The following is a 72089-nucleotide window of genomic DNA, read 5'->3' as shown; positions in this document are numbered from 1 at the left end:
ACAAAGCCTGCTTCTCAGCTTAGTGTTCTATAAGCACTTCCATAGTTTTTAACTGAGAGCTTCCTCTGCCAATGACCATTTTCCATGTGTATATCGTGTGGCAGGCACGAAGATACTCTATGCCCAAGGAAGTCAAGGAAATTTCCTTTACGAAAAGATCCTGGACCGACCGGGAATCGAACCAGTCACCCTCAGCATGGTCATGCTGAATACCCGTGCGTTTACCGCCTCGGCTATATGGGCCCAGCTCGAGCAAGCTCAGTGAACTCAAATATTCATTAGTATTCCTAAATAATCACAAAATATCGAGGAATACTCTAAAACTCTTCAAGAATTCTCGAATAAGCTCAGCAAACTCAAATATTCATTAGAATTCCTAAACAATCACAAAATATCGAGAAATACTCTAACACTCTTCAAGAATCCTCGAGAAAGCTCAGTGTACTCAAATATTCATTAGTATTTCTAAATAATCACAAAATATCGAGGAATACACTAAAAATCTTCAAGAATCCTCGAATAAGCTCAGCAAACTCAAATATTCATTCTAATTCCTAAAAAATCACAAAAAATCGAGGAATACTCTAAAACTCGCTCAGCAAACTCAAATATTCATTAGAATTCTTGAATTATCACAAAATATCGGGGAATACTCTAAAACTCTTCAAGAATCCTCGAGCAAGCTCAGTGAACTCAAATATTCGTCTGAATTTCTCAGTTATCGTAAAATCGAGGAAAACTCTATCATTCTTCAAGAATCCTTGAATAAGCTCAGCAAACTCAGATATTCATTAGTACTCCTAAATAATCACAAAAAAAACGAGGAATAACGGGTGGCCACTAAATAGCGGGAATGCTTCCAAAGTGCTCTTAAAAATATATGATCTTAAAAAACGGCAATCTGAATCTATCTATCATAAAGGTTTAACACTGTACTTTCATGGAAAAATATAAAATTTTAGAAAATTGAACGTAGTAATTTGTACAGCATATTTGTGTAGTGATGTTGGAGCAACTGCTTTGTACGACTTTTAAAATTTAACTTTCACGCATTTTCTGCATCTGCGAAATAGTTAGTTGAAATAATTGACTTCCCAGCTACCTTTAGCATCTACACACTCAAACAACAATAGGAAAAAAATTGGGGATACTTACTGGTTTTACTGTTTTGGTGGCGGCAGCCTTTTCTCGTAAATGACGTTTATTGAAATTTCCAAAAAATGCCATTTTTCTGTATCATAAAAACGTGTCAATGTAATTTGTGCACTGCGGTTCATTGTTTTTTGTGTGCTATTTTATTTTATAACAAACCATGTACATGTTGTACAACGTGTAAATGTGATTTGATGTGAATATTTGATATTTACACGGCATTCTATTGATTTATCCAGCCCATGACGCAAAAGTACGTTTAATGATGTGAAATGATTTCATGCTTATTGATTTAGCTAGTTTACATCTACTTCCTTCAGGATCTGTTTCTAGGGATGCCAGGTTGTAGAGTTCATTCAAAACTGGACAGATTTTAGGTTTTCTTTTAACTTTTTTACGGATTTTTTTAGTAATCGGTAGAGCCGTCCAAGGCGCTTAACTAGTGCTTCCTGTTTCAATGTTATTTTCTACAGAACAGAATAAGTTGAAACAAAATAAAAAATTCGCTGACTTTGTGGATAGATAGATGATTGTTTTGCATAAAAAACTTTTCTCTATGGGCGCTTGTAATTTTTTAATCAGTTGCTAAAACCATTCCCGTTATTTAGTGGACACCCGTTACACTAAAACTCTTCAAGAATCCTCGAATAAGCTCAGCAAACTCAAATATTCATTAGAATTCCTAAATAATCACAAAATATCGATGAGTACTTTAGAACCCTTCAAGAATCCTCGAGAAAGCTCAGTGTACTCAAATATTCATAAGTATTTCTAAATAATCACAAAATATCGAGGAATACTCTAAAACTCTTCAAGAATCCTCGAATAAGCTCAGCAAACTCAAATATTCATTAGAATTCCTAAATAATCACAAAATCGAGGAATACTCTAAAACTCTTCAAGAATCCTCGAGAAAGCTCAGTGTACTCAAATATTCATTAGTATTTCTAAATAATCACAAAATATCGAGGAATACTCTAAAACTCTTCAAGAATCCTCGAATAAGCTCAGCAAACTCAAATATTTATTAGAATTCCTAAATAATCACAAAAAAATCGAGGAATACTCTAAAACTCTTCAAGAATCCTCGAGCAAGCTCAGCAAACTCAAATATTCATTAGAATTCCTAAATAATCACAAAATATCAAGGAATACTCTAAAACTCTTCAAGAATCCTCGAATAAGCTCAGCAAACTCAAATATTCATTAGAATTCCTAAATAATCACAAAATATCGAGGAATACTCTAAAACTCTTCAAGAATCCTCGAATAAGCTCAGCAAACTCAAATATTCATTAGAATTCCTAAATAATCACAAAATCGAGGAATACTCTAAAACTCTTCAAGAATCCTCGAGAAAGCTCAGTGTACTCAAATATTCATTAGTATTTCTAAATAATCACAAAATATCGAGGAATACTCTAAAACTCTTCAAGAATCCTCGAATAAGCTCAGCAAACTCAAATATTTATTAGAATTCCTAAATAATCACAAAAAAATCGAGGAATACTCTAAAACTCTTCAAGAATCCTCGAGCAAGCTCAGCAAACTCAAATATTCATTAGAATTCCTAAATAATCACAAAATATCGAGGAATACTCTAAAACTCTTCAAGAATCCTCGAGAAAGCTCAGTGAATTCAAATATTCACAAGTATTCCTAAACAATCACAAAATATTGAGGAATACTCTAAAACTCTTCAAGAATCCTTGAATAAGCTCATCAAACTCAAATATTCATTAGAATTCCTAAATAATCACAAAATATCGAGGAATACTCTAAAACTCTTCAAGAATCCTCGAATAAGCTCAGCAAACTCAAATATTCATTAGAATTCCTAAATAATCACAAAATATCGAGGAATACTCTAAAACTCTTCAAGAATCCTCGAATAAGCTCAGCAAACTCAAATATTCATTAGAATTCCTAAATAATCACAAAATCGAGGAATACTCTAAAACTCTTCAAGAATCCTCGAGAAAGCTCAGTGTACTCAAATATTTATAAGTATTTCTAAATAATCACAAAATATTGAGGAACACTCTAAAACTTTTCAAGAATCCTCGAATAAGCTCATCAAACTCAACTATTCATTAGAATTCCTAAACAATCACAAAATATCGAGGAATACTCTAAAACTCTTCAAGAATCCTCGAATAAGCTCAGCAAACTCAAATATTCATTAGAATTCCTAAATAATCACAAAATCGAGGAATACTCTAAAACTCTTCAAGAATCCTCGAGAAAGCTCAGTGTACTCAAATATTCATTAGTATTTCTAAATAATCACAAAATATCGAGGAATACTCTAAAACTCTTCAAGAATCCTCGAATAAGCTCAGCAAACTCAAATATTTATTAGAATTCCTAAATAATCACAAAAAAATCGAGGAATACTCTAAAACTCTTCAAGAATCCTCGAGCAAGCTCAGCAAACTCAAATATTCATTAGAATTCCTAAATAATCACAAAATATCGAGGAATACTCTAAAACTCTTCAAGAATCCTCGAGAAAGCTCAGTGAACTCAAATATTTATAAGTATTTCTAAATAATCACAAAATATTGAGGAACACTCTAAAACTTTTCAAGAATCCTTGAATAAGCTCATCAAACTCAAATATTCATTAGAATTCCTAAACAATCACAAAATATCGAGGAATACTCTCAAACTCTTCAAGAATCCTCGAATAAGCTCAGCAAACTCAACTATTCATTAGAATTCCTAAATAATCACAAAATACCGAGGAATACTCTAAAACTCTTCAAGAATTCTCGAATAAGCTCAGCAAACTCAAATATTCATTAGAATTCCTAAACAATCACAAAATATCGAGGAATACTCTAAAACTCTTCAAGAATCCTTGAATAAGCTCATCAAACTCAAATATTCATTAGAATTCCTAAACAATCACAAAATATCGAGGAATACTCTCAAACTCTTCAAGAATCCTCGAATAAGCTCAGCAAACTCAACTATTCATTAGAATTCCTAAATAATCACAAAATATCGAGGAATACTCTAAAACTCTTCAAGAATCCTCGAATAAGCTCAGCAAACTCAAATATTCATTAGAATTCCTAAATTATCACAAAATATCGAGGAGTACTTTAGAACCCTTCAAGAATCCTCGAGCAAGCTCAGTGAATTCAAATATTCATAAGTATTCCTAAATAACACTAGTTTACAGCATTTTTGAACTCGGTAAGCTGATGATCATTTTTGGTGTAGAATCATGCCCTGAGTTCGAAAACGCGAAGGAAAAAAATTACAGTAGAGCGGAATTTTTTTCGACTTTCCATAGGGTAGCGCACCCAGAAATCGCCCAGTTTATGTGGGAATTTGTCTTCCGCAGCTTAAAAATCATACTTCTAGGACAAGTCAACTACATTTTTTTCGGTAAATATGTAAAAACGCATGTGTTCTTGCTATTACGGGACAAAAATTTATAAATAATGTCGTGAAATCTTTAATAAATGGCTTGATCCTATTTTCGCCCACCATTGGAACCAGTTTTCGCCCACTTTTAAAACTTATTGTTTTAACATTCTTTACATGTTTTGATGCTTAAGATAATGTAATTTATCTGCAGATGAACTAAAACATTAATGTATGACGTCAAAATGATGTATCTATTGTGTTGCCAGTTAAGAAAATACACCACAAATAGCTGGCCATGGGTACCATGGGTTCCCACATGATAGAATTACTTCTATTTCCGTTAATTTTCCATCTTTTGGTTATATCATTTTTGGCCTTATTTGATTTGAAATTTGTTTTCCATTAAACAATTATCATAATGAACCGGTGCAGCATTTTTTTTTCCAAAAATAAGACACAATCGAGTACTAGATCAGAAGTAGTCTGAATTTTGAGTTGTAGCATTCTCCATTTATTGCCTCTTACACAACACAGTGACCTGGTTTCATATTATTTGGCCGAATGTCATTTAGCCGAACGCCATTTGGCCAAAAGGGTACTTTGGCCGTGGCCGAATGCCTTTTGGCCGAAAAGGGAATGATGAACTTGAGTGATCATGTTTTCACTATTAAAAACTCTAAAGAACAGAAAAGAAGGAAAAATCTGACAAAAATATTCACAATTTCAGCGCCTACTAATCCCTTAAATTGCAAAACTAAAACATCGAAGTAAACGCTTGACATTTCCAATGTTTTGTCAATGTTGCGACCATTTTTGGCCTGCTGGGTTATGCGTGCGGAAAAGTTTGCACACTTGGCAAAGCGTGTACTGAAGACTTAAGAAGAATGATCCAAAGGAGGATATATTTCTGATCATCATATTGAACACATTTTACGCGTTACGTTTTGAGCGAGAATCAAACTTTTGTTTCAGAAATTGTTATGTTGTTAAATGCATGATAACCAGCGCATCAAGCGATCAGATTTGAATATTACAAGCTTCATTTTATGCTTTCTTATTAGGAATTGGGTCTTTTTACTTCAGACGAAACAAAGAAACACATGGTAGCGGGACTCTATCGCAAAAAATAACAAATTTTGGATGAACGCCAAGAATTTGGCTACCTTCTCGAAACAGTTTACATTACAAACGAGTTTGCATCTACATATAGCTCAACAATACTTGGGTACTATAACATATTGCCACTATCTGATATGGTTTGCCTAAATTGTAATTTATGGTCGTCAGCATATGATTTTACGTTGTTCAACAATAAACATCATGAGAAAAACTAACCTTGTTTGGACTTTATGTCAATTGGTATTTTTCTATGCGGGATTGCTTAACAATATATCCCTTCCCCTCTTAGATTTTTATCCAATCCACCTTCTTATCAAAATACCTACCAGATAAACGATTTTGAACTAGAATAAAGCAAGTTTAGGCCTTCTCACCGCTTTCATAAAAATAACAGCTTTTCGGTAAAATTCGCCCAAGAGGGTCGAAAACTGGCTCAGCGGGTATGTGAAGTACAGTATATGAAGATTCGCCCAGGGCGAATTATGGATCAGCGTCTTAATTCGAGTACCAGTGCTCGCCATCTGATTTAAATGGAATTTCGCGAATTTAATCACAACATTTCCGTTTAAAAGAGCTTTTAAAATATAATTAAATTGATATTCAACGTCATAAACGAAAATATATCGATAAACACTTTCAATATATACATTTATGCCTATCTTCATGTGTGGCATTTCTAGTGATTTAACATATGCTGAGGGCTTGGTCTAGCATGGTTTGTCTAAGCATACGATTTACGAATCAATTTCAGAATGTGATGCTACAATTTTAGGTTTTTGATTAAGAATAATGTAAAACTATGTATTGTCATTAGAATTAATCATTCAAAAACAGATTTAATGTATTTAAAATAAAAAAGATCCAGTACGTGGGCGAAAACTGGGGTGTGGGCGATTTCTGGGTGCGCTACCCTACAAGGTTGATGATTTGAAATCGATTTTTGTTCTATTTTTAAGCAACGTCGCTCACTTCACACATCTCATTCTCCGTAATCAATGCTTCGATTGCACAGTGTTCGAAATCAATGATTTTACGATCAAAATTAAATAACTTTTTTTAGGTTGGTTCTAGAGGTTTGGCGTGTTCTACAAAGTTTTTCTGCATGTTAAAAGGCATCTTTTGATAAAATGTAATAAATGATTAATCTCCCACGAAGTGAGATTAAAAATTGATTTTTTCGAAATATTTTTTTAGAGGTTTGACGTCCACGGCAAAGTTGTAGCCCATAATAAGAGAACAAAAATCGTAGAACATGTCAAAGCTCCATCTCTTACGGTTTTCAAGATATGGAGCGTTTTGTGCGAAGTACCCCTAAAACTATTTTTTTCAGTGTAGCTTCAACAAATAAAATCCTACAGTTTTGTGACCTTCTACAAACTTGTTCAGCACGTCGAATTACACATTTCTTCCGATGATTTCAAGTCATTATATCTTAAAACAGAAAAGTTATAGGCAAATTTATCATATTTTAAGGTGTACTTTCACCTTAAGTAACTATTTCCAGCGCAAAATGGCGCAGATGGCTCAGTCGGTAGTTGAAAGATTAGACTTTTTACTATCACTTGGGGGTGGAAACCCTCATGGGCAATAGTGGGAAGGTGGTTTAAATACATGACAAAAACTAATTATTTTGCCTTTAATACAAGCAAAATAAATAAAAAAAATAATAATTAAGAAGCCCACAGTAATTTTTACTGCACTGTGTTACTTCCGGCAATATTTTACAACGTTTTTGCAAAAACCAGTGAGTTTTTATCACTAAAAATTAAAACATCAGAACAAAATATTGTTCCCGAGAGTTATAACTAATGCTAGTTCTAAATAAAAGTATTGAATTTCTTCAAAATAATGACAACATATCTATGCCCAAATGAATGACAACCTACTCGATAGTCATAAAACTGAATGGCTACGGTGGTTAGAATATCAAATGCGTTTTGATAAATACCTTCGCAGTTCTTATAAAGGTAGTTGTATTTTAACATTCTTCAATACATATTTTGACGATTTCCTGGTGAAAATAAAGTTAATCTTTTATATCAAATGATCAATTTGATATAAAATTTTATTTTCAACCCGATTTTTGTGAAAAGTACTGTTAAAAATATGAAAAGTACTTCAATTAACTCATGATGCAGACGATGGGACGTAACATGTAATTGGGTAACGTCAAGAGATTAAAAATAATGTTTGAAATTAAAAAAAAAACTATCGCGTTATTTCTCGGCACCCCCCGTATTTTATTGATTTATATCTGATATATTTCTATTGCTTCCCAGTTGTAAGTCAAACTCGTGGATTACCGAAAAAGCTGTTAATCTGCTATCGGAAGAATCAAAACTTCACCTGATGTTTTCCGATACTGATTCCGTAGTTGAAAAGTCAAACAACAAATATAAATATAAATACATGAAAAAATAACAAAAAAAATCTACTATGTGTTTTGATGCACATCTTGAACTGTTTGATATTTCCTTCTTCCTATTTCTAGCGCTACTTAACTTGAATATTGCCCCAAAAAAACTTCAAACAGGTAATTTGAAAGTAACTTTATCAGAAATTCTCTGACCATCTGATAGTAAACAATATGAATTCAAAATCATGAATAAAATATTCTGTTTGGTAAAAACAATGCTCAAAAACGACACGAATGCAACTTTGGTGTAAAGTGTCACTAATTTAAGTAAATAAATAAATAAATCATGCTCAAAAATGTTGTAAAATATTGCTGGAAATAAGGCTGACACAAATTTTGATTTTCTCTTATGTCACCGCCCCCTCGGAAAATTTTGATCGAAATTCAACATTTTGAGGGGGGACACCAATAAAATATTCAAGAAATTTTAAAATTTTAAGGTGAAATTAGAGTTGCACAGAAAGTTTCTTAACAAATCCGATGAGTTTATAGATTTTGCCGAATTGTTTGGGTATTTCTTCGTCAAATACATTTATTATTTATTGTCCTCCCCCTTAGCGAGCCAACGAGTATTGTGACAAAAGAAGAAAATGAGATTTGTTCCGGCCTAACGCAATGCAGTAAAAATTACTGTGGGCTCCTAAATGATTAATTTTTATTTATTTTTCTTGTATTAGGCTGATACAAATCCCCCCCCCCCCCCCCTTCAAAATTTTTTGGCTGGATTTTGCATTTTGAGAGGGCAAATAAAAAAATATTTATCAAAATTTCGGGTCTTGCTCAAAACTCTTTAACAAATTCGATGAGTTTTAAATATTTTTCAAAGTAAATGCTTTATTATTTTTATCCCCCCCCTCGACCAGTCAAAGAGTGGTGGGACAAAAAGTGAAATAAATATTTGTAACGGCCTTACAGGCAAAATAATTAGTTTTGTCATGTATTTAAACCACCTTTCCCACTATTGCCCACGAGGGTTTCCACCCCCAAGTTATAGTAAAAAGTCTAATCTTTCAACTACCGACTGAGCCATCTGCGCCATTTTGCGCTGGAAATAGTTACTTAAGGTGAAAGTACACCTTAAAATATGATAAATTTACCTATAACTTCTTTGTTTTAAGTTATAATGACTTGACATCTTCGGAAGAAATGTGTAATTCGACGTGCTGAACAAGATTGTAGAAGGTCACAAAACTGTAGAATTTAATCTGTTGAAGCTACATTGAAAAAACTTGTTTTAGAGGTACTTCGCACAAAACGCTCCATATCTCGAAAACCGTAAGAAATGGAACTTTGACATGTTCTGCGATTTTTGTTCTCTTATTATGGGCTACAACTTTGCCAAAGACGTCAAACCTCTAAAAAAATATTTCGAAAAAATAATTTTTTTATCTCACTTCTAGGGGGATTAATCATTTATTACATTTTATCAAAAAACGCCTTTTAACATGCAGAAAAACTTTGTAGAACACGCTAAATCTCTAGAACCAACCTAAAAAAAGTTATTTAATTTTGATCGTAAAATCATTGATTTCGAACACTGTGGATTGAGCTGAATTTTTTACTGTAACTCGCCTACATATGAAATGTCAAATTAACGTTGAGAAAGAATTTTTAGATTGTTTTTTTCTTATTGAAAAAAATACGTTTCTTCATATATTTTTGGAAATTTGGCTAAAATTTAAGGAGATCGTCCCTAAAACTCGCCAATATCATGAATTTTATAAATCTGACGCAAAACCTGCATTCAGATGATCGAATGGTATTGTATTCAGCTTTTAATTTATGGAAAAAGATTTGAAATTGGTTGAACAAAACGCAAGATATTTGAATTTTGGTAAATTTCATATTTTTAAGAGTTGTAAAACTCAATATTGAGCTAAAACTCAAAAACGGCTCTACTTAAAATTTTTTGAAGCACGGTTCCGAAATCAGTACTAAATTATACTTCAAAAACTTTGGTTGTTGACAGAAGTTCACGACTTTCGTTTTATTTTGTAAACTAGTGTAATCACAAAATATCAAGGAATACTCTAAAACTCTTCAAGAATTCTCGAATAAGCTCAGCAAACTCAAATATTCATTAGAATTCTTAAATAATCACAAAAAATCGAGGAATACTCTAAAACTCTTCAAGAATCCTCGAGAAAGCTCAGTGAACTCAAATATTCATAAGTATTTCTAAATAATCACAAAATATTGAGGAACACTCTAAAACTTTTCAAGAATCCTCGAATAAGCTCATCAAAATCAACTATTCATTAGAATTCCTAAATAATCACAAAATACCGAGGAATACTCTAAAACTCTTCAAGAATTCTCGAATAAGCTCAGCAAACTCAACTATTCATTAGAATTCCTAAATAATCACAAAATATCGAGGAATACTCTAAAACTCTTCAAGAATCCTCGAATAAGCTCAGCAAACTCAAATATTCATTAGAATTCTTAAATAATCACAAAAAATCGAGGAATACTCTAAAACTCTTCAAGAATCCTCGAGAAAGCTCAGTGAACTCAAATATTCATAAGTATTTCTAAATAATCACAAAATATTGAGGAACACTCTAAAACTTTTCAAGAATCCTCGAATAAGCTCATCAAACTCAACTATTCATTAGAATTCCTAAATAATCACAAAATACCGAGGAATACTCTAAAACTCTTCAAGAATTCTCGAATAAGCTCAGCAAACTCAAATATTCATTAGAATTCCTAAATAATCACAAAAAATCGAGGAGTACTCTAGAACCCTTCAAGAATCCTCGAGCAAGCTCAGTGAACTCAAATATTCATAAGTATTCCTAAATAATCACAAAATATCAAGGAATACTCTAAAACTCTTCAAGAATCCTCGAATAAGCTCAGCAAACTCAAATATTCATTAGAATTCTTAAATAATCACAAAAAATCGAGGAATACTCTAAAACTCTTCAAGAATCCTCGAGAAAGCTCAGTGTACTCAAATATTCATTAGTATTTCTAAATAATCACAAAATATCGAGGAATACTCTAAAACTCTTCCAGAATCCTCGAATTAGCTCAGCAAACTCAAATATTTATTAGAATTCTTAAATAATCACAAAAAATCGAGGAATACTCTAAAACTCTTCAAGAATCCTCGAGATAGCTCAGTGAACTCAAATATTCATAAGTATTTCTAAATAATCACAAAATATTGAGGAACACTCTAAAACTTTTCAAGAATCCTCGAATAAGCTCATCAAACTCAACTATTCATTAGAATTCCTAAATAATCACAAAATATCGAGGAATACTCTAAAACTCTTCAAGAATCCTCGAATAAGCTCAGCAAACTCAAATATTCATTAGAATTCCTAAATAATCACAAAAAATCGAGGAGTACTCTAGAACCCTTCAAGAATCCTCGAGCAAGCTCAGTGAACTCAAATATTCATAAGTATTCCTAAATAATCACAAAATATCAAGGAATACTCTAAAACTCTTCAAGAATCCTCGAATAAGCTCAGCAAACTCAAATATTCATTAGAATTCTTAAATAATCACAAAAAATCGAGGAATACTCTAAAACTCTTCAAGAATCCTCGAGAAAGCTCAGTGTACTCAAATATTCATTAGTATTTCTAAATAATCACAAAATATCGAGGAATACTCTAAAACTCTTCCAGAATCCTCGAATTAGCTCAGCAAACTCAAATATTTATTAGAATTCCTAAATAATCACAAAAAATCGAGGAATACTCTAAAACTCTTCAAGAATCCTCGAGAAAGCTCAGTGTACTCAAATATTCATTAGTATTTCTAAAATCACAAAATATTGAGGAATACTCTAAAACTCTTCAAGAATCCTCGAATGAGCAAACTCAAATATTCATTTGAATTCCTAAATAATCACAAAATATCGAGGAATACTTTAAAACTCTTCAAGAATCCTCGAATAAGCTCAGCAAACTCAAATATTCATTAGAATTCCTAAATAATCACAAAATATCGGGGAATACTCTAAAACTCTTCAAGAATCATCGAGAAAGCTCAGTGAACTCAAACATTCATAAGTATTTCTAAATAATCACAAAATATTGAGGAATACTCTAAAACTCTTCAAGAATCCTTGAATAAGCTCAGCAAACTCAAATATTCATTAGAATTCTTAAATAATCAAAAAAAAATCGAGGAATACTCTAAAACTCTTCAAGAATCCCCGAGAAAGCTCAGTGTACTCAAATATTCATTAGTATTTCTAAATAATCACAAAATATCGAGGAATACTCTAAAAATCTTCAAGAATCCTTGAATAAGCTCAGCAAACTCAAATATTCATTCTAATTCCTAAATAATCACAAAAAATCGAGGAATACTCTAAAACTCGCTCAGCAAACTCAAATATTCATTAGAATTCTTAAATTATCACAAAATATCGGGGAATACTCTAAAACTCTTCAGGAATCCTCGAGCAAGCTCAGTGCACTCAAATATTCATCTGAATTTCCCAGTTATCATAAAAAATCTAGAAATATTCCCAAATTTTTCAAGGATCCTCGAATAAGCTCAGTGAACACAAATATTCATCTGAATTTCTCAGTTATCGTAAAATCGAGGAAAACTCTAACATTCTTCAAGAATCCTTGAATAAGCTCAGCAAACTCAGATATTCATTACTACTCCTAAATAATCACAAAAAAAAACGAGGAATACACTAAAACTCTTCAAGAATCCTCGAGCAAGCTCAGCAAACTCAAATATTCATCTGAATTTCCCAGGTATCATAAAAAATCTAGAAATATTCCCAAATTTTTCAAGGATCCTCGAATAAGCTCAGTGAACACAAATATTCATCTGAATTCCTCAGTTATCGTAAAATCGAGGATACTCTAAAAATCTTTAAGAATCCTCGAATAAGCTCAGCAAACTCAGATATTCATTTGAATTCCTAAATAATTACAAAAAATCCAGAAATGTTCCCAAATTCTTCAAGAATCCTGGAGCAAGCTCAGTGAACTCAAATATTTATCTAAAATCCTCAGATATCGTAAAATTGAGGAGATTTCTAAAATTCTTCAAAAATACTCGAATAATCTCAGAAAACACAGATATGTATTATAATTCCTAAGTTATCATGAAAACTCTAGAAATACTCCAAAAATCTTCAAGAATCCTCGAGCAAGCTCAACAATCTCAAATATTTATTAGAATTCCTAAATAACCACAGAGAATCGAGGAATACTCTAAAAATCTTCAAGAATCCTCAAATAATTTCAGTAAACTTCGATATTCATTAGAATTTCTAAATAATCACAAAAAATCGAGGAATACTTTCAAATTTTTCAAGAATCCTCGAGCAAGCTCTGTGAACTCAAATATCCAAATTGATTGACGTATGACAAAATTCGGTTAACATTTGGTAGTGGCCACATACCATGGGGCATAAATTTAGCGATATTGCCCAGTGTATCTGAACAGCAAAGTCATAAATGAATTGACTTCTAACGAACTTGATATATTATTTAGTATTAGTAAGTTGTGCACTTGGTATATATTCGAGCAGTCAAAGCGTGTTCCACTAAACACACCGTGGGAGCAAACGCAGAGCAACATACAGAGGATCATCATTGTGAGCCTCATAGGGTTGCCATCTTTGGCTAAACGAAGTATGAGATTGGAATAAAATGTTTTTCGGTCGAGCCAGGATCTCTTCTCAATGGATAATATATTCTGGACTTCTTTGGTTATAGAGTGAATTCCTCACAAACGAAAAATGATCGATTGGCAAAGTAAGCTCTCAACCAATAACCGAGGAAGTTCTCATAGAAAACTGAAGCAGGCTCAGTTCCATTTTTGGTCGTTACTTTAGAAAGATGAGAAATATTTTAAAGTTAAATAAATAACTTTAGAATATGTAAATATTACTGTTAGAAATACAACTATGCGTGTTATGCGCATGACCAATCCTGGTAACCCTGAACCCTACCACAATTCCATGTGCTCTTGTTTGTCTGTTACGAGCAGAGAAAATGAGAAAATAATTTCTCTCATATGAGAAAAGTTTCATCAAAATTTTTAGATTTTTACTGAAATGAAATGTAGACTACTAAAAATGTACCATAGTTAGCGTACTTTTTTTTGGACTGAAATGATCATAGGAAATATCCTCAGAGATTGTCGGGACGATTTTGCGATCAAATGCCTCTAATTACTTCAAATATTAGAAACAAGTGCCAAGGTGGCGAAAACAGCTTTTGACAACTGTTTACTCTTTTCTAATAAATTCAAATTTGGCTAAGTCTAAGATCATGAAATTTTCACAGAATATTCTAAAATATATTTTGAAGAGATTGTCTTGTGGAAATTGTAATATTTGGCTTCATATTCGAGATATTACGATTGAAGTTCCCAAAATCGAAGAATCCTCTCTCTCTCACGAGGAGCGTGACCTCAGACCTTAAGGACTGCGGTGAACGGATTATCTGTGAGTGTTGCCTGTAGGGAAAGCTAGCTCGCAATCCCTTCCCACAGGTAATTGAACGGAAATCGCAGCAACCTCTCGACATTGTCCACACGGACCTCTGCGGTCCGATGGAAAACCCGACACCCAGCGGCAACAAATATTTCATGACTATGATCGATGATTATAGTCGGTTCTGTGTCGTGTTCTTGCTCAAGTCGAAGAGCGAAGCGGCGAGCAAAATCGAGGAGTATGTCCGCCAGGGATGGGAACACTCACTTGGAAAGAGTTACATTCACTTGGTATTTTCTCAGTTCAGAAGCATGCTATCTAAAAACAGTGTTTGGAGCACTTTTACCTTGTAGTTTTATCTAAAGCTTTGTCGAACACATCAAGGGTCGTACACGCATACCAAAGTCGTGAGAGGGCTATGACCACGAGTCTCCACGAGGTGAATGTAAATTACACTCACCTCGTGGAGAGTTGCCTTCAACGCTCTGTCACGACTTTGGTATGCGTGTGCGACCCTTACTTTATTCGGGAAAGTTTGAGATAAAACCACAAGGTAGAAGTGCTCCATACACTGTTTTTTGATAGCATTCTTCTAAGACGAGAAAAAAGCAAGTGAGTGTAACTCTTTCCAAGTGAGTGTTCCCATCCCTGATGTCCGCTGGACCGAGAATATCTTTGGACGAAAGGTTCGCATCGTCCGCTCGGATGGTGGCGGCGAATACACCGCCGAAAGTCTGCAGAACTTTTACAAAGCCGAAGGCATTCGGGCTCAATTCTCAACTCCCTATTCACCACAGTCGAACGGCATAGCGGAGAGAAAGAACAGGGCCTTGCAAGAGATGGCCAACTGTATGTTGCTGGACGCGAGACTGCCGAAGCGTTATTGGGGAGAAGCCGTCCTGACGGCTGCCTTCATCCAGAATCGACTACCGTCTAAGGCCGTCGATCGAACGCCGTTCGAGCTGTGGACAGGGCTGAAGCCGGACCTCTCTCGGCTTCGCATTTTCGGATGTGAAGCGTACGTCCACGTCCCCGATGTCAAGAGGAAGAAGTTCGACGCAAAATCAAGGAAACTCATCTTCGTCGGTTATTCGGAGCACCACAAGGGCTACCGATTCTTGGACTGCGAAACCGACCGGATCACCGTGAGTCGCGATGCGCGGTTCATAGAATTGGGCAACGGATCAGAACAGCAGGAGGAGCGAGCGAAATCGGATGCACCTGCGGATCCGGAGGTAGCTGAGCCGGAGGCACAAGAAGAACCGAATAGTGAGAGTGAAGTGATTATTGGACAGAATAAGGGCATCGAAGTGGCGGAAGAAGAGCCTGAAGAACCCGAATCAGTGTACGAAGATGCGAGCACACACGAACTCGAAGAAGACGATGATGAAGAAGACTTTTATGGGTTCGAACAAAATGAAACGCGACCGCTGAGGAGAGACGATCGGCGCACTCGCGGTGTACTGCCGTCCCGATTCGGCGATTACGTTGTGGGACAAGTTTCTCACGAAGAAGAACCGAGTGATTACCGTGAAGCGATGCGCATTCCGGATTGGCGAAGTGCCATGCGCGAAGAAATGGAAGCCCACAAAGTGAATCAAACCTGGAGCCTAGTGAAGCTACCCGCCGGTAGGAAGATCATCGGGGCGAAATGGGTTTTTAAGCTGAAACGCAATGAGGCTGGGGAAGTAGCCAAACACAAGGCGCGTATCGTGGCGCAAGGCTACTCGCAAAAGCTTGGAGTGGATTATTCAGAGGTGTATGCTCCAGTCACCCGACAAACGACGCTGAGGACGCTGCTTGCAGTGGCCGGAAAGAAGGGATTGCTGCTGAAACAGTACGATGTTAAAACAGCGTACCTAAACGGGACCGTCGATGAGGAACTGTACATGCGACAGCCTCCGGGATTCGAGGTTGCCGATCATGAGCTGGTGTGCAGATTACACAAAAGCATCTACGGATTAAAGCAGTCCGCTCGATGTTGGAATAAGGCGCTCCACACCGTGTTAGTTGAGCTTGGGTTCGACCAATGTAACTCCGACCCCTGTCTATACGTTCGTCGCTCGGGAGAAGCTATCGTCTACCTACTCGTTTATGTGGACGATTTGCTGATGGGGTGTACGGATGAAGCGGAGATTGACAACATCTATCGAGAACTGCGTAAGAGATTCGACATTACGGCACTCGGATCAGTGCGGCACTTCCTTGGTCATGAGATTGGCCGAGATGGTGCCTACTATACGCTGCGACTAACTGCATACATCGATTATTTGGCCAAGAAGTTTGGGATGGAGAATGCGCATCCGGTGCGTACGCCAATGGATCCAGGATATACGACTTTGAATGAAGGGAGCAAACCATTTGCCGACAAAACGTTGTACCGCAGCTTGATCGGGGCACTGCTCTACCTAGCAGTGAACGCCCGGCCGGATCTGTCGATCAGCGTGGGCCTGCTGGGAAGAAAGGTAAGCGAACCGAACCAGAGCGATTGGAGTGCGGCAAAGCGTGTGCTGCAATATGCGAAGACAACGAAGGAGCATAAGCTGAAGTTTGGACCAGGCAGTGATTGGAAATTGGTCGGATTTTCCGATTCTGACTGGGCAGGAGATAAGCGTACAAGACGGTCGACAAGCGGGTACGTTTTCTTCTATGGCGGAGGACCGATTTGCTGGATCAGCAAGGGCCAGCCCTGCGTGGCCCTATCGTCACTCGAAGCAGAGTACAACGCACTAGCGATGACATGCCAAGAAGCTGTATAGCTGCGACGCTTGCTGGGTGACTTCGACGAACGCCAGACCGGTGCTACGACAATATATGAGGACAACCAGGGTTGTCTCTCGTTCGCCCAAGCCGAGCGCGCCAGTGGCCGCGTAAAACACATCGATACTAAGAGCCACTATGTGAGGGAGCTGTGTGAGCGGAATATTATGCAACTAGTCTACTGTCCTACTGCTGAGATGGTGGCGGACGCCCTAACGAAGCCTTTGGGTCCGTCGTCGCTATCGAAATTCGTGGAACGAGTAGGGCTATCGGCCTGATGGGCTGGTAGTCATTCAGGAGGAGTGTTGGGAATCGAACGACTACCCTGCTTCATCGGACCGACTCACCAAGCAATCTGCCAACACTGTTTATTTCGAACGGTACTTGCTGCCGTGCTTTTGTTTTTCTTAGTTCTTAACCTACTGTATACAAACGAAGAAGTGAATTAAATCTGTTCTTGTTTTCATTCTCAAAAATCGAGATTATTAGTTTTCCGGTGACTTTTTCCCATTTTGCCAAGTGATCCCACGGACTCTGCGGTGGTTTAATTCATCAGTAAAGGCAACTATAATGCTGAAGGAGTGCTATTTTAAATGCTTACTGGTTACTTGGGTAGGCTCTTGCGTGTGCAGCCTTTTCTTTTTTCTCGCTCGTTCATTTTGTTGAAGGCAAGAAAGAGCGAGATAAAAGAGGGGGCAAAGTGCCCCCTCTATTATCTGTTTCTTTCGCGTGTTTGTTTACGAGAGTGAGTGAGAAAAAAGAAAAAGCTGCGCAGCGCACGCTAGAGGATCTAGGCCTCTTATCATCGCGGCTTGAACAGTAAGAGCACTCGCGTTCGAACTGCTCGTAGAATGGCGTCTTTGTCATGATCTGTGGAACTGGCCTACGATCATCAACTTGCACATTCTTGTATGTAGATCAGATTTCTATAAATGGCAACTGCCCGAACTGTCGTCCTTCCCGCTTTGCATACGACTCTAGGTATGACCCGCATAAGCTCTCATGTACTCAATTAAAAATTAAAGATCCTGGATCTTTGAAGTCATACTTACACTGCAAATTTGTCACACTTCTCCACACCGAACTACCAGGCGATAAAGATCTGCCGACCGACATGTTTTTCAGTCATCCGGAAAATCGTGCCCATAAAATCACTCACTTCCGAACCTTCCCTTCCGCTGGCGCTGGCTGGCTGGTTGTCCACCCAAATGCAGCACTGCAGTTCTTCCACTTCCGTGTGAAAGAGAGCCACTGCTGTGCCTGCACACACCATTCAGTCAGTCGGTCGATCGCTTGAGTAGGCTTCTGCAGGCTGCTGTTGCACATTTCGGATTGCATTTCGTTACGGGGCTTGCGGTGCACCAGTGCAGTGCAGCTAACAGCAACACCTTTCACTGCAGCCAGCCACTCCGTCACATGTTTGTTCGATTTGAATTTATTATTATGAACATGCAGTCTGTTCCTGACTGCATGCTGCACACCGTCACACTACTGGCAACTGCCGAGAGTGTGAGCTAGTTGTTTGGGTTTACTAGACGCGCTCATGTGGTAATTAAACTTCCTCAATCCTCAGTTCGATCGATCGTAGTAGGTAAGCCCTCTGATGAATGGCGAGGTCCGAGTTCGCCGAGATCGGTTACACACTGGACAAAAACAAAACGCGCAAAACATGTGTGTTTTGCTCGTTACATGAGGTATAGAGGTATGTCCCCGATATGAGCAAAGCAGGTTCACGGCGTGCGACACTAAACCGCATTAGTTGCGCTCGCATTTTGCCATCGGACCGCTTAGCAAGCCGGACGGAGTGCGGCTTGTTTTGTCTGCGCTAATAGGCGCAGCCAGCCACACAGCTCAAATCGTGTGGCGCGCAACTTCAACCAACGACACAGCTAATGATGGAACGAATGAAGGCGGAAAAAAGTGCGAATGTTAAGGAGAAACTTCAAAGAATACCAATATGGCTGCCACAATGGCCGACTTAGACCCCTACTCACGTTTTCAAGAGCACAAATCTTAAAAAATCGTAAACAAATGAGCTCGATTTGGAAAAGCTGCCTCTTTTTGCAAGTGAGCAAAGCCAGGAAAATCAAGTGCAGCTTGGTTCGATGCTTCGTTCGTCAGATTTGTGCCTCTAAAGTTTGTATGCAAAATTGCAATGGGATTTCTTGATGTTTCACCTTAAGTTCTTTATGCGATTGCTACACTGGACTGGAATATGTTATCTATCTATATATATAAAAATGAGTTTGAAGTTACTTTGAGGCAACAAAACTTAAGAACGGGTGAACCGATCAGCATGACTCTTGCACGGTTCGGTTCGTATTCGTGGTAACTGTGTTTATATGTACACAACTAGAAAAGTAAAAAAAATGATAAAGTACTGATTTTTCATTAGCTTGGAAGGAAATCAACACGATCGAAATGAAACCAATCTAGAGTGCGGTGACGTTATGAGCTCAACAGTTGTCAAACCATCACAACTTGGCAAGACAACGTTTGCCGGGACAGCTAGTTGGAAATAAAACAGACGTGATCGTGTGGGGAAAGATTAGGGTTTAGTACAAGAAAAATATCGAGAACGGAGAATTGAGCTGAACTTCCTCAATACATATATCGTTAACGGGGAATGTACGATATATACTACATATTCATGTGTGTTTGTTTGTTGGTTAATGTAATGTCGGAAAGTGGTCTTCGGATGCATCACAAGAGAGACGTGTACACGTGGCGTTGGTCTGAATAGAACTGAGCATATTTATTTGTGTATTGTTTACCTACGCATGAGTGACAGCATGCACTCTAAGATGTATTCACTCAAGATATTATTATTTGTAGTAGTGTGGACACTGTGGTAATCTCCCGCACCCTTTTACTTCGGATCGCTCATCACAGACTGACTCAAACACTCAACCTTTTCAATCCTCTCTTTATTATCCTCTATCAATTCACCTTTCTCTCACGTCACCTATCTCACTCTTGGTCCAGGATACCACATCCTCCCTTTGGCAGAAACAAAACGATTTATTTCAACTCACATCGATTCACATATTCACACATATTGAGATAACGCTTAGGACGCCTTATGTTCCTGGCGTTTCGTCTTTTAGGGCTTGGCTCTCCTTTCGCTGTATCTTGTTGATATGGCATCAATGACTCCGAAGTAGCTGCTTCCTGCGGTCCAGGTTGTTTCCCCAAGTCCAATGGTACTGCTGTATCACCCTCTTCTCGGGTAGAAATTCCGTCATCTCGTACTACAAATTTCTTCAACATCTTAACATTACGCTCATATTCCTTATCGGTCAACATATCCTTTACCGTCGCTCTTCCAGCACCAGACAGCTTAACTACTTCATGCATGATATTCTTGTAACTCGTATCCGTTTTATCCTTCTTCTGCTGCATTACTAATACCATATCTCCTACCTTGATTTCATTTGTCTTTGCACCACGCTTCTTATCCTCCCTAGCGTTACGGTCAAATTTAGCAACACGGTCACGGTCCCGTAGTTCCCCATCTTGAAGCTGTGCTGAATCCACTTTGCTGTTGGGTAAAAGACCTCTAACGGCGCGCCCAAACATTAACTCTGCAGGAGGCACCTTGGTCACGTGATGAGGCCAGGAATTATAAGCGGCAACATATTCAGCAAGCACATCCTTCCAATTCTGCTTCGTGAGTCTGGCTATTGTTGCAATTTTGTTGATTCCTTGCATGCTACGCTCCACAAGACCGTTTTCAGTTGGATTAAGCGGTGTAGTATGAATCAATTTAATACCCCAAACATCCTTCAACCAAGTTTGCAAATCCAAGCTGCTAAATGGCGGGCCATTATCGGCTTTCAACGTTTTGGGTACGTGATACGTATGAAAAATTCGGCGAAGAGCACGTTTTACCGCTTCGGTATCTGTCTTCTCCATAGGTAGTGCCACAAGGAACCTGGAGTAGTTGTCGGTAAGTACTAAAACCTTCCAATTCATAGTATCCGAACATGAAGCGAAGTCCATGGAAACATATTCCCATGGATTGTTCGGAAGTTCCGTCAATGTTATTGGCAAGGGTTTAGTATTTGTCTTAATCAATTGGCACTCAGGACAGCTTTTGACGAACTCCTCTACCTCACGATCCATATTAGGCCACCATAGCCCTTGCCTTAAAAAGTTCTTCATCGTAGACATTCCCGGATGGCTGCGATGAGCTATCGTTAGCGCTTGTTTGCGTAGTGCCAAGGGAAGCAACAGCTTCTCTTGTTTCAGGAGAACGTTTCCCTGAATATAAATCTCGCGTTGGAATGGTTGGTACTTAGCAATAGCCAATGGCCACTTTTCTTCCTTGTTTAGCCATTGCATAACCTGCTGTAGTTCTTCGTCTTTCATTGACTCTTCCTGAACCTGCAAAAATGTTTTTTTTTTTTGTTTTACATCATATGGCAATAGTTAAAAATAACTCAAAGAACATAAATAGGCAACAAAAACATCACTTATACCTGTGCTGAGGTCAACGCTAATAGTTGATTGTTGATATTGTTGATATTTGCTTCAACGAAACACAGTTCATGGGGTTCCTTTTCAGCTCCAAATTGCATGTCGTTACGCTTACCCCCAATCCTAGACGCTGCATCCGCAATGTTCTGGCTGCCTGATACGTGTTCGAAGTCGTAGTTGAAATGGTCCATCCTCAAGAACCAACCTTCAGCACGAGACATAATCCGCTTGCCGACATCCTTCCGTTTCTTCAGACTCTAGTTTAATTTAAAAACACTTCACTAATACTTTACTTTTGCAAAAGAAAATAAAAAATGAATAACTCTTTTAAAGAAAAACTAGAAAGGACGAGCAAATTCCTTTTAATTCTACTACTGTGCTTATCTTCGGACAGATAGGCCTATTTCGTCTGTGACTTACAGACTTCTTCAGTGTCAAGTGCTCGACTGATCCTTCCGTTGTTTAGTTTTCACCATAAACATTAGCGCTTCACTGTCAGACCGCAAGGTGAATTTACGTCCCAGAAGATAGTATGCAAATCTCTCCATAGCCCAGACTATCGCTAGTGCTTCGCGGTGAAGCTGAGGGTACCGGCTCTCCACGTCTGTCAAGCTTTTTGATGCACATGCTATTATGCGGTGATCACCGGAAACGAGGTCTATCTGAGCCAAGACAGCCCCTAGTCCCCACGGGGATGCATCAGTATAAAGTATTGTTTGATCGCTATCCTTGAAGTAACCGCGTTTCACCAAATCGTTTTCCGCCGCACGTTTCAAGTCCTCAAAAGCATTTTGTTGAAGTTCCGTCCACACAAATTTCATGTTTTTGTTGAGCAAGTCGCGTAGCGGCTTAGTCATGTGGGAAAAATTCTTAATAAATGGACTGATGAAAGTAAGCATGCCCAGAAAACTCCGAACTTCGGAGGCATCTTTCGGTTTCTCGAACAGCATTATGTCCGAAATTTTCTTCTGAGTGGGCAGTATACCACCCCCGTCCAGAGTAAAACCAACAAACTCGACGGTTGTCTGGTTATAACATGACTTCTCTTCATTTATGGTCAAGTTGTGGCTCTCAAGTACGCTTTTTACCTCATCTACGTTTTTCTGGAGCTCTTCCAAGGAAGTCGCGAATACTAGCACATCATCAAGATATACGATGATGCACTTGCAATTTATCAGGATCTTCTCCATTACCCGCTGAAACAGCTCTGGAGCACACGAGAGCCCAAAAGGTAATCTCCGGAACCTCATTAGCCCATTTGCGGTCATGAACGTAGTAACGTGACGAACATCCTTGTGTAGCTCCACATGAAAATACGCGTCCTTGAGGTCCAATTTAGAGAAGAACAACGTACCATTGTTGTGCGGAATTTCAGCCCAAATTCTTTCCAGCGAAGGCATTGGATATGGCTCACGGATTATTGCCTTATTAACTTCCCGGTAGTCAATAACAATTCGAAAATCCTTCGCTCCTTTTGGCACCAACACCATGGGCGACACGAATGTAATGGTATCTTCTTCTTTGTCGGCTCTTTCAATAATACCTTTTTCCTCCATGTCCGCTAGACGGTCGTTAATTGCATCCTCAAACGCCTTTGGGACATTATAGCGAATTATCTGCTTCGGAATGACTGAGTCATCCACTTTGAATCGTACCTCTCCAACCGATAATTTAGGAAACTCCTTGACTTTCCCCCTCTCGTCATCGTGTAAAACTTTCTCTGAAGGTACGAACCTGCTCAGAAAGTTAACGTTCCCTACTCGCGAGCTGGGGTGACCTATACGAACCAAGTTCAATCTACTCGATGTCGGAAGTAATGACAATTTTGTACCGTTGACTACGAAGAACTTTGCCAATAACTTTGGCTGGTTACACCCTTCGACTGATATGTACGCATTGAACGAACACATAACATCCAAGGGTCGCTGATTTGCGTATCCTCTCAAAAACTCCTCCGGATGCACGGTCAAGTCTTTGATGACTGTAGGACAGTTTTGTCTTATCATCTGCCATCCCTGTTTAGTGATAGTGTTCACCGTGGCCCCCGAATCCACCAGGAACGCGAAAGTCTTGGAACCAATCACACACTCTACAAACCGTGGATCAATACTAGTTTCGGAATCGTGGTGCGAAGGATTTGTAGTTCTGATGATCATCTATAAATTTGAATGAAAATAAAATAGAATAAAAAAAATACAAATGTACCATTACGCTTGTATGTTATGTCCTTCAGTTTTATTTGAATTGATCAATGTATATAAAAAAAAACAACTTCAACGGAAATTCTACTGGTCATCAATCTCTACCTGGTTGATTCTTCCTGCTTCCCGCTTGAAGTCTCCGGAATCGATACTCAATTTCGTCTCCGATGAGCGCTTGGATGAACGGCAGAACTCCGCATAATGTCCAACTTTGTTGCATTTGAAACACCTCACACGGAATGCCCGGCACTGCCCAGGATCGTGTCGGTGACCACAGTTACCACAGCTCGCTGAATTGTAACTCCTGTTTCCAAATCGATCACTGCGGTTCCGAGAAGAGCGGGCACCATCCCTATCACTGCCTGTACGGTATGGCGTGAAACGGTTTTGCTTTGAAGCAAACTTTCTCGCGTGCAAGGCATTTACTGGTTTCCACTCTGATTCCTGCAAATCCTTCGGGGCCTCTGCGTTATGTGGATGGCCTGCGATTCCGGAACCCGACTCGTCCGCTTCCTTTTTGATGTAATCGAGATGCTTGCCATGGCTGATAATCTTTTCAACATTGTTGTCAAAGATATCCGACAGTTCGTATAGTTTCCCTGCGATTTCCGGAGTGGATCGCCTCAACAAAGCTTGCACTAGTTCCTCTTTTCGTTGTTCCTCGGTAAATTCACAAAACAGGGACTGCGACTCCAACCGTAGCACCCAATCCGCGAATGCTTCATCTGCTCTCATTTTCATTTCACGGAACTTCATCCGTTCCTTCGTGGTGTCACACATTTCGTTGAAATATTTATCCAGAGCCGCTATGATCGTGCCGTACCAGTCTGCCGTCCCATTGGCTTCGGAATTCCAAAGACGCTTTTCTTGCATTTCGATGATGCTAGAAGGTAGCCGCCGGCAAAAATTTTCATTCCGGTTAATCTCGTAATTGCATCCACCGGAGATTTGCATGACACAATCCGTTCGAATTGGTCCCGAAAACGGTGCCACTCCGCCTTGCGCTTGTTGGTGGGCAACGATTCGTCGAATTGCCGCAACGGCCACGATCCGGATAGCCACTCCGATCTCGTCCTCCTATAACCGCACTCGTGACTCGGTTCCTCTGGCTTTGCGGTAGGCCCGGCTGCAGCGTTTTGCTCAACAGTTTTAGCTCTCAACCACGGAACGAGCAGTTTTTCTGGGGTGATGACGGCGTCGTCCAATTCATCCGCACTCGACACGTCGCTTTCTCGCCAGTATCCACTCATCCCCTAAAATGTTGATAAGCAGATGATTTAGAACACTATTTTTTTTAATTAACATGCAGTGTTTCGTACGGCATACGTTGATCGCTTCAAAAATCCTCTCTAATAATCAAAATACATTTGATTTCTGGACCGCTCTTCAGAAACTAGATGTGCTTTAAAAAATGGCGCTTGCAAACTTGCTGTCTCGTCTTTATCGAAGAATAATGACTTGCACATGCCTTCCACCACGACAGAAACAAAAACGAAAAATAACTTTCTCATACCAATACCTACACTTTCTCCTTGTTGCCTTTCTTGTCTTGACAAATACCATCACCGTGAAAACAGCGTGCGTAGCGCACATGAACAGGGATCAGACATACGTCCATATGTCAAAACCACCGTTCATTACTTATAACACACATACACCTGCATGTGAGAGAAATCATTTTTTTCTTAGCAAGGCTGCCGCTTTTTTTGTTTTGGATATCGTTCGGACTCTTGAAAAATCAATCTTGTAAAATCGATAGGATTTGGCCATGAGCTTAACTCGACGCAATAATCCTAGTGTTGGCCATGAGCTTAACTCGGCGCAACATTCCTACTTTTGGCCATGGGCTTAACCCGGCGCAGTTCTGTCTGGCAATGAGCTAAACTCTGCGCAAACATGTTGATACTTGGTTATGAGCTTAACTCAACGCAAGTTTTTACCATCTTCTGGCAACCCAGTTGCCGTAACACAAACGTTAGTTTTTTTTCCGTGATATTTCCTTTTCTTTTTTTTTTCTTTTTCACTGAGATGCGGCAATAGTAAAAATAAAATAAAATCAAGACTCACATGCAAAAATAAACTTCAAAATGTAACACATTCAAATTAATCAAAGCTTAGCTCAATTTACTCTATGGCTCAACTAACATGGCAGGATCGCCAATGTGGTAATCTCCCGCACCCTTTTACTTCGGATCGCTCATCACAGACTGACTCAAACACTCAACCTTTTCAATCCTCTCTTTATTATCCTCTATCAATTCACCTTTCTCTCACGTCACCTATCTCACTCTTGGTCCAGGATACCACAGACACTACAGTGTATCAAACAATTGTCCGTACAGCAAATTTTTTGTCAAAATATTTTTTCATTCAAATGTTAATAACTTGTTAATGCGTCAATCAGAAACGCTGAAATTTTGACCAACCATGAATCATATATTAAAGCTCCATTGGTAAAATTTTGAGCGAGATCGATTAAGTTTTCTGAAAATTATAGAACTTTTAGTAAAACTTATAAGATTTTTGAACACATTTTTAAAACATTATATCTCAATATGTACTAGATGATTTTTTTTCAATTTTTTTGTGTTACATCTTATACCTAAGGCTTTCATATGCAGCCATGTTTGGGGTTTTATATTCACTACAAAAAATATGAAAAATGTGAGTATGTAGTTGACGATGTTTTAAAATTAACCATATTTTGCACATATAATCTGCCAAACGTTTTCCACCAATAAAAGTGCATTGACTGAACGAAAAATCCATAGGACCTACTCTTCATATGTAGTTTAGTAGGTCCTGTTTGAAAATATATCATTAAGAGAGTTTAAAATAGTTGAAAACACTTGGCATTTTTATTGATCAAAATTTGTAGTGAATATAAAACCTTAAACGAAGCTGCATATGAAAGCCTTAGGTATAAGCTGTAACACGAAAAATATTGAAAAAGTTTCATCATGTACATATTGAGATATAACCTTTTAAAAATGTATTCAAAAATGTTATAAGTTTTACTAAAAGTTTTATAACTTTCAGAAAACTTATTCGATCTCGCTCAAAATTTTACCAATGGAGCTTTAATATATGGGTTATAATCGGTCAAAATTTCAGCGTTTTTGATTGACGTATAAAAAAGTTATAATAATCTAAATGAAAAATTATTTTGACCAAAACATTGCTGTACGGACAATTGTTTGATACACTGTACATTCCTCCTTTTCTTTACAGTATTTTTTATTTCATGACTTAAGACTAATGTACTTCACGAACAAACACATTTCTAATGATGTTGTGTCTCTCATTTTGTTTTTTCTGCAATCAAACCCCTGGAAATAATTTTACATTGTCAGTTGAGGTGTTTCATGCTTCTCCGTATTCCAGTTATGCAGCTTTCATCCCCTCATTCTTCAAGTATATTTTGACTTCGTCCCGTTACTGTCTCCTCCTTATCATTTAGGTCTTTTATAACATTTTTAACTTGTCGTGTTATGTTAGTTTCTTCGGCTTCATTAAATAGTTTTTACGAGTAGAAAACAGTTGATTGTCTCTATTCATCATCGTTCTTCGTACAACGAAAAAAATTTCGTCTAGATCTCCTTTGGTCTAGCACATCTAACGTCTGAATATACGCTATCTGTGGTGAAATGGCCTCCCAACAAACATTTTTGCTGTACAAGAGTGGAACAAACGAGTCTTAAACAAACTTTAGCTTAAGAAACTGTTGTTCAGCTAGTTCTGTTTCTTGATCTAGGTCTGCTATCTATGTTGTTTATGAATCGATGCCTTTTTACAATTCCAAAACTACCCTTAAAATCTTACCTTTCTTACAATTTTGAATAACTGAAATATTAACGCACACTGAAACAGCAAAATAACTAGCTACCTATCATTTCAAAAAGGCAGAAAATAAAATCTATCAAGGCCTTAGATAACATATTCACTTTCTTTTTATCAAATGCCCAAGAAATTGTTGATGAGAAAGCACGGATTTTCTAATTCTAATTCTTCAAATACTTCAATTTCTTTTACTTTATCCATACAAACTGTTTAGCAATTTTGTTCAAATTGATTGCCAACTCCTTTTTTTAATTGACAATATAACTACTATTTCAAATCATCATCACAAATAGTTGTTCTAGCTTTCGGTTTGTCTAAATTTCTATTGAACCATCCGGATCCCAAACCATTTACAGAAGAACTGCAACTCGACTCTGAAGAACTTAGTCCTTGGTGAATTTCCATTCAATCTGGTATCCTGCATAAGAATGAACACTTCGAGTGATGGGGAATGCTTGACCGTTTCGTGTCAACGACCTTAGTTGGCTAGCTGTTATAGGTTAGAAAAATAGACAGAATATGCTCGGATATCATTGCTCCGACGAAATCAGCACGATCAATTGGATGTTACTTTCGAATTACTACACTCCGTCAATGTGAACACCAACGTATAGCCCTTGCATTGCTTTTCTTCTGTGCCCTATCGATACTCATCAATGCATATATCAATAAACTCCTACTCCTCTACGTTATATCTTTATGTCTACCCTGGATATAACTCATTACCAATTCTATGATTTTTATTTTTATTTATGTGAAAGAGCCATTCGACACACATGATAAAGAAATATTTCCAAGTAAATATGTGAAGTTCCAAATGAGCCTGAATGTCAATTATAGTATATGCAGTATGTACATATTCTGTTTGAGCATATAGAAAGTTCAATTCCATATTTACACACTTTTATTCCAAACGATTTTCTGACTATTTCAAAGCATTAACAGGAATCACGGCAGCACTAAAATTATTCGCTATTTATTTATGTTCTAATACTCTATTTAAATACACTCCTTCTGGAAGAAAAGATCCAGATATCCTCCTTCTTATACTTAATGAGTCCCTCACATTTTAAATGCAAACTTCTTCGAAGCACAGATGATGTGTCGTCATGCTTCTAAAAACTCAAGATCTTCAGATAATTTCTCTTGAAGATATTGTACTAAAAATTTTCTATGCTTATCCATACGACAATTTTGGGGTTTGCATACAAAAAAAGCGTTACAAAACCGGAAACCCTCTAAATGATGTCGATTTTAGCGTTACGTAATAAATGGATGCTGCCTTAATGCATTACATGGCATCAATTTGGACAGAACGCAACAAACTATTCAATGCCTTTTGCTGTTTTCAAACCACCCGAACAATATATCGTATACGAATTCTTCAATAAATTTCCCTGAAACGTTAACCTCCCAGAACGAGGTGCACTGCAACAATGAACTTCCTGTTGGTCATTCTATAAATACCACGCCGCTGCTAGTACCGCCGTGCAAACAATCGGTTTTCCCGCTCCTCCAAAGACGGTATGTAGTATGAGGTTTGCGGCTTGTTTACAATTTTCCCATCCGTTACGCGCGAGAAAAACAAAAACCAAGCGCTGCACAATGGTCATTATGTGGAAAATAGTGGACACAAACATCAGCACATTTTAGTTTGTTTATTTTATTTTTAAATTGTGTTGTTTAACAACAAAAGTTTTCTCGATTTAATATAAGGTATACACCACCTGTAATTTATTGTAAAGTATATGTAAACAAATCATGGTTGTATTTTTTTTAACAAATATTGTTTATTCGTAATGCCTGAAGTTCATAGGCACAATATGTGTTGAAAAAAAAAATGGACAAATGGAGTGGAAAAATTGCAATACAATCCACGTATCTCTGGTGGGGTTTGAATCCAAGTCTCCCCAAGTTCGCTAGACAGGGCGCGTTAACCAACTCCGCCACATCGTTACCTGTTCTGTGGTGGAGTTGGTTAACGTGCCCTGTCTAGCGAACTTGGGGAGACTTTGGTTCAAACCTCATCAGAACTACGTATAGTTTTTCGCATTTTTAACACTGTTCCACTTATTCGAAAAACAACAACATTCGTGTCAAAATTTATTTGTTTAATATGGATTAGAGAAGCGAAATTCTATACTATGGTCTAACCAGCATTTAAGAAAATGAACCTCTGTGCATCGGCGGTAGGAGAGATCGCACGCTTGCAGAGAAGTGCAGATGAGCCGGTTCATATCTATACATAGCTATACCAAATGCAGAGTTTGCTTATAAACAAAAACCGCCTGACGCCGCCACGTCTTTCATTGTGTAAAAATAGCCAAATGTCTTGAAGACGACGACGACAGGTCGACGGAACGGATCGGAGCATGCGATGAAGAAGAGGTTGAGGTGCTTAATGAATGAAAGTGAATTTTGGATTTTACGAGGAAGATGCAAAAGGGGGCGGGGGTGGGGCTTCTTCCTGTCGGCTGATTGTCGGTTTATTCTCGCGGGTCAATGCAATTAGGGGCATCTGGGGTAATACGCACTGTCGAGGCAAAACGCACCCCCTTTGTTTTTCAGGGATTATCGGTTTTAGAGCTTTGAAACCTTATCAGTCTAATAGAACGTCTTAATAAATGAGCATCTGGAAAATTTTACATATCTGCGTTACGTAATTAGTGAGAAAAATGAATAAAATTGAAAAGCACGATTCTGATGTAATTTTCCCGATCGTTTGTCGAATGATTTGATGGTGAAAACCGACCAAACATCTAATGCTGTTGTGTTTATTCAGTTCATTGAGGGCAATGCTAAGCAGAGGAAAAATAACTTTAACAGTAATCTACGTAAATTATATGTTTTAAACTATTTTATTTTTTGCTATTGATTGGGGCAATATGCACTCCATTGGTTGGGGCAAAACGCACCTATAGAAAACAAGCTCTAATCATATCTATGAGTGCTCTGTAAGTAATCGCAAACAAAATTGAGCTATTGTTTGTCTTAAAACCTTATAAAACATGCATTTTGTCTAAGAAGTAAAAAGATTGCTAAAGTCGACGGTGCATCTTGCCTCAATGTTGTGGTGCGTCTTGCCCCTTTGTTTGAGTGCATCCTGCTCCATTGTTGTAGTGCATTTTACCCCGAGCAAGGGTGCATACTGCCCCGCATAAACATACGAAGCCGTAATGTTAGTCTTTACAAAAAACATTATTTTCAAGAGCTGAACTGTATTAAGGCTGAAATTTTGTTTGGTTTCTCTTAGAATGAAAGTATATGCAATGAATGCATGCATTAAACCAATAAATTATTGCCTTTTTATATGCATTTGGACGCATCTTCCTTAAGTGGTGCGTATTACCCCAGAATCCCCTAAGTCATACATTCCTACCTACACAGCAGGCGGTGCATTGTGGAGGTCTTTCTTGGAAGAGCACTTGCTGCTGGTGGTAAACTGTCATCAAAGTGCGTACCTAATTTGTTATTTTGAGAGCAGTCGTGACGAATAGTATGATTTTTTTTTAGACAGACAGACAGACAGACAGACAGACAGACAGACAGACAGACAGACAGACAGACAGACAGACAGACAGACAGACAGACAGACAGACAGACAGACAGACAGACAGACAGACAGACAGACAGACAGACAGACAGACAGACAGACAGACAGACAGACAGACAGACAGACAGACAGACAGACAGACAGACAGACAGACAGACAGACAGACAGACAGACAGACAGACAGACAGACAGACAGACAGACAGACAGACAGACAGACAGACAGACAGACAGACAGACAGACAGACAGACAGACAGACAGACAGACAGACAGACAGACAGACAGACAGACAGACAGACAGACAGACAGACAGACAGACAGACAGACAGACAGACAGACAGACAGACAGACAGACAGACAGACAGACAGACAGACAGACAGACAGACAGACAGACAGACAGACAGACAGACAGACAGACAGACAGACAGACAGACAGACAGACAGACAGACAGACAGACAGACAGACAGACAGACAGACAGACAGACAGACAGACAGACAGACAGAGAGACAGACAGACAGACAGACAGACAGACAGACAGACAGACAGACAGACAGACAGACAGACAGACAGACAGACAGACAGACAGACAGACAGACAGACAGACAGACAGACAGACAGACAGACAGACAGACAGACAGACAGACAGACAGACAGACAGACAGACAGACAGACAGACAGACAGACAGACAGACAGACAGACAGACAGACAGACAGACAGACAGACAGACAGACAGACAGACAGACAGACAGACAGACAGACAGACAGACAGACAGACAGACAGACAGACAGACAGACAGACAGACAGACAGACAGACAGACAGACAGACAGACAGACAGACAGACAGACAGACAGACAGACAGACAGACAGACAGACAGACAGACAGACAGACAGACAGACAGACAGACAGACAGACAGACAGACAGACAGACAGACAGACAGACAGACAGACAGACAGACAGACAGACAGACAGACAGACAGACAGACAGACAGACAGACAGACAGACAGACAGACAGACAGACAGACAGACAGACAGACAGACAGACAGACAGACAGACAGACAGACAGACAGACAGACAGACAGACAGACAGACAGACAGACAGACAGACAGACAGACAGACAGACAGACAGACAGACAGACAGACAGACAGACAGACAGACAGACAGACAGACAGACAGACAGACAGACAGACAGACAGACAGACAGACAGACAGACAGACAGACAGACAGACAGACAGACAGACAGACAGACAGACAGACAGACAGACAGACAGACAGACAGACAGACAGACAGACAGACAGACAGACAGACAGACAGACAGACAGACAGACAGACAGACAGACAGACAGACAGACAGACAGACAGACAGACAGACAGACAGACAGACAGACAGACAGACAGACAGACAGACAGACAGACAGACAGACAGACAGACAGACAGACAGACAGACAGACAGACAGACAGACAGACAGACAGACAGACAGACAGACAGACAGACAGACAGACAGACAGACAGACAGACAGACAGACAGACAGACAGACAGAGAGACAGACAGACAGACAGACAGACAGACAGACAGACAGACAGACAGACAGACAGACAGACAGACAGACAGACAGACAGACAGACAGACAGACAGACAGACAGACAGACAGACAGACAGACAGACAGACAGACAGACAGACAGACAGACAGACAGACAGACAGACAGACAGACAGACAGACAGACAGACAGACAGACAGACAGACAGACAGACAGACAGACAGACAGACAGACAGACAGACAGACAGACAGACAGACAGACAGACAGACAGACAGACAGACAGACAGACAGACAGACAGACAGACAGACAGACAGACAGACAGACAGACAGACAGACAGACAGACAGACAGACAGACAGACAGACAGACAGACAGACAGACAGACAGACAGACAGACAGACAGACAGACAGACAGACAGACAGACAGACAGACAGACAGACAGACAGACAGACAGACAGACAGACAGACAGACAGACAGACAGACAGACAGACAGACAGACAGACAGACAGACAGACAGACAGACAGACAGACAGACAGACAGACAGACAGACAGACAGACAGACAGACAGACAGACAGACAGACAGACAGACAGACAGACAGACAGACAGACAGACAGACAGACAGACAGACAGACAGACAGACAGACAGACAGACAGACAGACAGACAGACAGACAGACAGACAGACAGACAGACAGACAGACAGACAGACAGACAGACAGACAGACAGACAGACAGACAGACAGACAGACAGACAGACAGACAGACAGACAGACAGACAGACAGACAGACAGACAGACAGACAGACAGACAGACAGACAGACAGACAGACAGACAGACAGACAGACAGACAGACAGACAGACAGACAGACAGACAGACAGACAGACAGACAGACAGACAGACAGACAGACAGACAGACAGACAGACAGACAGACAGACAGACAGACAGACAGACAGACAGACAGACAGACAGACAGACAGACAGACAGACAGACAGACAGACAGACAGACAGACAGACAGACAGACAGACAGACAGACAGACAGACAGACAGACAGACAGACAGACAGACAGACAGACAGACAGACAGACAGACAGACAGACAGACAGACAGACAGACAGACAGACAGACAGACAGACAGACAGACAGACAGACAGACAGACAGACAGACAGGAAACCATTTTTATAAATATAGATTTTATAAAAAAATACAGCCCCAGAACTAGATATAGTTTAGTCCGTCAAGAGTGTAATCTTTCTAGGCTAGAATATAGTGTTTTTCAAATGTAGTCACGGTGAACTTGGATGCATTGGATACAGATAGAGTAAACGAAAACTTCTGTCAGATGTCCACGGCGACAACCATATATCATACTCCAGTCAAGATAAGACGACCAAAGAGTACATTTTCTTCAAATGTTGCGCTACCAACAAATCAGCCCGAAAAAATATAATCAACAAACGCATAAACGACAATGATAAGATAGTCTACTCTGCGTGGAAGGCTTTCGTTTTTACAATTTGAGGGTACCACACAACGCCCAAAATTAAGTCGCCTTCTTTTGTTTTCGCATTACCACACAGCAGGCGGATAGCGCCACTTGACACCCAACAGCGAATGGTTACATAACAGTGTCACACTCTTATGTCAGTTGCAATTTGAATTGTTTCTATTGTTAATGAAAACATTTTTCCTCAAATTTAGGTCTTGAATGCAGTTGGTTGGTTGGGTCGCGGTAACCACGTTACGCTGTTTTAAGTTCTGCGTCTCTCTGTACACCTTTGTGTTGGGCAAAAACGTTACGCAAAGTGATAAATGGTCGACGACAGTTGAAACAAACGTGAATGAAGTCGAGTTCATTATCTCTTCGTCACGTGTCTAAACTCGGTTTTGACAGTTGCTCCGCATAGTGAGAAGAACTACTCTGATGATAAAATAGGTCAAAAACCCTAGTGCAATGGCACCCGGCAGTGGTAGGTGTACCGTTTCGTTTATTTTCTCTGACATCACACAACCGTTTTCAATGAAATTCTTCAAAACATGACCCGAGGCAGCCTATCAACGTTACAGCACAATGCGAGTGCGCACGAAGCTTGTAGTAGCGCATGACAAAAAAACGTGGCTTACAAACAAACAACAGTTTCAGTTGATACAAGTGGGTTACGGTGCGGAGATATTTCATTTAATCATATGGCACGTTTCATGGTACAGTAGATTTGATATAAGAATGTGGTTTGTTGCAACTGTCAACACCGATGAGTCAAACTTAGAGCAGAGTCTATTTTTATTCTTCAGATACAGATTGTTTATAAACAGATACAGATTATAAAAAATACCTTAAATAAAAAAAGTTACCAAAAGTTCCGCTTCCCATGACAAAATGCACTTTCAAGTTCCGCGAAGTTCAGATAAAGTTCCAGATGGAACTTTCTGGCTACTTAAGAGGCTAACGATGAGCCTTGCTGGAACTTCGGTCACAAGTTCCAACAAGGCTCACTGTTAGCCTCTTAAGCAACCAGAAAGTTCCATTCGGAACTTTATCTGAACTTCGCGGAACTTTAAAGCTGCTTAAGATGCTACTCGGAACTTTGTCGGAACTTTAAAGTTCATAGAAGTTCAGTTCAGCAGCATTGTGTTTCAATGAAGATTAAATTTATTTCTTTTACAGAAAACAACTGTTCAAGCATACTCGAAATATGAAAATATACATATCAGAAGCAATTTTCAGACAATCACAAACCCACCAACAGGCTGTGGTTTGTGATTCTGAAAACACATTTTTGTTTCTGCATGATTTTTGTCAAAGTTCTGTCAGAAGCTGCTTAGAAGACTATTCAGCGTGCCTATGTGAACTTTCAAGTTCCAAAATTACTTAAAAATGAAGCTGCTTAGAAGGCTAATGAGCAACCTCGAACAAGCTGCTTAGCTTATGAAGTACCCTTTTATCTGAACTTTTGGTTACTTGGGACGTAACGTACTATAAAATGCATCTTGAATGCATCCTTAATTCCTTCAAAAAATTTCCAAATATTAAATTTTCTTTTTTCCACCTCCGACAACTCATTTTCAAAATGCTGGAATTTCGTCAATTTTCATCCGATTTTGTTGAAGTCGCCCTTAATCGATCATAAATTGGTGCAAGTTTATTACACTCAAGTGGTCATGTAATATCCGGAACCATTCCGGAGATATTCCGGATGGTACTGGGGTCAGTGGGTGTGGGAGGGGTCTGTTTTGCCAAATGACTAAAAGGGATTATTTTGTGAGTTATTGTGTTTGAGAGGCCCCGCGGAACCTGTTTTAGGTGTTCCGGAGCGGCCATATCAGTTGCTACACACTTCAGTCAATTTTTCCTGCCCCATTCTCTTGAAATCATGAAGTTTGATGCGTCGCACGGCATGTTTTCGTTGCAAACCAAAAATGTCCCCGATGTCACCCCCGTGGAAAATATGCTAGATGTTCCGGGAAGGCCATATATATACAGACTTCAGGATGTCGTTTCTGACTCAGTCATTCGAAATCATGAAGTTTGATATGTCGCACGACATGTTTTGTATGAAAACCAGAAGTGTCCCCAATGAGGCCCCGCGGAACCTGTCACGGTGATCCGGATGGGTCAACTTATACAAATCATATTATCGCAGTTGTGTTTTATTGTTTGCAACAAAAATTCTGCTGAAAATCGAAGGTTCAAACACAATAACACACGAAATAATCATTTTTAGCAATTTCGGCACCCTACCTGACAATCCGTACAATCCGGAATAACTCCGGAATGGTTCCGGATATTGCATGGCCACTTGAGTGTAATAAAGCTGCACCAATTTATGATCGATTGAGGGCGACTTCAAAAAAGTTGGATGAAAATTGACGAAATGCCAGCATTTTGAAAATGAGATGTTGGGGGTCGGGTATGTGAAGGTTAACTAACAAGTTTTTTAACCATTTTTCATGTATAGTAGGCACTGATATTACACGATATACTAAACAGAGTCGGTCATCGTGATCGTTTTCTCAGATCAAGGCAACTGTGCTAAATATGAGCGCGATCAGTTGCGTTTGCACTTTGCGCATTGCAATTGACATTTTTAGGTTATTTTGCATGGGAAAAACACATTGTTCTGCATTTTTGTCACAAGCTGAACCTTTGTCGCATATAATAACCTGAACGTAATAACCTTTGTCGCAAGTGTCGGATCACTTTGCGGTTTTCGGCTATACTTCAACATCACAGAGCGTTCTTGATTAACGAAAAATTTAATCATGATTAATCATTGATTATTAAAACTTCAATTCCTGTGATTAATGATTAAGATTAATGATTTATTTGATTTTTAGGATGATTAATGATTATGATTAATGATTAAATTTGCTTTTATCTGTGATTAGTGATTATGATTAATTATTAAAAATGGCTAATTGATTAAAAGTCATGATTCGTCGTGATTAATCAATCACAAAAAACTGTAAATGATTAATTAAAAAAAATAAATCTGGGGTATTTAAAATACATTTGAAATTTCAAATATATAGTTTCTTGTTCCCAAGTAGAACGCTCAAGTAGAATTCCTCCTTTTTCCGCATGTATTTTTGACAACTGAAGCATTACTTTTTCTTACGGAATAATAGACAGAATAATGGGCTATTTTCCGTAATGAAAAGTGGCAGCTCCATTTGAATTGCATGGGAGATATTACCGATGTTACACTTTGCTTGCCGCCTGCGAACTGCTCAAGAAATTTTGAAGTGGAATCATGACATACTTGACCATTACTTGTTCTATCTTTTTGTTCAGTACGTTCAAAGTGGAAACTAGCCTTAAAAATGTACCTCTGTATTGGCTGGGGGTGCATAAATTAAAACGGGCCTAAAAAAGAGGTTATTTGTGCATAACTTGAGTCAGGGTTTTAATGAGCGAATGTAGTTCGCCAGAACAGATCTTGCTCCTGGAAATTTGAGATGGGGCCAAGGGGATTTCCAGGAAGTTCTTTAGGAGTCTTTAGGAGTGTTTCATTGGGTTGTTTTAGGCGATTTCAGGACCATTTTAAGGGCGTTTATGGGCATTTCATCAATAGTATAAAGAACATTTCAGAGAGTTTCAGAGGCGTTCAAAGGGGTTTAAGAGTTTATTCAAATTAATTATGATGATTTCAAGGGCGTTTCAATGGGATCACGGAGGTTTCAAGGCGTTTCAAAGCATTTCGGATAGGGTTATATCAGGGGAGTTTCAGGAACATTTTGGGGTTTCAGGGGCATTTGAAATGGAATTTAGGCAGTTTCAAGGGCGTTTCAATGAGATTATGTAAGTTACAGAGGTTTTTCAAGGCATTTCCGGGGCGTTTCAAGAGTTTTCGTTAAAAGGTCTCCGAAAATGCTCTGAAGACGCGAAACGGCTGCCTTGAAATTTTCGGTCGTGTTTTTGTCTGCGTTTCTCAAATTCAATTTGGCTGGCAAATGTGTGATTTGGCTGACAGTGTTAGGTTTTTTTTTAGTTTTCGTCAACTTTACCTATAATTTTTGCATACTCAGAGTTTTTTTAAGCTTTACCTTGAGTTCTGCGCAGATTCCAGTACGCGAGGACAGTACAGTTGCATAAGTGTTCGGGTGTCAACAGCTTCCATTCTTAGTGAAATATGATGAATGCTCCATTGCCACTTTTTCCAACGCAGTAGTGTGAAATACCATGAATTTAATTAGTGTGTGAACCGTTAAGTAGTGGAAAAATGTTGACCTAGTTTGATTTGATGGTGACGAACCCGAAAACTTTGTCAAGCTGAAGAAATGAAAAAACTACGTCACCATGGCAGATTTCGATCATTCGATGGGATCATGTGCTTGCTCTGATAGATCTTCCAACTGTCATAACGTGAGGATGAAGGATGCATGCAACTTCCAGATACAATTGTGGTGAGATCCATCTGATTTTTGTGTACTATGCTGTCATGTGCAGCTATAGATATCCCATATTCTATGGCAATTCCTTTTAACATGCTCGCTACAACAATTCGGCAACCTATACAGACTATAGTATATTTGCATTTACTTTTTTTTGTACCTTAATTACTGTTAAAATCATACTGAGTTCCTGATCATTTCTGTACCAAATTCCTTTTTCCTTTCTATTTTCCAGGGCGTCGGTGAGTCGCTGGCATCTCGATAAATAGTTATCCCTTCCCCACTATCCCTTCCCATCCACATAACCGGTTTCTTATCGTTTCAGAGAGCGACCAATGGCGCTTAAGCCTAGGCTTATTAGCCAGGACACAGTGTAAATGCCTGTGCCCCATCCCGGATTCAAAAAGGCCCATGGAGTGACAAAATTTCTTAGCTATGTCACTCCCAACGTTGGTGTTTAAATATACTACAACACTTTCACTCACTCCAACACATCTACATGATTTACTGAAATACACTTACACAATCTGAATCTTGTCGCATCACTCGCTTATAGTGATTCCTAAATAACCCCATTCCAAATATCCAACTCCTTGACACCTATGGGAGTGTCGGTGAGTCGCTGACCTCTTGTAAAGTAGGTGTCATATCATCACATCCTTTCATATCCTCGTAACGGAGAAGATGGGCGTGGCCGGCAATGGAAGTTCTCACGTCTTTTTTACTCCAACCTCTGGTTGGATAGCTGTTCCTTCCCAAATAGCATTCCATAAGCAATTAGAATAGGAGTATTAAAGTTTTAACATGACAACTTTCAGTATGCAATCTACGAATTACTCCGTTACCACGCAACGCACGCAACGCAACGCAACGCAAAGGTCTCCGAAAATGCTCTGAAATTTTATGAAACGCATCTCCAATCTGCCTGAAACCCCCACGGCCCTCACGTAATTCACCTGAGACCGTCTGGAATCACCGAAAACGCCTACATAACAACTCTAAAACTCGTCAAAAATAATCAGAAATCCCATAAAACATCCTCAGACTCCATGTAACGCATCAGAGACCCCCGAATTACCTGACACTCGCATCGAAAACACCTCCGTAACACCTCCAAAACTCGCAAAAAAAAATCTGAAATTTCCTGAAATGCCCCCGAAATCCCATGAAAACCCCGTCGGCCTCATGTAACGCACCTGAGACACTCCGAAACCCCCGATAGCACCTGTGTAATGCCTTTGATACCCACCGCAAAACCTCTGCAACTTCCTGAAAAGCCTTCGAAATCCCCTTGAAACCACCTCTGAAACCCGCCGCAAATCCTCTGATATTTCCTGGAATGACCCCGGAAACGCTTCTAAGACCTGCTCCAAATATCAATAACCCCAGCGTGACCCCCAGATACTCCCCTGAAACGCCTCTAAGACCTCCTAAAACGTCCCTGAGACCCCTTGGAAGCCACTAGAACCCCCTAAAACCTTTACCTCAAGCTACCCCAAGAAACCCCATGAATCCTTCGAAAACCCCATGAGACCCCTTCAAACCCCTTGAGTCCCCCTTAAAATGCCCGTTAAGTCCTTCTGGTGCACCCTGGTTCCCCATGGAATGCCCCAGAAACGGCCCTGAGAGCCGTTAGAACTCCCCTAGATCCCTCTAAGCAGGCCACCTGAAGCACTCCTGAGACCTCCTAGAATCCCTGAAGCCCCCTGAGGAGACCCTAAAACCTCCTTAAACGCTCCTGATATCTCCTGGTAGCTCCTTGAAACACTCCTGCTATCTCTTGGTACCCTGCTGAAACCCCTTTTAACCCCCTGCAATCAACCTTTGCTCGTCCCGATAAACGCCCCCTAGCCGCCGTTGCCATAGTTACCGTCATTATTACATTTTTATACACAACTAGCTGTACCCGGCAAACTTTGTCTTGCCTACTGCGTTTTTCGACGTTTCAAGTCCCTAGCCAAGCGCCTAAGTTCCCGTTCAAAATGGATGAAAACCCGATTTTCAAAAACTCTCAATTTTCCCATGTTTTAGGCCTCATAAACCTTCCTTGGGTGAAAACTAACAGAACAAAACTTAGACGACCCATATCGGACCACCCGTTCGCAAGTTATGGCTATTCTAGATATCGAAGTTCTATATTAAAAATTCTGGAAGCAATATTTTTTCCAGAAAACATTAGAAGGGATTTCAAGGATAATTTCTGACAATCTTCTGAATTGTTCTTAACTTCAGACAAACTCGTTGTCAAAATCTTCTTGGAATCTCTTGGATTTATTCTATGACTTTCAGCAGAGTATTACTAAACCAGTCTAATGGAAATTCTTCCACAATTTTTGACAGCAAATATAGGAGTTTTATGAACCCTTATCAAAAAACTGCCATAAGCAAAACAATTCTGCCAGTTTCTGTTCAAATGTCTTCAGCATTCAAGCAAAGAATTTCTTTACGAAATTCCCCCAGATTTTTTTCATCTGGAGTAATTCCAAGAATTTTTCCGAGAATCGTGGAAAAATGCCACTGCATTTTTATATATATAGATATTGCAGGGCATAAAAAAGATGCATAAACTGAATTTGCATTGAAATAACCTACATAAAAGAGGTTGTAGTTTTTAGAACAGCATATAAACTAATTCAAATTGGATCATATATTATATGGTGAATCATTTTTATGATGAATGATTAATGATTGAAATCTTATGATTTTGATAACTGATTAACGATTAAATTGCGAAAGCAACGTGATTAAGATTAATGATTAAGGTGAATATATAACGAAGCCAAACTTCAAACTTTCAGAGGCACAAATCTGAAGAACCGATGGTCGGTCTGCGCTGCAAAGTTGATCGATTGGTCACCACCAGCGGGTCACCAATCGATCAACTTTTCAGCACAATCCGACTTTTGGTTCCTCAGATTTGTGCTCTTGAAAATTCGAGGTGTGGCTTCGTTATATATTCACCTTAATGATTAAACTTTTTTTTGTGATTATGATTGATGATTTTTGATTAATCTTAATCATCAATCATTAATCATGATAAAATTTATGATTAATCATTAACGCTCTGAGTTAGATCGTTTTAGACAAAAAAAAACAATTTATGAGAAAAATATTTACAAAAAAGTGCGTTTTTTCATACTAAATTCCATACAAATTTCAATTGCGATGCGGAATACGGGAATGCAACCAATTGCTCCCAAATTTTGTTTTTGACGCTAAAAGGAATCGAAAAAGCTTTGTTCCAAAAAATCGACTTTGTAGAAGCATCCGATTGCTTTGCAGTCTTCCACCAAGTTTTTCAGGATATCCTAAGTTATGATTTTATATCCTGGGTCACATAGTTTCAGACAAAATGTTACAACTCGCATGCATGTGTTTAATTCGCAAACTGTTGGCGGTTTCAGGGGGTTCTAATATATTTCAGGAGTGTTTCAGCGGTGTGCTAGGGGGCTTCAGTGGATTGCAAAGGCGTTTCAGAGGTTTTCCAGCAGGGGCGTTTCAAGGGTGTTTCATGGAGTTTCAGAGTAATGCAGAGGCTTTCCAGGGGATTTCAGGAGCATTCCAGGAAGTTTCAGAGCGTTCTCGGGATGTTCCAGGGCTTTTAGGACGCTTCAAGATTGTCCCAGGGTATCTCCGGGAGTTTCAAAAAGTTTCAAGGGCTTACTGAGGGTTACTGAGGCGTTCTAGGGGTATTGCACGGGGTTCAGGGACTTACCAGAGGATTTCAAGTCCTTCAAGGGCATTTCAGGGAGCTTCAAGGATTATCAGGGAGGTTCCAGGGGATTCCAGAGGTGTCTCAGGAGTATTTCAGGAGATTTTAGGTACATAATAGGGTGTTTCATGCGGTTTCGGGGGGTTCCAGTAGGTTGCAGGAGCGTTCCAAGAATGTTCTAGGGGCTTCAAAGCGTTAACCTTTCAGTACTCGCGCCAATTTTTGTAACGCGAGCAGTCGCGCGTTGTACTTTGTACAACACCCATACATTCTGAAATATCTAAGGATCCTGATTGTTTAGAGGAGGACTGTCTTTGGCAAAGTTTTTGTAAATTTCATGGGCTACTTGATGCTGACAAAGTTGATTCGTAATACGTCCACTAGGCGACGCTAGTGAGCAATATCATATTATATCTTATATATCAGGATCCTGATGTCTTAGAAAGATGGTGTCTTCGGCAAAGTTGTTTGGTAGGTCAACGGCTTACATATTATTGGTCGTTTAATTGGATATTCCACCACTAGGCGGCGCTAGTGAGCAAATAAACTTTATATCCTATGTATCTCGGGATCCTGATTACTTAGAAAGATGGTGTCTTTGACAAAGTTGTGTGGTAGATCAAGGACTTACGGATGATTCGCAGTTTAATTTGAAATTTCACCACTTGGCGGCGCTAGTGAGCTCGTAAATATTACATATTATGTATCTCTGGACCCTTATTACTTAGAAAGATAGTGTCTACGGCAAAGATGTTTGCTATATCAAGGGCTTATAGATGAGTGCCAGTTTGATTACAAATGCCACCACTAGGATGCGCTAGTGAGCAAGTAAATTTTTAATCTCATATAGATCAGAATCCCGATTAAAAAGGCACGAGACACCGTCTTCAGCCAGAGGTTGTACAGTCTGAACAGAACTTAACACTAGACCATGGATACGACATACATTACATGCACCAGTGGATAGCATGGTGCGGTTACACGCTTGGTAACGCTAAAGTGCCCCACACAATGCATACGTTTGCGTTTGCGTGACAGTAGTTTGACACATTTCCCATGGGAAAACTGTCAAAAAAACGCAAACCTCGACGGAACGGACGCTATGTGCTCCAGGCTTAACCAAACGGCCACGAAGCTCCACTTTACTGAGAAAGATGGTGTCTTCGGCAAAGTTGTTTGGTAGATCAAAGGCCAAATGGAGGAGAAGATACCTCATCCGTAAGCTTTTGACCTACCCAACAACTTTTCCGAAGACACCATGTTTCTAAATCGTCAGTATCCTGAGACATATGAGATATAAGATTCACGCTAACTAGCGCCACCCTTTTTTGGAATTTTAAATAAAACCCACCATCATCTATAAGCTCATGATTTATAAAACAACTTCGCTATTGACATCAACATAGAGTCATCAGGATACGGATATATAATGTCTCTTCATAATGCGATTTATGATTTTTCATAATGCGATTTATGATTTTTTTCCGCATTTTAGGATGTAACGTTGTTTTCAAAGGTGCTGTACTATTCAAAATAAGCTTCTTTGAAGAATACATTTGGATTTACCATCAATAGAAACATTTATTACAAAGTAATAACAGATGATTCTCATGTGTTGTACAAAGAACAACAGTGGAATGAACGGAATGTTAACTCTTCTATTGGGCTTTTAAATACATTCAATTCTGTTGAAATATTGTTGACAGAAAAAAACACAGCTTGTTGAAAACATTAAAAAAGCATCCGTTTGCATATTTTAGCAAATTAATGTGTTGCGACATCTTGTAGTGGAATCTCGTCAGCAACTGTAAGCTCTTTATCCATCAAACAACAATGTCGAAGACATCATCTTTCTAAGTAATCAGGATCTTGAGATATATGAGGTATAAAATTGGAATGCTCACTAGCGCCACCTGGATGCGAAATTGCACGTCATATTTGTCTTCATCAGTTAGTGTTTGATCTACTAAACAACATTGCAGAAGACACCATCATTCTAAGTAATCAGGGTCCTGAGACATATGAGTTATAAAGTTTGAATACCCTCTAGCGCCACCTAGATGTGGAGTTTCAAATCATACGACTCTCCATCAGTTAGTGTTCGATCTACTAAACAACTTTGCTGAAGACATCATCTTTCTAAGTAATCAGGATCTCGAGATATATGAGTTATAATATTTGAGTACTCACTAGCGCCACCTGGATGTGGAATTCCACATCATACTTGTCTTCATCAGTTAGTGTTTGATCTACTAAACAACTTTGCAGAAGACACCATCTTTCTAAGTAATCAGGGTCATGAGATGTATGAGTTATAAAATTTCAATGCCCACTAGCGCCACGTAGATGTGGAGTTTCAAACCATACGGCTCTCCATCAGTTAGTGTTTAACCAACCAAACAACTTTGCCAAAGACATCATCTTTCTAAGTACTCAGGATCCTGAGTTATATGGGATATAAAAATCACATGCTCACTAGCGCCACCTATCGGTTGAAATCTGAATTACTCAGGTCACCTCACGTAGGCCCTTGATATCCCAAGTAACTTTGCCGAAGACACCATATTTCTAGATCATTTAGATTTTGAAATACACTAATTCACATTCAATTGTCTATCTTATTTTATATATAGTACTTCCTTCATAATGCGATTTTCAAATTTCCGCATTATAGTGAGTTATACTGTTTTCAAAAAAGGTCTTATAATATTCCAAATAAGTTTCCTGTAGAATACATTCGGGTTTGACATCGATAGAAAAAATGGTTTCAAAGTAATAATCGATAATTCTCATGTGTTGTACAAAGTACAACAGCGCGATTAACGGAAGGTTAAAATACGCTCTAGGCAATTTCAAAGGGCTGCATGATCGTTCCATTGGGTTTCAGGGGGTTCCAAAAGTGTTCCAGGGGTTTCAGAAGCACCGTAATGGATTTCAGGGGCATTCTGGAGCCGTCCAGGTGGCCTTAGGGGCGTTACACGGGGTTTCAGGGACGTGGGTTCCCGCTTTCGGACGCCTTGTTACCCCGCTAAACCCTCCATAATACCTCCTTGAAAAGTTCCTGAAACCTTCGGAAACTACATCGAAATTTCCAAGAAACGTCATGAAATTCTCAAAACCGCCTTGTAATGCCTTAAAACTCATAAGAAGATCCCATTAACCGTTATGTGTCCGACAAACTTTTTGCTTTCTTCTACACCGTGCTTTTTTAATGGGCGCTGGGTACCCGGGTTTAAGGGTTAAACGGCTTGCAATGTCTTTAAACTCCCCTGAAACAACCCTAGAACCTCCTTAAGAGCATCCTGCAACCTTCGGAAACGGATTCTAAATACCTTGAAACCCTCCGAAATACCTAGAAATGACCTCCTGCACACCTCTGAAACCACCTTGAAACTCCTTGGAAGTCTCTGAAAATGAAAGTATAACTAAAAGCATTACTACCAAACAAATCCATATGATAATGAAGGTTAGTAATCTGCCATTCACTGCATAATTGCCCCATGTAGATAGAGATTCCCATACAACACAAATTTTCCTAATGGAGGAGAACGTGCCTCTGGAGCCGACCTACAGATACCCATACAACATAGGGCAATTAAGTGTAAAACGGCAGTAAAGTGAATTTTAGTCCAAGGTCGATGCATCTCCAAGGCAAGGATTTACTGTAACGTTGCCTCTGGTATGCAGAGTTGGTAAAAAAAAATTAAATCTTTTCTGTCCAGAATAATAATGCTTACCCATTAACCACAGCGCGCAACTCATAAAATTTCATTGCGTGTGGATTATGACATATGGCAATGGCGGTCAAACTCATCACCATAATCATCGTCCGATTCATCCGTAAAGTCCAAGCTGAGTAGGCTGGAAAAAAACTTTAAGCGCTAGAGCATTTTTATCGGCCGCTTCGTACCTTAGATACCGGTAGTCGTGACAACGCACAAAGCGCTCGCCTACTATTTGAAGCCTATATACGAATATCTGCTTATACGGGGCCAATAGACACTCATTGAGGGAGGGTTGGTAGTAGATGGTCACCGAGGACGCTCACGCAATCACCGTCATCACATTCGATGAACGGTTGTTGTATTCTCATCGTCTCATCGGAGTCGTCGTCCGCTATAAACTCAATCGGTCGCCGGGGCACGTACGTACTGGTCAATCAGTTGACTGGCTGTGAATTAAGCATCTCAATGAAACCAAAAGTGAGAATACGGTTCTCGCCATACCATTATTAGGGTAAGGAAGGGGTGAAGACAACCATCTACTATTGCAATAAATTCTGTCCATAACGATACGCGTACAACATGATGAAACGTAACTGCCACATGTGCGTAGGCACTGTGCGATGAGATACCTTCGAAAGGGCCCATCAACAGCCCGTCAAAACCAAAACGGACGGACCCACGAGAAGGACTGTACCGAAGAGAGATGGTGAATCGTTCCATTTCTAGGTTAATAAGTTCATACCTTTTTTGAAATGTTTTGTAACTATAGTTAATATTGTGCTTTCCAAATGTATCTAGATGTTTAATTTTATAAATCTTCATCATGGATTTATCCATATCTTAATAACATTTTAGTCAGATGACTGCCATTGTTCGGAATCATTTATATCTTACAGCCTTCGTTCTCTATTTTTCAAGTTGCCCCATATATGTATGGTCCACCTACTTTCGATACAGCCCTTATGCGCCTGAGCCAGTCCACGTGGTTATGCAAGCCCCAGCGTCGCCGTAGCCGACCTGCCCGGCTGGCTGACTGCTGCGACGCGTTCAAGGTATTACATTAAGTATTTTTTATGGCCTTACAATTACAGAGTTTATGTCTCCAGGGCAACCATCATCGCGTAAACCGCGTGTCGTTTAGTTATGTGCCCGGCTGCTACATGCATGCGCGCGCAGTAGGCTTGGGATTCAGAGCTGCGCGTTTGCATGGCCTACTATTGACTGTGTTGGCCATTCCACGAGACGCGGCTCGGCGATCTAAGCGCGCACATGCGTGCAGATTAATCCGTCGTCGCGACGTCGGAGTTGAACCGACTGAACCGTGTGGTGGTCTGCTGCCTGGTTTGGGATTAGGCGTGTGATATAACCCTACAGAAATCTCCAACTATTTACCTCCGTACTTTGCTAGCCTAGGTATTTATACAAAAATCGACGACAAGCGAATTTGTTTGTTTTATACATTCTGCATATTTTTCTTAAGGAACCTGTCCATGAACTACGTAGACTTCTTGGGAGAAAGGGAGTGTTCTGGTCAAAGGCATGTTTTACGGAAAAGATCTGGTACGTTGTCAATTAGACACTCTTGTGGTTCTTGCCAAAGTACCGCTGGCACTGTCACTGTCACATTTCGACCAGCTGAATATGATTATCTGGTGAGTTCATTCCATGCTGTTCCCTTTTCTATAATCTATTTCATCTTCCCGTTATATTCAATAAATCTGTATCGAGCTCCAAAATTTTCGTAAGCAGCAAATTTATATTCAACATCAAGCGACAAATAAAACATATCATAATAACAAATTTCCTGGAACAGCAACAACTTCCGTTGATCTAGGAATTTATCACACTTTAAATGTGGATATTAGGAAGCACACTGCATAGCCACTGTACTGTGACCACCTTACTCATAAATATGCGTTAAATTATCAAAGATTTGTACGTATGTATTTAGATTGTAGCATACTGAATCTACAATTACCATTTTGCGTCTACTAATTCTTTGTCAGTTGATCGTCAGCCCAAACCTATCAATCGATGAATCAGACAGCGCGTTGTTATTATTTGTCGAGCTCGTGCAGTGGTCTAAGTGCTTCACCTACTGCGATCAGAATCCATCGCGCAGCGCAGCACGTTCCATTGCACAATTTGCAGCGTGCTGTGCGTTGTTGTTGTGCGGTTGCTTCTCGTTGCTGTTTTGGCCTGCAGTCAGTCAGCACCAGCAGACTGCAATTTCCTTCGAGCGCGAGCGCGCAACCAACAACCAAACATCGCGCGCTCGTCTAACCTCAAAAGTGAAATTCTATGGCCAATTTTACCTTCATTAGGAGCACCTAATTGATCGCTTTATTGGCTCATAATTGACACAATAAAAAACGACTGCGCACGGTTGCTGACTGCTGAGCAGCGGCGTTTTTTTTTTCTGCACGAGTGTTTTAATGGCTTTGCAACACCTCACTTGCATTGCCAACCTTACGAACGAGTACCACGACGCAGCATATTGCCAACTGCTTGCTACCAACCAATACAATTCGAGCAGAACACAATAGACGCTAGTTGTAGTTAGGCCGGGTCACCACCAATCGGCAAGAAGACGAGAAGAACTGAACAGTATGGAATATACAGCATATATCATACTAAAACTCATGCAAACTTGTGTTCAGAATGTCTGCTGACAGACACGGCTCCGAGCCGAGCCCAAAAGCACACACCAGCCAACAATCAATAATGGATTCATTCATTCATCATCATTCAACTCAACTGACAGGACCGGCAGGCGGCTCAGCGGACAGACATCAGGCGTACCCACTATTTGATGGGGTCATAAAAATTGCAATCGAAGCATGCTTGGTGTTTTCGCGAAGGCACCGCGAAGTGGCATCGATTGGACCTAGGATTGGACAGAATGAATGTAAGCGGCCATGAGCGATCTATAAGCAATTTCCTAACTATTCAATGCATCTAACTGTTTAGTACTTAAAATACATCAAAACCGTTTAAACGCTTTAATATCATAAGGTCATATCATATTCATAATATCGCGATGAGAACAACTTTCCTGGGAAGCTTAGCAGACTGATGAAAGCAAAGATGGACGGTATGTAAAACTGCGTATGAATTTTGGGTGAACAAGGATCCAGTTAGGGGCTGTCCATTAATTACGAAAGGGAATTTTATCGATTTTTCGACACCACCACACCCCCCCTGAAAGATTTTTTGTATGGAAACCTAAATACTTTTGTATGATGCGTAAGATTTCTCAAAGCCTCTCTCCCCTCATAAAACTATACGTAATTAATGGACAGCCCCTTAATTCGCATTGTGACAGGGATAGCGTCCTGAGTATGAGATTGGTTGACCGCCCGCGGTTGCTCCTCTGTTATTGCAAGGACATCTGCAAGGGGTCATGCACAAATTACGTCACGCCTTCAGGTGGAGGGGGGGGGGGGGTTTGCAGAACGTGACGACCCATACAAAAAATGATGAGGTCCCATACAAATAGTGTGACATAGGGGGTAGGGGGGGTTGAAAAAGGTCGATTTTTGCGTGACATAATTTGTGTATCACCCCCAAGATCCAACAGATGCCCAAGTAACAATGAATGCTGAACAGTGAGAGTATAAGCTGAACAATAACTGGTTAATGGTAAGTAAAAAGTGTTCTTTTTACTTACAGATATTTCCCTAACAAGCCCAGGTTGATCATCATCACGGGGGTGAATCTTCTTCACGAAAAGAGCCGCTCGTTTGTTGGCTGGACACTAGCGAACCTGGTGGTGGAAAGCAAGCTTTTTTGTACAGCGAGCATAGGCCAGGAGCGAGGCACGCTTTGATGATTTTTAATTTCTCCAAGGAAATTCATTCCAATCTAGTTTTCCAAGTGAGAATTTTACGACTTCCACCTCGAAACTTTAAATTTGTTCGAAGATACACATCTGTTCTGTGTCATCATGGTTAATGGTGTCAATGACTGAACATAATGACAGCTGAATATTGGTCTGAAGTATAGGGCACTGCATTGTTTTGATTTTGTATGGGATTTTGATGTTTCTTGGCCTTGTTGTTTACAAAATTTCTGTTAGAGTGAAAGAGAAGGAGAGAATTTTGTGCAGTGCCCTATAGCTTGTCCAACCTCTTTAATCAGCAACCCAACTAACAATTGCAAGTCACAAACAAGCAAGCTTGCTGAATTGTTGCTTAATAATGGTAATGATAGCTGAACTAAAATTATGCTCAACACATAACTGTTTAAATGATTTTTCAATTGAGAAAATAGTCAATGTTCGACTTTCCTCATCGGTATCAACAATGATAAATTAAAACACTTTTCAAAAGTTTAACAAGAAATTTATTCGACAAGTTCTTCTTCTTCTTCTTCTTCTTCTTCTTCTTGGCGTAACGTCCTCACTGGGACAAAGCCTGCTTCTCAGCTTAGTGTTCAATGAGCACTTCCACAGTTTTTAACTGAGAGCTTCCTCTGCCAATGACCATTTTGCATGTGTATATCGTGTGGCAGGCACGAAGATACTCTATGCCCAAGGAAGTCAAGGAAATTTCCTTTACGAAAAGATCCTGGACCGACCGGGAATCGAACCCGTCACCCTCAGCATGGTCATGCTGAATATCCGTGCGTTTACCGCCTCGGCTATATGGGCCTTTATTCGACAAGTATTGATTCTTTAACAAAAGAGTTTAACAAAACATTTGTCTGCATCTTATTAAGCTGATGTATCGATAAGCATATGCTCTTGAACAATGTGCTTTTCACTTGTCATATAAACGCCTTCAGCCAGTCATACTTTGACTCAGAACTTTGTTCGGATTATGGGGTAAATCATGGCTAAAACTGTTTAGACAACCAAATTATTAAAGAACCACAATTTTAAACGAATCACATAAAATAAAACAGAATAGAATTATGTAGTTTAAAATTGAGTATCAAGAGACGCAATCAACGTAAAAATGAGGCATTTTTTATTATTATTAGTCTGTAACAAGATATCTTGTACCTTGATTATTATATTTTTTTCTCTTCCGCAGCAGTTTGATTGTTCGAAACGCTTGGATCGATGCATTTGACATTTCAGTGCTGAATATTGTTCCCACAGTCACCTAAATAACCAAACAGCATTCACAAATTTCAAGTATCCCTAAACATCCTTATGCACTATTTATTGAACATAATACATATCAAGATTCCATGACAAAATCGAAAATAAAAAAAAAATGCTTAACGGATCTTCGACTGAGCATGAGTAGATTACCTGAAAAGATGCTGTGAATGCACCATGTCCAAGACCATACCGCACCACATATTGTCATACATTTTTAAAGATCGATATTTAATACTAAAAATAAAAACATATTCATATCGCAATTAGTTCGTCTGGAAACAATATCTTCAATAAGGACCAACACTTTTTGGCCGCATTCGATAAAGGTTTTCTAACCGTGCGATAAAAATACTGACAGCCAAATCAGAATGGAAAACACGTGTTTTGGGCTGAACAGCTGTTCAAGTATAAGGCGTTGTTCAGTTGACTACCACGTGCTGTGCTAATTCACCACTGCTGAACACAAGTTCAGGAGTGATCATTATTGAGTCATGGGAAGATTATGTTTTGCTTTGGGTGCTGCATCTCACCATCTCTAGGGTGGCGCAGATAGGAAGGCATGCGGCTGGCAATCGACAGGTCTCGAGTTCTAATCCGGATTTAGGTAATTTTATATGTAATTCTTATTTCATAATAGATGTTCTCAACATGAAAGCAAATAATTACTCTCGTGAGAGATCAACATTTTTGCATTTTATTTATTTTCAGTCATTTTTGCCAGAGCTGAATATCAACTTTCTTGTACATTTGTAAAACGCTTTGAACATCAAAAAATTAAGTTGGTGCACAACATTATGCTTTATAACTTCTCCAAATTTCATTTCATTTTCATTTTCATTTTGCAGCATTTGGTGGGGCAATGAGAGCGCAAGTCAGTCCAAAGCCGATGATAAGGAGGGGTAATGGCTGAATAGCCTTTGCTGACCACATAAACGCCATGGGATAGGAAAAGGGTATTTTGGTGTGGGATTAGGGTGTTGGTACAGACTTGACAATATCAATGCTATTCAGATGCAAAATAAATTTTAAGGTTTAATAGTGAATCGCATACCTTCCAAAACCAAAAAACAATAATCCACAAAATACCAAGCAAGTCAAAGAAAGAAAAAGCGTCCGATTGTTTATTTTGTCAATTATAACAAACGGAAACTTCTCCCCTCTCCGACTCGCCAGTCACCCCGGAAAAAATGTCCCTTCAGTTCTGGAAAATGTATTATCCCAAATCAAGCCTTTAATCGAATTGTCCGCGTGGTCTTGTAGTACCCCTGCTAGGTAAGAACCAGTCATTGCCATACATATTAAATGCTAGACATGACCCCATGGATAGCATTTGCATATGTAAAAGCTTTGCTGATGTGACTTTCCTATTAGGCAATTCTCTCATCACATGTTTGTCTTCAAAACCTTGTCAAGCTTAGAAAATTGGAGTTAATAAACAGTACATTACAAGGTTCGAATTCCCATAGAATGAGATCATTCATTCGCACTACAACACCATAGGAGATAATACCACATTGGCTGACTACAGTATAAATGCGAAAAATCTCCCTTTTCCCCCTATCCGCAACCCGGGGACGCGCCCTGTTGGATTTCGAAAGCCTCGGAGAATATTACAAACCTTCAATGGCATTCCCATCCCAAGTAACACACATGTTATATAAATGTTACGACAGCGCAAGTTTTGGTTGTATAGAAGTTTATTTTACGTTATTTCAACACAATGTTAGAATTACGTAAAATAAACTTCTATACAACCAAAACTTGCGCTGTCGTAACTCTATTATAACATGTGTGTTGCTTGGGATACACTAACCCACATTGCCCATTCAGGGGTCTGACTGGGCCTATTACCCTCCCTCAGTTTGTAATATTCTCACCAACTTGGAATTATATTTTCCCGGCACATAAATGACTTCGACAAATGTTCGATATACTATGCAGCATTATGATCAGTATAACAATATCAGATGACTTGAAGGTCTGATTTTTACAGAATTGTTTGCCATTGATTATACATTCAGCTATTCCAATCATTACTGCAAAGCACATCGACTACATGCCTGAAATCAAAGCTTCCTGGAAGATATAATCCAAGCCCAGGGCTTTATAACTTCTCCAAATTTGTGTGAACAAAACCTGAACATAGGTTGTACGTGAAAATAATTCAAATGTTATTCAACATTATGCTGAATTAATTCGTCATAATGGTGCCTGTTAAATGAGTGATTGTTAGTTGGGAATACATAGATGGCTAAATATCAAGTTGAATAGAATATTATTCATCAGCTTTGAAACATACACCAACATGCAGAATTAATCGTCTGTTGTCCAACCTTTAATCAAATAATTTTTGACTGCTGACCCAAGCATGTTTTCGTGAATGCCACATCGCTTCTTCAGCCTCAATACAGACTTAGTGCAACTTATGTTTTTGACTATTCAGACTCAACAAGTATTGCTCTTGCTTTCGAGGATTGTTATTTTATTGTTTGTGAAAACGAAATCGTTTAAAGGCTCAAACCAAGTTACATTTGAAATTATATAATACGCCGAATGAATTCACCTAGAATAGTATATATTAAACTGATATTGTGCATTTAAAAAAAATCCTTTTTGAACGAATAAATATGTTGAATAATAAGTATAATAATAATAATAATAAACTGAGTTGCGACAGAGTAACGTTAACCAATTTGTTGACTTGGTTTGAATGCACAATTTTGTCACCCAATACAGGTACTTGTAGCCATTTAGACCAGCCTTTTAATTATTTATAATTGCTTATTTTCCACGTCCTACAACAGTCAGTGGTTGTCACAGTGGTAGGGTATCTGATAAATGAGCTTGATGTAGGGGAATCGAGGCTTGAATTTTTTTTTTATTATTTGAACATGTGGAAATTAAATCGTATATATTATCAAGCAAAGTTATAAAAGGAAGTTATATTACATGCCAAATTAATTCGCCTGAAATTGTACAACTCAAAGTGGTTTTCTCAAAATGTACGTATATTTATTCATTTATAATAACTGTTGCGACGTAAGACAATAGTTATTTATGCAACAAGTTGCAAAATGATGATTTTTTCAGCACGAGTTGTACATTTATCCAACGAGGCTTGCCGAGTTGGATAAATACGACGAGTGTTGAAAAAATCGAGTTTTGCAACGAGTTGCATACAACATTTTTTGTAATTACGAAAAAATTCCCGTTCCGGATAATCTATCTAGCTACACATACATGAAATCAGGAGGAACCACGTGGAAGCATCCATGCGCACCGACGCAGGTTTTTGTTCGATCAGGTAGGCTGTGGTGTAGAAGGTGTCACAAATTTTCAAGTTCCCGTCTTCGTCGTCGTCGTCAATCAGCAACATGAGAAGGAGCTTCTGCTGCTGCTTCTGCACTTGATCAGCGGCCCGAATCGGAACGTGAATAGTCCTGATTTGGATTCGAGCTGCTAATTGGATGTAGGAGCAACAGCTGTATCTACGGAAAACGCGGTAGTGAGCAAAATGTATGTGCTGATAAAAGTGCCGAAAAGTGTTACTTTTCAGCACTTTTAAGAGTGCCGAAAAGTAATACTTTTCGGCACTTTTGTTTTAGTGGAGAAAAGTAGGCCGTTTTATCGTTGCAACCGCGCGTGAAAAGTAAGGCAATAAGCAACGTAATTACAAAAAGTCTTTTTAAATGTCGCAAATTGATTTCAATGAGAATACAAAATCATTTTTTACTTACTATAATATGTTCCTGAAGGTTCCATAATTCATCTTAACCTATCTTAACTAATTCATGTTAACTAATTCATGTTGCTGAATCTATGAAGAAGGTCTCGCTTAAACCCAATTATAGAGGAGGATAACTTGACATTAACTGGCAGCGCGTTCCAAAGTACAATGCTTCGAACAAAGAATGAATGCCCGTAGTATGCAGAATTATGAAGAGGTATACTTAGGCTCATAGTGCGAGGTTGTCGCATTCGAGTTATTTTTATAAAAAGATAGTGAGGTGTTCTAGACTTTATAATCTTATATAAATTTAAACATAATCTGTATTCAAAGAATTGCATGAACGAACATCCAAGCAACGTCTCGTGTAAATGAGAATCTCTAGAAAATTTAGGAAGGCGATGAACGTATCGCACACAAGCATTTAGAGCTAAACGCATTTTATTCATTGCAGCCATAGAAGCATTGCTGTAAATGAAATCACAAAATATGAAGTGCGGAAATAAAAGAGTTTTGAAAAGTCTTGTTTTTGTATGGGTGTCCAAATGTCGAGTAGTTAAGTTTAATTGTTTCAAACCGTAGTATATTTTTCTACATTGCTGGTTTATTTGAGCATCCCAACTAAGGTTTGATGTAAAAATCATTCCTAGATTTAAGGCTTGATCTACAAACTGCAATTTTTCGTTGTCAAAATATAAATCTGGAGGTTGAAGGCTAGATCTAGATTTATTGATGAGAAGAGCTTTGGTTTTACTGGGATTAATCATCAGCAGGTTTCTTCTAGACCATTCCAGAAGTTTTTGTAAATCTGAGTTAATTTTTCTCGATATTTCATACATGTTTATATCAATGTCACTGCATAGATAAATTTGAACATCGTCAGCAAAAAGGTGGACTGAACAATATTCTAAAACTGACGGAAGATCATTTATTAAAAGAGAAAATAATAACGGCCCAAGAATTGATCCTTGTGGGACTCCAGATTTTATTTCTATAAATGTTGAAAATTCCATATTGTGAAAAACGGTTTGTGTTCGTTCACTAAGATAAGATTTGATCAAAGATACAGCAGTATTAGAAAAATAAAATTTTGAAGATAATTTATCGAGAAGCTTACGATGGGATACGCGGTCGAAGGCTTTGGCAAAGTCTATTAATAATAATATAGCGATACCTTTTTTGTAATTTTGATAAATTTAATAGAAATGTTATCTAGCCCTACAGCATTAGACTTGATGTCGAAAACTGCGTTCACAATTTCAAAATTTTCTATTTCATGAAACACAAATCCATCCGCATTTGTTGAATAAGTATGCATGGGTTGTTTATCGGAGATAAAATTTGACGAGAAGTAGTTGTTTATCTCATTAGAAGTGGCACTGCAATTATTACCTGGTGTTTTATCTTTGGAAACTCCAAGCTTTTTTATGTTGTTCCACAATTGTTTGCTCGACACATTAACATTAACGGTACGTTTTTCGTAATTAATCTTCGAATTGCTGATCAAACAAGTAACCCGGATACGAATCCTTTTGTACTGCAAATTGTTATTAACTGTTTTGTCTCGCAGCCAATTTTTATATGCTATATTTCGTGAAATAATCGCTTGCTCGATTTCAGAAGTAAACCACGGATTCTACTTGGGTCTTCTAATCCGAATAGGTATATATGTATCATGTAAAAATCGTAACTTATCATTTAGATACTCTAACAAAAAATCAGGATCATCTCGCAAAAAATATGCATTCCAATCAATACAATTGAATGCATTTTGTAAAGCTAGAGAGTCGAAGTTAGAGTAATCGCGATAGTAAACACTAGATTTATCCTTGGGTGATCCTATTTTCAACGAAACAAATACCATGTCATGGTTAGAGACTCCAGGCAGTGAAATTTGATCGTATTTCAAAACCTTATCGGGCGAATCAGTCAAGCAAAGATCTAGCAATGAGCAACCCGTTTGGTGGAAAAAAGTTGGTTCACTGTTAATGCAAACATATGCCATCCCGGATATAACATCTCTGAGCCGAATTTGTCTATTATTGCATTTGAATAAATCAGTATTGAAATCTCCCATGAAAAAGGTAGATTCATAGTTAACAGTAAACTCATCAAAGTGTTGCAGCAGCGTATTTGAACAATCTACATCTGGGGGATGATAATATACTGCAAGCATAAAACGATCATTCCCACTTTTAATTTCGCAACATAAAAACTCTGTACTTCGCGCATTACCACCATCATTGACTGATGCATCCAAAACACGACATAATAAGCCTTCACGAACATAAATGCAAACACCCCAGCCATGCCTGTTTCGGTCATTTCTAAAAATCTTATAACGATCTACAGAAACCATTCGATTATTGATGGAATCATCCAACCAAGTCTCTGTCATACAGATTATGTCGAGATTGCAGTCAAATATGTTCATTTTTAATTCATTGAATTTAGAAAATCTACGTGCTATCAGACTCTGTACATTAATATGACTAATATTTAGATTATTTGAATCTAAAGCAGCCCTCAAAACTGCTCTGGGAATCAAGGTACTTGTGGAAGCACTGACATTGTTAACGTTAGCCAGCATTTTGAATAACAATCTGATAGATTAAGCGAGAGACCTCAACCAGATCCACACAACATGAAGAAGAACAAACTATTAGGAACCATAATCTAATTATACCAACTAGCATTTCTAACAAAGGAACTTTGAATCACATAGTGCAGACAAGTGGCTTAAAAAAAAGAAATTGATTGAAACTCCAACAATAACAGCAGCATTCACATCAGCAGCAACAACAGCAACTAGCAGCAGCAGGCGGCCAAAGGTACAAAACAGCAGCAGCAACAGCAACAATTTCCCAACAGCATCCCAACCCCAAGACTTTCAGGAAGGAGACAGCAAGGATTTGTTAGGACCGGAATCAAAGGAAAACAAGAGATAAACCAGGAAAGGTGATGCGATTACAGTTTAACTTTTAGGAGTGGATGGATACAATGGAAGGTAGGGAAATGAAACATGGAATTTTGTATGAAGGAAAGAGATAACTATTAGGATAGGTTTGATTTCAGGCTCAACCATTGTTCAATATTATCTACTACGACGGCATCTGCTTTCTCGTGGGTAATTACAGAAACCAATCCATTTTTCGTAGACACCCTGTAGATACATCCCTCCTTTCTAAGCTTGTTCGCAGCGTTCAATATGCGTCTGGAGAGTGGTGTTAAACTTTCATTTACGTAGATGCGCCCAGCGCCCTCGAAACCGATGTGACGGAGTGTCAATGATCTGCTATAGAGGTATTTGTTGAAGAACTCGTCTCTCAATCCACGGAAACTGACAAAGAATGGATGGAGGAGATCCAGTACTTGACGGTTTAGGTGCTTCAGGTACACCATCGGATGCACCCTCTCGACGACACCGATGCTGCGAGCAACGCTTCGGTAGATTTGATATAGATCCTCATTACGCTGATAAGGAACATCCGAAAAAACTAGGTCCAGGGCTCGTTCCATTCGACCAAACTGTTGCAATCTGTGATGATGATCAGCACGAATACTCGTAACAACCCCGGTGAGGTTGTTCAAATTAACCTTGTAGTCATCCTTAACAGCCTCGATACGCTGTTCCACGCAAGCAATAATGTCTTCAAGGCCAGCAACATACGATTCAACTTTCGCTTCCAGTCTCTCGGTGAAGGTTGTAATCGAACGGTGAATTTCCTTCCACAACTCAGCCACGTCCATTGTTTGAATGCAATTCGTTTTGTTTTGATCCGTTGTTTCTATATGGTTGTTCTCTGTCATTGTGTCAATAGAATTTTATAGCACAGGCAGGTACGACTGAAAACCAAATGGTAGACACTTCTGAAGGGATGTTGATAACAAGCAAACGCATAGAGAAATTAAAGTCGAATAACGCACATTATTGACTTTGTAGCAACAATTTTTCACTTTCTCGTGACGAAAAGCAGTAAATGTAGCTCGAACCGCTATTTTGTTGGAATTATCTAGCATGTTTTAGCCACCACTTGAATCTGCACCAACACAATCTATCACACGATTGAACACATCCCTTCAGGAACTTTTGAATATATGGCCTCCAATTTGTGCGAATAGAGCATATTAGGTACATCTTATACAATGTGTTTTGGACGGGTAAGAGTTCACTTAGCACAGTTGTGACAGTGTTATGTGAATCAATTTGTTTGCTGGGGTTTTTTGTTTTTGTTTTTATTAATGTGTATTTTAACTAAAATGCTCATTCTACACTTAGGCACAGAGGTATATTCGGTCAGATGTCGATACAAACGATTGCAATCATCACTTCCTTCCCCTTCCCCACATTGACCTACAATCTGACGTGGCAGGCGCCATTGTCGCCTAAAAATAGAAGATCACCAACGCTCACACACTGAAGATGTCTGCTAGTCCCCGGTAGATAATTTCATTGATATCTTGTGTGAGTGTAGCTGGTCTGGCGATACTGGAGTAGCATCTACAGACGGTGAATCAAGCTCAAGCTCAATTGCCATATAAATCTAAATGAAAATAGCTAAAATTTTGAACACAAACCTCTCAGTCTACATTTGTTGCAAAGGCAAAATTTAAAAAAAAAATCGATTCTCTATCAACCATTTTATAGTCAAAACATGTATTGGGACTGAACGTGATTTTTGCCCCTCAGACAGCAATTAGTCAGCACCCTTTATTGTATCGTTTGTACTATTGAAAGTACACACACATAATCAACTACCTTCTGTGAAAATTTAATGAAAATTGGCAGAGAAATTCAAAAGTTATGAATAGGCAAACATCGCACTTGAAAAACACGAAAAATTTTCACTAACGACTAACACTCATTCCTATCAACACCAGCAGCTTTCAAACCAATTGATCAAAGTTGATGAAATTTTGCAAGAATGTGTCTCTATAAGTGTCATAACTGCTTACGAAATTTCATAATTATCATCACAGAACTATGTTTCTTTTTCATCCACAATTAAAAGTAATGCATCGATTTTTATGAAATTTGGCACAAGTAATAAACATACACTAAAAAAATTCACAGTAAATTATTTGGCCAATTTAACCGATTCATTACAGAGCTACAGCCGTACTTCTGTGTCCTGGTTATTGCGGATACAGGCTTTGAACATTATGACGATATACACATTGGTTTATTAAGTGGCTAACATGTTTCAAGATATTAATGTATGTAATGAGTTGCATAATTAGGCAGTTTAAATATTTATCCACGTGCAGAAAATATGTTGTTTCTAAGGCCTGAAGTACACAGAGTCTTGACTAGGAAAGAACTCAAGAAGCAACATCAGTTTGACACCAATGGAAATTCGATCGAGTCAAACAAGATGTTTGAGCATTGGTTTCTTTCTGGACAATTATTTGAACCTGAGTACTAACAGCTTAAGTGTAAAGTTAACGTTTATACGATGTGAGGGCCATACAATCATTGCATATGATCAATGGAAATTTCCTCAATATTAATAACTGTTTGTCCGTGCCCCCCAAAACTGAACCGTAATTTTATGTAATGAACACTTTTTTGCATCAAAATATTGATTCAAATCCTACGGTAATTATTGCTTACGGCTCACCTTCACGAACCCAAATCAAAACTCGATTTCGGATGATGATGATGATGATGATGAAGGCGGCGAATGGCGAAGGGTGATGATGAGCGTGAACATTGAACATTGAACATACACCGAAGGTAGGGCCCCCGTGAAATCGTGTAGCAAAGTTGGGTTCTACCCACAAAAAAAAACCAAACACGAAACGAGCCTTAATATATTTTAAGGATTGCCTGCCTGTCTGAAACCCCCGCGCGCTCGGTGAGGGTTTCTGGGTCTCACTGTCTGTGTATGTAGCAGCGCAACAGTGCGGCATATTTAAGCAATCATCCATCGAGCTCTCCGCGATGGCGATGCAGATGCGAAGATAATAATACTTATGCGCGCGCATGAGACCTCGAATCGGGCTCCGTCAGCCAAAATATTAAGACCCCAAGAGAGCTCGTTGAAGTTTTGAAATGGACGTAAGAAACATAAACGGAGATATATTTTCGAAAAATGTTCCTATTTAGTTGAAACTATTTTCCAAATCTGTTTTCGATTGTGCATAATTGATATAGAAGTTTTGTTTTCTATTTTTCTTTCGAAAATTCTCCATTATTTCTACGATTATCTAAAATATGCAAACAAACTGGGAAAATTTGAAAAAAAAAATCAACTATAGCTTGCTGTATATGAAGTCATAGCGATTCTAGTGAAATGTTAAATTATCTTACAGCCATTTTAAAACTGTTAAACGATTCAATCCGGTTCAATGGATCGATTGAAATGGAATTTTGTATATTTATGGCAATTATATTGAACTTTGAAAAACATTTATAGTTCACTTGAGAAAAAGTATGAGAAACAGCGATTATTTTCAAAGAAAAACTTAAAAAATCGCGTAATTTATAAAAAAAAAACATTTTACATAATTAAATAAACATGCATGTTTTACTTATGCCATTGTCATTTTATGTGTTTCTTAACTTCCCATTTCGTCCTTTTGAGAAACTGATCGTGAGTTGGTTTCTATGGCACGGGTAAAAATATTGAAATTAGGGTTCGATAGAAATCTGCGGCCGGCGGCTCAAGGTTCCTTCGAATCCGAAGGGGTCCAATTTCCATACAAAGGCTGCTGATCGACCGTTGCTGGCTATAATGATCGGTTGAGGCAAATGAGGAGGGTGTCGAATGGGGAGATATGTAAGCTCGAGTCCTTGTGTGCAGATTGGGATCTCCACCTCCTGAGCTGAGCCGCACGTGATTCAATCTGGTGAATTTTCGGTGTCAACAAAACTGCAGTGTTTATGTGAAATTGCAGCAAAGCTGATTGCAATCACAGCTGGCCATGCGTCATCTTCGATCTTGAATGGAAGATTTGAAGAGCCCACCCCGAAGTACTCGAAATGTCAACCGTGCTAAGTAACCACACAGTGTCATGGCTTGCTTCGTTCGACCAGTCAGTCAGCATCAGAGAGCATCCAGCTAGTGGCGACTAGTCCGAGTTCCAAGTGTGGGGCCATTATTCTCGGTTTACATATTTACTGATACAAGTTTCATCACGGTGAGGAAATTATGGCGTGTTAATCTTTGCCACACGAGATAAGAAAATATATACACATATTTATTTTCTCAACTCACTCCACAACAACACGTCTCGTCATATTTCCAGTCCGTTCCAGACCGGCCGGTAGTATTTCGAATGTATTCGGTCGTACACAAACGATGATGATGAGCGATGGCGCAGTTTGCTACCCAAAAGTAACAATTCCATTGCTGATTGGTTTTGTTTGATTTTCATAAGGGTTTTATTGAAACGATGCAGGGTCATTAGGCCGAAGGTCACTAGGCCGAATGGCCTTCGGCCTAAGGACCTTCGGCCTAATTACCTTCGGCCGAATGGCCTGACACCATTGAAACTCACAGTAAATGGTTCATTACTAAAAGCGAAATTTCTCAATTTAAGACCTCCTCTCTCCTCCCAAGGAACAACTTTTTGTGTAAGGCTTAACACACCCAACAAACATTTTAGCTGTACAAGAGTTGAACAAACAAATCTTAAGCAAACTTCAGCTCAAGAAATTGTTGTTTATCTATCTCTGTTTCTTGGGACAGCGGTAGTACCTCTCCATGTTCGTCTATAAACAGTCTATAAGCGGTCTTGGCACGGTAAAGGCTGGGTAATTCGCGCAATACAGATCCCATTGAGATCACTAGCCTCTGTCCAGTAACTCCTATCCCTACCGACGCGTGGCACCGGCTGGGCTGCAAGCGTTGCAACCTTCTTTAGGGAAGATCGGGTAACCAACCGCGGTGGGACCTTAGGTCGTAGGCTGACAGGAAAGGGAAAAGCTTCTGGAGTACCTGAGCGTCTGTACTCCAGGAGGAGCGGCTCACAACAGCGCCTTATCCCCATGTTAGGGGCGGCTGATCAACAACCGGGTGCCGGGCAAGGACTCTAAGCTCAACTGTGTACTATGGTCCTCCGGAAAGAAACGGGTTGATATTCGCCCCTACGAGCCAGCCGTAAAAACCATTGTAACGTGAAATCAGCAACAGAATAATACAAACCGAGACCAACGGTAACGATCCCAGCGAACAAAAAGGACTTGCGATTGGAAACTCGGTACGTGGAACTGCCGATCTCTCAACTTCATTGGGAGCACCCGCATACTCGCTGATCTATTGAAGTACCGCGGATTCGGCATCGTAGCGCTGCAGGAGCTGTGTTGGACAGGATCCATGGTGCGAACGTTTAGAGGTAATCATACCATCTACCAGAGCTACGCAACACACGCGAGCTGGGAACAGCTTTCATCGTGATGGGTTATATGCAGAGGCGCGTAATCGGTTGGTGGCCAATCGACGAAAGAATGTGCAGATTGAGGATCAAGGACCGATTCTTCAACTTCAGCATAATAAGCGTGCACAGCCCACACTCCGGAAGCACTGATGATGACAAGGACGCATTTTACGCGCAGCTCGAACGCGAGTACGATCGCTGTCCAAGCCACGACGTCAAGATCATCATAGGAGATTTGAACGCTTAGGTATGCCAGGAGGAGGAATTCAGACCGACGATTGGTAAGTTCAGCGCCCACCAATAGACGAACGAAAACGGCCTTCGATTCGTTGATTTCGCCGCCTCTAAAAATATGGCCATACGTAGCATCTTTTTCCAGCACAGCCTCCCTTATCGTTACACCTGGAGATCACCACAGCAGACGGAATCTCACGTTCTGGTTGACGGATAGCACTTCTCCGACATTATCGACGTCAGGACCTATCGTGGCGCCAACATCGTCTCCGACCACTATCTGGTGATGGTCAAACTGCGCCCAAAACTCTCCGTCAGCAACAATGTACGGTACCGGCGACCACCACGGTACAACCTTGAGCGACTAAAACAACCGGATGTCGCCTCAGCATACGCGCACAGTCTCGAGGCCGCGTTGCCAGACGAGGGTGAGCTCGGTGGGGTCCTTCTAGAGGACTGCTGCAGAACAGTAATGCAGCCATCAACGACGCAGCCGAGAGCACCATCGGGTACGTGGAACGGAATCGACGGAACGAATGGTTCGACGAAGAGTGCAGAACGGTTTTGGAGGAGAAGAACGCAGCGAGGGCGGTAATGCTGCAGCAAGGGACTCGACAGAACGTGGAACCTTACAAACAGAAGCGGAAACAGGAGACCCGCCTCTTTCGGGAGAAAAAGCGCCGCCTGGAAGAAGTGGAGTGTGAAGAAATGGAACTGCTGTGCCGTTCCCAAGAAACACAGAAATTCTATCAGAATCTCAACGCATCCCGCAACGGCTTCGTGCCGCGAGCCGAAATATGCAGGGATAAAGACGGACGGACGTAAGGTGATCGAAAGGTGGAAGAAGCACTTCGATCAGCACCTGAACGGTGTGGAGAACGTAGGAACTGGAGCCCACGGCAACGGAGGAAACGACGACGCCAGTGCAGCGGAGGACGGAAATGAACCAACTCCCACGCTGAGGGCAGTTAAGGATGCCATTCACCAGCTCAAAACCAACAAAGCAGCTGGTAAGGATGGTATCGCAGCTAAACTCATCAAGATGGGCCCAGAAAAGTTGGCCACCTGTCTGCACCGGTTGATAGTCACTATCTGGGAAACCGAACAGCTACCGGAGGAGTGGTAATCTGCCCCATTCACAAGAAAGGCGACCATTTGGAATGTGAGAACTTCAGAGCGATCACTATTTTGAACGCTGCCTACAAAGTGCTATCCCAGATCATTTTTCCGTCGTCTGTCACCTAAAACGAATGAGTTCGTGGGAAGTTATCTAGCCGGCTTCATCGACGGCCGGTCGACAACGGACCAGATCTTCACCGTACGGCAAATCCTCCAGAAATGCCGTGAATACCAGGTCCCAACGCATCACCTGTTCATCGACTTCAAGGCGGCATACAACAGTATCGACCACGCAGAGCTATGGAGACTCATGGACGAAAACGGCTTTCCTGGGAAGCTGACTAGACTGATCAAAGCAACGATGGACGGTGTGCAAAACTGCGTAAGGGTTTCGGGTGAACTATCCTGATCATTCGAATCTCGCCGGAGACTGCGACAAGGTGATGGACTCTCATGCCTATTATTCAACATCGCTCTGGAAGGTGTAATGTGACGAGCTAGGTTCAACAGCCGGGGAACGATTTTCACAAAATCCGGTCAATTTGTGTGCTTTGCGGACGACATGGACATTATCGCCAGAACATTTGGAACGGTGGCAGAACTGTCCACCCGCCTGAAACTCGAAGCAGCAAAAGTCGGACCGGTGCTGAAGGCCTCAAAAACAAAGTACATGCTGGTAGGCGGAACCGAACACAACCGGAACCGTCTGGGTAGTAATGTTACGATAGACGGGGATACTTTCGAGGTGGTGGAGAAATTCGTCTACTTCGACTGACAACAACGTGAGCCGTGAAATTCGGAGGCGATGCATCAGCGGAAGTCGGGCCTACTACGGGCTCCAGAAGAAACTGCGGTCGAAAAAGATTCATCCACGCACCAAATGCACCATGTACAAAACGCTAATAAGATCGGTGGTCCTCTACGGACACGCGACATGGACCATGCTCGAGGAGGACCTGCAAGCACTCGGAGTATTCGAGCGACGCGTGCTAAGGACAATCTTCGGCGGTGTGCAGGAGAACGGTGTGTGGCGGAGAAGGATGAACTTTACGGCCAACCCTGCATCTAGAAGGTGGCCAAAGCCGGAAGGATACGCTGGGCAGGGCATGTTACAAGAATGCCGGACAACAACTCTGCAAAGTTGGTGTTCGTGACTGATCCGGTTGACACAAGAGGGCGTGGAGCGCGAGAGCACGATAGGCGGACAAGGTGGAGCGTGACTTGGCGAACCTTGGACGTGACCGAGGATGGAGAGCGGCAGCCATAAACTGTGTATTATGAAGAAATATTGTTGATTCAGTTTTATCTTGAATTTGATGTAATACTAAATAAATGAAAATGTTGATGAGTACTGTTCTTTTCGACTGATTGAAAATCCATCAAAATCGACGCGATACTGTACCATCAATTCTACAACAGAATCTCACGCTTGTTTTTCCAGTCAAACCGGCCATCCACTCGTCCGATTCCATCGTAGGATGGTAGAACATCCCGTAAGTGGCGGCCATAAAGATAGGCAAATGTGTAAACACTTCAACCCGCGCCGCATCAGCCGCGCCAGACAGACAGAAGAGAGACTGATTGGTACTTCCAAGTTCCAACTAGCGAAAGTCTTTTCGCCTCATCGCATCGTCGGGCTCCTATCGGCTTTTATTGGTTGGTATACTTATAAGAATGTTTACTGGAGGTTATCACGACGAACCGCTTCCCAATGTTCAAATATTGAACTTGGAATCGAAATTTGTTGATCGGTTTTTTTCTACCTAGGTAGGGGAGACTGGAGAGACTTGATCCCTTTTTCTTAATTTACCTGAAACTTTAAGAAAAAACACAAAACTAGATCCGATTTCCATACAAAATGACAGGTAAACATCTATTGCAAGTTAATACACAACAAAAGGCCTTTAAATTATTGTTAAAGTTTTCAAAACTGTGTTTTTATGGTGACATGCCATGTGATGTATTTTTCAAAAATGGGTGACACTTGATCCCCCTTTGAGCACATGGTTTATTTAAATGGGAAATAATTCCAGAGTCTTCCTATTGATTTTCTTTTCGAGTTTTCTTGTATTTTCGATGAATATGGAGTGTTTGAAATTGTAAGAGTTCCTTAAATGTTTAAGAATATGCCGTGTTTTCAAAATAGGGAGACTTGATCCCCCTTTTCTTGGTTTGTACTAAAGTTATAATTATCTTACACATTTTATCGTTGAATAGACTAGAATTCCAAGTAAATAGGGGCTTCCGAATAGAATTTTATTTTTCACATGTATAATGTGTGTGCAATCCTCGAGGGATCAAGTCTCCCCATGTCACTGTTGTGTATACTGAGCTGAATTGATTAAAATATGTTAACAACAGCCTTATTTGGATAAATAAGTTTGAAAGTATTTTATTTAAACTATGTGGTGTGAAATTTTGACACGATTTGGTTCAATTTTCACAAAGTTATTGAGATTTTTCGGAATCCCCTAAAAGATTTCTGAAGGACTGAAAACAAACCATCAGCCGTTAAAAAATAATGCAATGTACAATCAAAATCACTTGTAGCCAAAACATAGTCATTCGTCCAGGAGTAGTTTTGGAAAAAAATTGCTAGAAGAAAAATATTTTTGATTCCGAGCAAATATGGGGGGAACAAGTCTCCCCAGGGATCAAATCTCCTCAGTCTCCCCTATAGGTAACTGCGTTCGTTCGTTGCTGATCTCGGATCGACGATGGTTCTTCTTTGGAGTGACTCGTGTACAAACAGAAACATTATGGTATAAAGTTAAATAGAGCTGAGGACACAACAAACGTTATATCACATCACATCTTCTTAACTCCGAAAAGGGAAGTAAAAACCGGGTCTCCATAATGTGTGCATTGTAAAAAAAATCGTCATGAGAGACTACCGATAAGAAATGTACACGAACAGTTATACAGGACTTAAGGCGTAGACTTGCTAACAATACCTTTGTTTTTAATTTTTCAATTTACAAAATTACCATGCGTTCATCAATTCCATGGGATCCTTCGATAATGCCATACGCCTTCAAATCAGATAATGTCTGCACATGGTTTTCCGGCGAAAGTGATTCGAATGATACCACTCAGCGAAAAAAACAATCGAAAATCATCAATATAACTTATGAATTTTTGCTATAACTAAATATTATGGATACCATAAGAATACCTTATGAAAGTTGATCGTGCTTGCTATGACCAATTTCATAAGATAGACTGATTAAAACAGCAAAAAATCTTAAAATGATGCAGACTGGAATTGATCCATGAACGCCGAGATCATTGAGCTCGAGTTTTATGAAAATCTCAAGTTTATTTGGCTCGAAATCATGAGTACGTATGGCGGGCGAAATGTCAACCTTTTATATGCCGTATTGCCCCGCTAATACGACATCGACTATTGTCGAATAACCGGGGTAAACTTATAATTCGACAAACTGGTCACCCTACACCATCATATGTAACCGATGGTTCCAAAATTTAATTTGTGACTCCATCACAATTATCGACCAGCATCGCCTGAATGCGACCCTGGGCTATGCTCACAATGCGCAAGAGAAAAAAAAAAACTTCTCTCACTCTCCCAATCCCACTCCCTTCCAATGGCACCACTCACGAGCCAACCGACTGTTGACAGCGGTTTGATAGCCGGCCAAAAGATACTCGGCCGAAGTAGCAATCCAGAGGCATGGCCAGGGGGCGGTGACACTCATGAGGGCAATAAATATGCAAATACGGCAAAATCGGGTTTGTTCGTAAACTTAGGGGAAAATTTCAAGTTCGAGCTTGGCTTGCTAGCTCTCGCCAGTTCATAATTGCTCAGAACGTCCAAGCGAGCAGTAAGTGCGCGTCGGGTGTTAAATTCGTTAGGTCCGTTGATGATGTAATATAAATCTAGTAGTGAAGTTTTTAATAACTTGTTTGATCTTAATTCTAGGTCTAGTAGTCCAAAAATAAATAAAAATCTTAAGTTAGTGTGTTAGTGTGTGTAGGTCCAGAGTAAAAGTGGTTAGTATTGTAATAATTAAAAACGAATTGTGTTAAAATGCCCTAAATTCTATTGTGTCCATCTAGGGTAGTTACACCTATTGTTGTGAACGATACAGCAACTATCGTCGAAGCAAATTATAATTGTTCAAGAAAAAGGTAGAATATGCTCATACAAAGAAGATTGTTAAAAACATAACTAAAACTAATTCCTAAATAATACTAAAATGCGGTTTGAAGAGGAAAAAGTGGCTCAAGTGGCGGAAAACTAATTGGTGTGGTAGGTCCACAAAGGACCTTTTTCTTTTGTTTAATCGGCAGCATTGTCCTGGGTGAGCACGCCATTCACATTCACCCTGAGGACAACAAAGGACAGGTGGCCCTCCTATTCAACCAAGGTGGCCATTTTGGAACGAAGTGGTATCCAGAAGGAAGAAAGTGACCTGCACATACCGCTTCTGTCACGTGCGAGCAAGACCTTAGGACGAACGACTGCAAACCCCTAGGACACCTGTGGTTCGAGTGGTAATCCAGTTCAGGAACGATTCTCAGCTGCCAAAGCGGCCTATTTGAACCGACCAGTTACACCAAAAACACTGGTTTCGCCCCGTCAACCACCCCGTAGCCTACCGATCCGCCTCAGAAACTTCATCCAGTGTCAGAGAGTGATTTCCGGCCAAGGGACGGTCAAGGACATTGGAAGCCTCGGTGACAATAGGTACAACACCCCTATTCGTCCGCCGCCGCAAGCTGCTAGCCGTGTTGCAGTCCCACTCCACGAACAACGCCTGTGTGTCATCGTTTTCCTACGCCGCACCACACCACTACCACCACCACCACCATTCGTAAAACCAAAACCGCAAGTAGCATATCTAATGTGACGTCACACTAAACTAGGTTAAGCCAGGGCTCATATACAACCCAATCAATGTAAATTATTAGAATATACAATGTGCACGTAAACTCCGGTTGTTTTAGGATCATTCAGAGAGTTGAAGCTCCACTACTAGTTTTGTTGATTTGTTTCGTAGTTCCGGACTCAAAAGGAGTCTCCATACCTACCTCACTTTGCGTTCTGTTGCATAAGTGAATTGGCAGGGTGGCCTTTGAGCATACTCACCCTTAAGTAGTTGCTTAGTGATTGCCACCTAACTAAAGCATGCTTATGGATATGCTCTTATAGCAAGTTCCCACTGGAAGCAGATCGGTGAGTTACGTTGAGAATTATGTACCGGTTCCCCCTCATTCCGACCCTGCAGATCCCCTTATTCCGCTGAACATAGCCGAGGGGGCTACACATACTCATTGAATTTTGGCAACTCTATTTTTGTTTTTTTATGTTTTGATTTCCGGATTTTTTATGAAACATAATTTTAACATATATTGCGGTGGTGCGAGTAAAAAGCTCGTTCTTTCTATGATTGTTGCCATCCTCAGTTCATTCCGGTTGGTCTCCAGGCGGTTTGGGTGTCATATAGGACCAACTCAGAACTTCCGGAATTAGCGGCAGCAAGAGGAGCTGCTGCGGGTGCGAGTATAAGCGCAATGTCAAACTGTTTTGAATTTACAGTGTACATCGCTGTGACATTTGAGCACTTTTTAATTCGACATATGTCGAATAAGCGGGGTACGAATTAAAAAGTGTCGTATTAAAACGTGTCAAACCAGCGGGGTAAGACGGTAGAAAGTGACATCCGCTATCTAAGTATTAAGAGGAATTTACCCTATTTGATATAAAGTAATTTAGCATAATGTCATTTGGCATAACGTGGTTTGGAATAATGAAGCTTTATTTATTTTTATCTTTTTCGAATTACACATCCTTTCTCTTCCACATTGTAGCAATGAGGGAGGGACCATTCATAAACCAGAAGCGTCACTTTTCCAATAGATACATTGATACATACTAAAAAGCTTCATTCATTGCACTAGTACCTTCGTTGGTACTCTTCGCGCAATCATTCACGCGGCCAACTTGGATCACTCTGATCCAACTAAGCCGACTGAAGAGCGGAGGCGATATTGCTCCTCTTATCATCCACTACCAACTCGCTCATCGGAGCCTACTCGAAAACACAGAGATAATGAATTGATCTCTTTATTTCCAGCGATTTTATTTTGCTTGCTCCACCCGTGCTTGCTGATATTTTCGCATCGTTGGTCGGTAATTATGCCGAGATATCAATCGACGAAGAGGGCTATTTATTTTCTACGCCGCCGCCGCTACTCCTATTGGATGTCTGTCGGCTTCCTGGTTTTGGTTTAGTGAGTGAGTGATTCAGAAAAGATAATAGAGCTCTTTCCGCAAGTGAGCATTGATGCGATGCTCAATTGAGACTGGATTGCTCACTTATCGGCTTATTTGTTGTGAATAGGATTACATATCATGTGGAATTTGGCACGCGGTGTAATGATATAAGGTTATGGGCCCAGGTAATTTGACGCTTGATTTGAAACATAGAGCTCGATGCAATTTGTTTTCGCGAAGTCTTCGGACTGGGGACTCAGAGAGCAAAATTCTGCCGAACCATGGTACAAGGAACTACCAAATCTCTTCTGACATATTCGTGGTTGAACGAAGCAGAGACGCTGATGGAGCTCAGCAGCTCGTGTGACTAACCCGTTGGACGAGTTATTAGATTTACATAAAAATTTGCTCATTTGCATACGATTAACAATATTAAATGTCTCATGAATAAATTGGTTTTTGCGATGGTGTGGATCAAGACAAAAAAGTATTGCGATCAGGTCTGAAGACATATCCCAATATTAGTCATTAAATATCTTTGATTCGTCTTTTATTCTGCTACAATATCACTTTGATCCAGGAGATCTGACTTCTTGAAATGACACTATTCAGTGATCGCACTCAGTAACCATAACCAAAAAGACTAATCTACAGACAAACGGACATCTCACTCTCACGTTTGCTCACAACCGCCACCTACTTATTGCACAGTACGACTAGCATTGGGCGATTACGTTTTCATAACAATGTTTTTCAATGATTTTTTTTACAAGTGTTACGTCTGTGCCGTAAGCCTCTCATTTCACTCGGGTTTATGATCCATCTATTTGTCTGTGGTGTATCAGTTGGATTGCATTGCGGCGTACCCGTTTGGAAAATAAAATGACGCTGATTATCATAAATTGAGGAACGGCAACGATATGAGGCAGTTTGTGCCAATCAGTCTGATACCCATGGATGGGCGCTACCCATAAATTGCGTGGGCCATTTTCCCATACTCCTCCATAGAAACTTCAAAATAAAGTCTACGTTGTTTATGGACAACCCCCGGAGC

The sequence above is a fragment of the Aedes albopictus genome, chromosome 3 (assembly GCF_035046485.1).
Source record: "Aedes albopictus strain Foshan chromosome 3, AalbF5, whole genome shotgun sequence".
Lineage (NCBI taxonomy): Eukaryota > Metazoa > Arthropoda > Insecta > Diptera > Culicidae > Aedes > Aedes albopictus.
The sequence above is the reverse complement of the archived record's forward strand: the minus strand, read 5'-3'. Positions refer to the sequence as shown.